Source organism: Pleurodeles waltl, chromosome 2_2 (genome assembly GCF_031143425.1).
Source record: "Pleurodeles waltl isolate 20211129_DDA chromosome 2_2, aPleWal1.hap1.20221129, whole genome shotgun sequence".
Lineage (NCBI taxonomy): Eukaryota > Metazoa > Chordata > Amphibia > Caudata > Salamandridae > Pleurodeles > Pleurodeles waltl.
The window spans coordinates 744,420,995-744,493,083 of record NC_090439.1 but is presented as its reverse complement, the minus strand read 5'-3'; positions in this window follow the sequence as shown (position 1 = coordinate 744,493,083).

Genomic DNA, 72,089 nt, shown 5'->3' with positions numbered 1-72,089 from the left:
TGAGGACAGGTGGCGGGGAGACTGCCAGGAAGTGCTCATACAGTGCGTAGAAGTGAATCTCAGTGCCTGTCTGACCCCTCATGCCTATCAACCCCACCCAAAACCTTCCTCACATTTCCCCCCCTTTTGTGGACCTGTTCATCTTAAAGAAAGACTTACCTTGTGATGCCACAACCCTCCTGTGACGTGGCCTGCGTGGATGGCCCTTGGATACACCCCGTCTGATCCAGTGATCCGTTGTTCCTCCTGGGTCAGTCACTCGGGTCCCATGGCTTCTTTCTTCCAGCACCCTATACCCTCGGGTCCCATGCCTTCCTTCTCGCTGCTTGTGGTATCCATGGGTCCTGCCTCTTCTTGGCAACAGCTCCTGACCTCCACGGATCCAGCGTCTTCTCTCTGCCAGCTCCCAACCTCCACAGGCCCTGCGTCTTCTCTCTGCCGGTTCCCTATCTCCACAGGTCCTGTGTCTTCTCTCCGCCAGTTCCCGACTTTCACAGGTCCTGTGTCTTCCCTCCTACACTTTCGGGCTTTCCTCTCTGCTATGACGTCATCCCAGCAACAGGCCCATTCCTGCTCATCTTGCTCCGCCTTTAGGCCGGGAGTTACCTGGAAGTGTTCCCTGCTTCCGGTACACTGATGTTCCAATGTCCCCCCGGGGCACGGGGTGAACTCATTTGTTTGTCCTGGGGCATGGTCCACTGCTGGGATCCACACAGTCACCCTGTGACAGTCACAAAGAGGTTTCATGACATCTTCTGGTTCTCCTATTTGCAACAGCAAGCATGTGAGCTGACTGCTGATAGATTTAGAGCTTCCAACTGAAATTGCTGTTACTGTTGTCAAATGTGTGGCTCACAGAAGTGACAATGGTTATGTCACAGTCAGCAACAGATATGCTGACGAAGTAGCAGGTTATTGTTCAGTTGTGGCCAGCACATTTAATGGAACATTCAAAGATGAATCTCAAGAGGACACTGTCTTTCAATGTTGATGTCTATAGCTAGCACATGGAAAGAACGCAAACGCTTGCAGGAACATGTGTCAGAAGCAGAACAAGAGGGTTGGATCAGACCAGGATGTGGGAAGGATGGAAAAGACATTTGGGTTTCAGCAGATGGGAGACAGTTTGCTATTACCCATGACACAACATTTCCATGGCCTGTCACCCTTAAGTATGGGTGCAATGGTCAGGTCCTTTAGGCAGAATTGGTTTAACACCGGACTCAGGATGCATGCAGAAGATTTGTAAGATGTGTAACATGTCAAGAGATGAATGCAGGAAAATGAACACCAGTTACACTGAGTCACGTAGTGAGATCAGGTGGTCCCTTCAACCAGATGCAGATATACTTCATCAAAATGCCTGATTGTAATGGGTTAAGATACGTCCTGGTTATAGTGTGTGTTTTCTCTCGATGGATGGAAGCCTACCCAACAAGGAGAAATGACAGTGTCAATGTAGCTAAATTGCTTTTAAGGGAACTGATACCAAAGTATGGAATGCTGGTTTCTCTGGAGTCAGATCAAGGATCTCAGTTTAATAGTGAGATCCTTAAGATGTTGTGTATAGCACTATACATGGAGCAGAAGTTGCTTTGTAGCTATTGACCAGAGGCTTCTGGTATAGTCAAGCACCTCAATGGTACAATCAAGTCCTGACTGGCAAACGTTTGTGCATCCACTTCACTGGAATGGCCTGATGCTTTACCTTTGGTGTTGATGAGCCTTTGAAGTACACCTGACAGAAAGACAGGTTTATCTCCTCACGATATCCCCATGGGAAGACCCATAAGACTGCCTGCTGTACCTGCAAATGCACTTGTGAACATAACAGATGACATTTTACTCGATTGCTGCAAAGGATTGGTTGATGTGGTACATTTTGTCTATCAACAGGCTGAAGTTGCCACCGCAACTCTGAATCAAGAGCTGTGGCACAATTTGAGCCCAGAGAGCTGAGTACTCATCAAAAAGCATGTGAGAAAGTACTGTCTAGAGCTAAGGTGGAAAGGCCCCTACTCAGGTCATGTTAATTACGAACCCAGCTGTTAAATGTTCTGGAGTGCCAAATTGGGTGCATAGATCACATACCCAGAGAACAAGAGATCTGAATGAAGAAATAGCGTTTGATGAGCCAGAACCGAGAACACTGGTGACTGTATCATGCCAAACTGTACAAGTCACACAAATACAAGGAGCAAAACAGTAAGAAGAGAGGGGTGAAGAACTACAGACATTTGAAGAAAACAAATTCTTGGATATCTCACAGAGTGCCATTGGAACTCCTGGTATAGAAGGTGGAGAATCAAGAACTCAGTCTGAAGTGACAGCTAAGACACCTTCAGTGCAACAAGAAGATCCAAGAAAAGAAACAAGTATGGAAAAGGAACAAAAAGAGATGCCCAAAATGCTAAATGGCCAAGAGCTTATAGTCAGAAGAATTTGAAATCAAGTGTGTCAGTTAGATCCATACCGCCAACAATCAATGAGGAGACAGAATCAGGCTGTATAAGTGATACAGAAAGAGATCAACAAACTCTGAGAAGATCCGAAAGAGCCAGAGTACCTTGTTGGAGGCATTCAGCACCTGAATGGAATTACTACGTGAGACAAATGCTAAATATTCCGATATCAGATTTTCTTGAATGGAACAGAGAAAGGATACTGAAAACTCATTTAATAAACTGTGCAAATCGATGAAATAAAAATTGATAAGTTACTAAGCAAAAGGAATTTAGAAGATTTACTTAAGCCTGACGCTGCAGTAGAAGAATAGAGATAACATTTTAGACAAACATGGTATAAGGATGAGGAATGCTATATGAAGATTGCTGTAAATAAAAGCTGCAAGAAACTATCTAAATTACAAAGAAAAGAAGAACAATTAAGACTATGAACTAAGTAGTTGAAAGGAAAGAATTAAAATTTGTTGCTACACTTCTTTTATAAGATCTGACTTTAGACAATTATGTGTGTTTTAAGCAGACCAAGACACAAGATTGTTATAGGTATTACATTCTTATTAGTAGTTCTGTTAGCTATAGCAATATGATTAGTGATACACTTTACACCAGAAACAGGGGAATCTCTATTTTCATTCACTAACACAACATCTGTTCCTGACACAGATGAGGCTGAAAGCCATATTTGTAGGTTACTCAATAATTGTTTATTTTATATACTTTTAAGAATATACACAAGCTTTAGATGCAAATGGTTGTTATGTATGTGCACACTTACCTTCATCGGCTGATGAGTAGGTGGCATACCATCACATTCCTCTTTTATATGCTACCTCATGCAGTATTTTACTTAGTTTTGTTTATAAGCAACAACACTGAATATTATTACTCTATCTTTGACATGATTCTTTTAAAAGTGTCTTTACTAAAATGCATACAAAAGAAATGGACACAGCTTGGCATTATTTTAGACCTTTTCTTCCCATAGATACTGTTAAGGCATACAAGAATAATCTAACCTGCTTAGTGATTCCATTAAAGAAAACTTTTATTGTGATATTAGAAGAGAGTGTCAAGCACTAACCTGTTCGTTCCACGTAGACACAATGCTGACCCAGGTTTGCTTGTTCCCAACTCCACCTAGACATTGCGTGCCTCCCACTTACTTGTATGGGATCGGCAGAGGAACGTTACAGGGCAAAGGGGATGTACGAGAGAGAGAGAGAGACAAACACGGACATAGCCTGGCAGGATCAGGATGGCTAGCGGTGGTCTACGAACAGCAGATAACTCATGATGAATGAAACATTTAGTAAAATAACACTTTTCATGTAACTGATATACTAAAACTACTCTTTGTAAATTTCCACAAACTAAATGTACCTGTTAGTGTCCCTTTTCACACTTTTGATTGCTCTCCCCTTCTCTAGGGATCTTCCAGAAACAGAATAAGCCTGCAAACAGATACAATGTTTAGCCTGCTATACTATCTACATGTATTTCCACCTTGTTCACAAGTCAATGTGGCCCCACTGGAAGACCTACCTAAAGTGTTCCAGGAATTCAGTGTATGTTTTGCTCGTTGGGTCTTGATGAGACTTTCTAAGACACAGTCACAATCATAGACATATAACAGGCGATAAAGAATGAAAATCAATTCTAAAGTACTTAGATTTCTCAAATATTCAGGGATTAATCAGTGCAGCGTGTTAGTATCAGAAAGAACACAGTCAGTGTTTTAACCATACTGATAGCATAGGGTTAATATACTAAAGATCACTTTCATATGTAATTGGTGTCATCACGGTTACATCACAGTGACAATTGAACATGGAAATAACAGACTTTTGATTCACTTTTTGAAACTAGCGTGTGCCAAGCACTGAGTGTTCGTTATCAGTGGCAATGGTTTGTATCACAGAAATACTACAATACTACATAAAACTCAACTATAACAAACATGTTCATAGTACATCGTTAAAATAACAATTGTCCAACATGCGCTCAAATCTGTACTGTCACTGCAAGCTAACAACAATGAGCATTATTATACATCAGACAGCAAGTATTCAAGTAACCAAGGAAACTGATAGCATGCCCTTCTAGTGCACGCTGCCTGTCTGAACATCCAGCATTCAACTATCAAAGGTAACTGGTAAAAAGCCTTTGAAGCGCATGCAGCACTTTACCACCTTTTAGAATGCTAATCTTCTTGACTTCTTTTCTAGGATCTGGATCCGTGAGACTGAGCTGAGGAATAGATGATCCAGGAACAAACACAGAGGAGCAAATAATCCCACTCTGCATCTGAAGACCTCTGACAGCAAGCTATCACCTCAAGACTGGTGTGGCTTTATATACCTACTGCACCTATCCAGACCCAGTCTGAGTCACCTGGCCACACCCAGTCTAAGTCATAAGGCTGCTGTACCAGGCCACACCCAGTCTGAGGCATGAGGATGCCACAAGCTCAGGTAACAAGTTGACACATGCCCCAGATTCGCACACGAGTTCTAAAACTAGCATTGGCTTAAGAAAACATTTCTCAAAGGCAACAACAATCATTGGCCGATGCAAGGACAGGTGATTTGCTTAGGGGCACACTTTACTAAACACCATATGTGGGTTCTGGAGCATATTCGGGTTTGCAGGCCCAACAGAGAGAACACATTTTGCCAGTAGTGCTGATAAAAATGAGGATGTTTTGAAGAACCTTTGGAAAAAGGAAGAAGTAGCCCTTTAAATGTGTCTCAAACCTGCCATTGAACCCTGTGTGTGTAGTTTAAAACTGCCATTTCGACCTGACAAAATAAACCTCTTGCCAGGCCCAAAACTTCCTTTTTAATACATGTCACCCTTAGGGTAAGTCCTAAACAGGCCCGAGAGCAGGGTACATTGTATTAAAAAGCTGGACATATACTTTTAAGTTTCACTTGTCAAGGCAGTGAAAAACTCCTAAATTCATTTTTCACTACTGTGAGGCCTACCTGTCCCATTGGATAACATTGGGTTCATTTATTACATTTAATACATGTTAACTTTCAATCGGTAGCAAATAGAAATATACAGTTTGCTATCTAAAAAGTTGTAATTTAAAACCCTCTTTAATAGTAAAATCGGATATTAAATGACAATTATGAAAATGCCACTTTTAGAAAGTTGATATTTTCTTGTCTTAATCATTTAGTGCCTGTATCCTGGGTCACATGACTAGGTGTAGCTGGCAGTTGGTCTTTATGTATTGACAGTGAGCCAAAGGGCAATAGGTGTTGGCAGGATAGCCATCTCTGACTTGAAGAGGGGGTAGGAGCTGTTATCTGCCACACTTTCACAGACTCACAAAGGGTTTGCACTAGTTGTTTGTGACCCTTGTCTAGCTGGGGCCTGGGCAGGGAGGCAGGAAATTCCAGACACCTCTGAGGGTAGGAACTTCCAGAATGATCTCCTACTTCAATGTGGACACAGCTATAATTATTGGACCCTCAAGCCAAACTCTTCAGTAGATATCTGGACCTGTGGAAGACACACGACGACTGCTGTGTGACTGCAAGATGGACTGGTACTCTACTGCCCTGCTGCCCTGTTGATCTGATGCCCTGCTGCCTGAGTGAAATACCTGGGCCTGCATCCTGAGCCCAGGGTCACCAGTGTAACTACAAAGGGCTAGTTGGCTGGCCTCCTGATCAGAGGCCAGGGATAGAAAAAGCTCTAGCCACCTTGAACACAGCACCTGGACTCTGTCTGCTGTATGTCCTACCCCCAAGTGGTGCCACCCGAGGCCGGAACCCTTGAAGGTGGTTCTGAAAGTGCCCTGCCAGCCCAGCTGTGGTCCTGTGAAGTAGAACCAATACAGTGCAACACATCTCCTCACAGCCTATTCAGAACCACTGCAGCGCGATGCATCCCTGATGCCAGACCTCACAACGCAGCTCGCAGTCTCCTCAGAACCATCACTGCACATAACATCCTCAACGCAGGCCTTTGCATACCAAGTCCCTCATCGATGGCATCCTCAACGATGATGCAGGACTTTGTATCGCATGCCCTTCACCGACTGCCTTTTCAACAATGACGGAGGATTCTGTAGCGCAGCCCTGCAGCTCGTTGGAGCTGCCACTGCGTGATGCATCATCAACATGGGTTCTGACAACATGCTGCAAAGCAGGATTCAAGATACCTTGGTTCAGCAAGCCTACTTTGGTCCTTGTAGCTGGCCTGGGCTCCATAACAGCCAACCTGAACTTGTGACTTTGTCCCTGTCAGGCAAGGTCAGATAACCACAGTTGGTGCTTTGTGCTTTTAGGCACTATTTTTTCTTAAATCTTGAAATTACAATTCTCCGGTTCAGCTGATTGGATTTTTTGTCGTTTTGTTGTCAAATAATTTATTAAATATTAGTCTACTTTTCTAAATTGGTGTGTGATTTTTCTTGTGTTTTCACTTTATTACTGTTTGAAGTGCTGCATAAGTAGTTTTCACATTGTGTCCAAGTTGAGCCTGATTGCTTTTGTGCCAAACTACAAGAGAGTTAAGCATGGTAGCACAGGCTGGGTTTTCTAGTTGCTGTTGTTGCTGAGACTGTATTTGGGGTTTTACCTCCTTCAATCAGTAAACCAATTTTCTACAGAAAGTATTTAAAAAGGATAGCAAAAGATAAAAACCATGTTTATTTTTTAGGTTAGATTGCAAGTGGGATACAATAGTAGATTAGTGTATATTTTGCCAACTTCAGTGCGTAATCACAGATAACTGGTTCCAATTCTTTTAAGCTAGTTTGGTGGGATAATATATTGACTTCGGAAATCTTTGTGTAGCCAGTTAGAAACAGTAGGTAAATGCACCGATTGCAGCAATGTGTAGCATGAATGTTACAGATTTTAATTCAAGTGAGAAAGTTATGTGTGGGTAACATAGTAGACACAAGTCCAATCGCAATGAGACAGATCAGTGGATTAATAAAAAATATTCTAGCTATTGCATCAAGAATTTTCAGTTCTATTAAGGGCACGGAGGTGAGGATTATGCTTTTTCTTTCTTTACTGAGAAAATGACAGCAGCCAATCAAATTAAAGTAAACAAAAAACTACATTTACCAATATTTTTGTAGTCCATATCCTGCCCTATCCCAGGCCAGCTTTCCATATAAATGCCTCTGTTCCTTTAGTCCTTCCTCTTTCTTTGCTGCTTGCAGCCAGAGATAAGTGCCTATTACAGTTCTTTATTAAAATATACATTTATGTAGTTGTATATGTATATTTCAGGCCCATGGAGCGGGAGCGGGGATTGAGCAGTGCTTGTGAGAGGAATCCTCCTCTCTTTATATCTATGCACACATTCACTCTCACACCCCCGATCGATCCTGCAAATCAATTTCGGATCGGTGGCGTCAAGTGAATTAACAGCTTCACTGCCCAGCCTTCGGGAGCGCATATAGAGGTGCTATGTGTCTGCGTGCGGTGTGCGTTTGGGTTTTTCCTGGCCCCCCGTGGAAGCAACGAGCGCTGCCTAGAGGACTCAGTCCTCTCTTTATGTCTATGCACGCGCATGCGTGCAAGCCGATTTCTGACTGGAATTTGTGTTGGTGATTGGCTCGAGGGCAGCGCACGTGCTTAACAAGTTGTGCAGGACCCCCAGAACACCCAACAGGGCGTAAAAATGTGCAAGAGCCTCGCCCTAGGGGAATTTTGAGCAGGTGCTCCCTCCACCTTCAAATTTGGGCCATAATAAGAGTTTATTCTCTTTCCTGATTTAGGAGTTTCTACTTTGGTGACCTGCTGGGTCTGATTCCCTCCCCCCTTTGAACTCCTTCATATCCTCTACCTTTTTTAAGCATGGTGTATTACGCAGAAGAGGACAAATATTACCAAGAGAAGGCAAAAGTGCCTTTTGAGCATCAGATGGAAGAGAGATTGGTACAGGCCCTGGGCCATCATCTACAGGACTCTGTTAACCAATCTTTAGGAAAGGCTTTATAGCCTTTCATACAGCCCTTATTGAGGTTTAGAGAAAGACAATTGCTGGGGCGGCCGCTCATTGGGCCATTACATAGAAAAAATGTATCTGATGATGCAGGCTTTGTCCTGAGAGCTTCTATGGGACCTTTATCCTCTGCGGAGATATTGACTCAGATGGCTGCCTCAGTGCTAAAAGACGATGAATATGGGCATGGGGTTTCCTTGGTTGCTGAGACTTTTCCAACCCCTTCAGTACCTCGGACTGAGGAGTCCCGATCCTATGACCCTCATTCCTCTGACTCAGACCACGCCACGAAACCTGCCAAATTCAAGCGCAAGACCCACCACACCTCAACGGAGATGGTGGTCCAAAACAATTTACTATTTGAACCTGATGGCAAAATACATCCAAGATCTACAGAGTGGGTACAAAGTATGGAAGTGGCCCATTATGTACAGGAGAGACTGCGTAAAAGTTTTGACAAAGACGTGCGTAATACATTATGCTCTGAATGTCCTCGTCCCTCTTTAAATGGTAAGGTGGCCGACATCTCTGAATTGGACCCTAGTGTAGCCACGCTCCTCAAGAAGTTTACCAAAGATCCCAAGAAGGGCCTGGATTGGGCCTGGAGGGCTTGCCAGGACAAGCTTCTCGACCTCTCAGGACCCATTACAAAAATCCTGGAGCTAGCTATGCAAGCAAAGCAATCCAGTATGCTGTTGGACCCTGAAGCTATCTTAGAATGGGCTCAGAGGGCTATATATCTTCTAGGGAATGCCAATTGTGCCATGTCTACGGAACAACGGAAGTCGTTCTTGATGCGCATAGAACCTAAATTAGCTGAACTGGCCCCTGGAACATTGGCAAATGGTTTGCTTTTCGGTGATACATTTGTAAAGGATCTGGGCAAATACATTTCCACCTTTTCTGCCCTTGACAACGCTCAGACCTCTATGAAGAGGATGTTTAGTGGTGGCCTTTTTACCAGGGCCGGACGCTATCGGGGTCGAGTGCCAGGCCTAGGTTTTTATCAGACCTCAGGATATTCCCAGAGAGGTTGAGGCTCCTACCAAGCTTCATCGGGATTCTACCCCTCCAGGAACAGGAGAGGCTGTGGACGTGCCTACAGAGGCGGTGGACGAGGTGGTGTCAGCACCGCAGATGTCACCACATCAGGTGAGAGTAATTCCCTTTGCGGAGGTTATTCTGGGAGGGAGGCTGAAATGGCATTTACTGGCTTGGGAGCGCATTTCTCAAGACCCGCGGGTTTTACAGACAGTTCCTTACAGACTGGAATTTTATTTCCCTCGCAGACGGAAGTAGCTCCTTTCCCGCTTCCTTTTTCCCAAACAGAGAGTGCTTTCATAGACCACAAAACCGTTGTGCTTGTTCGCAAACAGGCAATAGTCAAGATGCTTCGCCATCAGGGAGGTTTTGCCAATACAATCTTCCTGGTCCAGAAAAAAGGAGGAGGTTATTGTCTTGTTCTCAATCTAAAAGTCTTAAATTCTTGGATAGTTTACTGCCATTTCAAAATGGAGGGTATACACCTATTAAGAGATCTTTTGCAAGAAAGAGACATTTATATGGAGAGCTGGCCTGGGATAGGGCAGTATACGGACTACATGAATATTGGGAATTGTAGTTTTCTGTTTACTTGAATTTGATTGGCTTTTGTCATTTTCTTAGTAAAGGAAAAGAAAGCATAATCCGAAGCCTCCGGCCCTGACACAGAATGCATTTATTACAGTGATCTATGTAACTTAATGACATAGGTTCCAGTTCTAGTGAGATACCTTCCTTATTGCAGTGCATTGGCAATGCGACCGCAATATAAGCAGAATCTGGTCATTTAAAAGGCACAATTTTATAAAAAACACAAATTGGAACATTCACCTCCTAAAAGGCCCGATGTAGTGACTAACACCAACTCAAATTCTGAAGGCCCTCATCCAGCTTGCCTTCATAACCTGGGCACACCCAAGGCTGTCGGCTGATCTCGGCAAGAGGACCCAGTGCCTTAATTGTACAGCTGCAATCAGGAAATCGATTTAGAGTTATCATCGCGTCTGACCTTAAAGTAAACTTACAAGGGGACACGAATAGGTTGATGAACATTTGACTCTCAATTAAGATGTTCTTACCATAGCTCCAGTACATAATTAATAACCAATACACAATAGTCAATAATCATCAACAATCAATAACATCAATGATCAATGGAGCCAATAATTGACACGCACCATGACCTTTCAGTCATGAATAACCTTTATTAAAAATTTGAATATTTATTTCCCTATATTAACAATGTTAAGGTCATGTAAATTAATCTCAATATCAAATGAAACACACACAGAAACAATACTGGCAGTCCAAAACGGCGGAAGAAACGTAATCTAATCAAAGCTTGAACTACCACACAATCTAAGGCTATGGTGCAAATCAATAAAAAGTCAACTGCGTCGAAGTAATTTAATACATTAACTTTAGCAGAGAAATTCATCAAGCATTAATCCCTATCAACATGATTTCATTAGTAAGGATCCTTAACTAACATCAGAGTAGCATCAGCATGTTGGGATTCATGCAAAACAATTAAGTAACACAAATATATTTGAAAAACATCTAACTATGGCTCTATCAAAACAATGCAGTTGGTACATAGAAAGAAAAAGCAAATATGCATAATAATCAACAGTCTATTTCGTTATACCTATCCTCAGTGTGGATCAACAAGCAGACTCAGGGGGTTATTCTAACTTTGGAGGAGGCGTTAATCCGTCCCAAAAGTGACGGAAAAGTGACGGATTTACCACCAGCCGTATTACGAGTCCATTATATCCTATGGAACTCGTAATACGGCTGGTGGTATATCCGTCACTTTACCGTCACTTTTGGGACGGATTAACACTCCTCCAAAGTTAGAATAACCCCCTCAGTCTTTGTCCCAGGACATCAGTCGATCAGTGAGGCATCAGGATTCAGCATCAAAGTTCAGAAAACGCAAATTCTCTAAGCATTAAAGTTAAACATGCCTCTTGTCAAGACGCACAAGAAAAATTGACCTTTTGGCCAGCAAGAAAATGGGCAATGAATCTGTCTTCTATCAATGCTACATCGTTATATTAAAACTACTTCCCAAACCCCTATTGGACAGTTAAGAGCATGTTCACACTTTATCCAATAAAACTAAAACTCCAAATCTATGAATTCTATTATTACTCCAGTCACATGTCATTGAGTTGTTTGTCTTGTAATGTCCTCATCATCCGGCTTGTCAGGTAACAATATTGTTGCATCTTCCACTCCAATCAGTATCTCCATTGTTCTTCTCCTGAGAAAGTCAGTCTCACACACATTACACACAAAATGTTAAATTAACAGGAACATCATCTTCTAGCAGTCGGTTCTCATGAGAAAGCTGCCGTTATGAGCACATTTAAACAATACAATAGAAATCTCAGTTTAACTCTTTAGGACAGCCATTTTATTAAACATTAAGAAATACAGCTTTGACATGAGGCCTGGCAAGTAGGCCAAGACATTCGCTAAGTTAAGGCCTACAATTAATAAAGCTTGAGCATAATGTATAACCCTTAATATGACATATTACTGCATTAGTCAAACATATATTCAACATTCCATAATATTAAATCATTGATTAGTACTTTTCGTTAACATTGGTGGTACTCTTCGTAATCACATTTTCAAATGCGTGCATTATTTTTCTACGATATTTTACTTTCTACATAAACTTATTATTCGGAATATATAAACACTCATTAATACTTTTTATTAATACACCGGTGCTAGAAATCCCTCCTCTGATGACTAAATGTGTCATCACACTAACTACCACCCACACATTTTTGCATCAGCTAAAATTCTATCAATTCAATCCCTTCATATTTTTGTTTCCCCTTTGAATTTTCTCTGTACAATTTTTCACTTTTCTTTTCTTCCTCCTCTGATTATTCTTTGACCTTTTCAATTTAATCCTTTTGCATTATTTGCACAATCCCCATATTCAAATTAGACAAACCACAAAAATGAATATCCTTTGCACGATTTTCAATAGTATCCCATTCCAAATGTCGCTGAGCCAATTTCCCAATGAAGCAAAACCTTTGCCAATCTTTTTCCAAACACCTAATTCTTTCCATTATTTCAAATCAGCACTTGCATTAGTCAGATTAGTAAGTAAGTCTCTTAGCTCTCTACTGTTATCAGGAATATACGAACAACAATGCCTAAAATTAATCATTCTACAGACTCCACCATCCTTCGCTAAAAGAATGTCTAAAGCAAGATGATTTTGAAGAGTCATAGCTCTATCAGCAAACTCAGTATCAATCAGGAATATTGCTCCTGAAAAATTTGTCAGCATGTTATCCACAAAAGTAGGCAACATTTGAATCTTTATCGAATTCAGAATGACTCCCACTGAAGGAATCACTGCTCCAAATATATCTCCCACTATACCAGAAGAGGATTCCCTCCTCTGTCTCTTATGATGTAATTCAGTCACTTTCTGAAACTTCTTCAAATCCTCCATTTGATAAATCTTTGGGAAAGCTATCCCCAAATAACATGTCCCATACCACTCTCTTGGAAGATAGTAATAAGCATTGAGACCACAGATGTGAGAAATCCCAGGAATAGCAGGGTCCTGTCCATTCAACATAAACATCCATTTACTCTGAAACAAAAACACATGCTTACATTCACTCGTTCCCACAAATAAAGTGTCAGTGCGCGATTTAGGCCTGTATATATAAAGTTTCACTACGTGTTGTGCATCCAAAGCTAATTTCCCTTGCGTTTGATTGCACTATAAGCATAATCATTCTTGTAAGTCCTTTTCTCTCAGCCTTTTTCTAATTTCTCCTTTAATGCCTTTCTCCTGTCATCTGTGCGATCTAAGAAGCTTTTCTCTAAAGGTGTAAGCAAGCATGTCATATTATTGCGGTGTGTATAAGCTGTGCCAAACGTCAATGTAGGTTCAAAGAAGCCTCTAACTATTACTATGTCATTATCCTTAGCTACTCCACTCCAATACCTAATTATAGGAACAAAGAAAAACACAACATCATAATTTGAATAAAAGTACTGTATGTACTCCTGGTTATAAAATGTTGTTAGTAACAGACTACAACTAATTCCATAAGTTAGAGGCAAGCTGTGGTAGGTGACTCCTTCCTCAACTGATGAAGGAATCTGCGTACACACATAATAATTCTTCGCATCCATTGTCTCAACATACTCACTCAACAAGCGATAGAAAACATTAGAAGAAAGTTCTCCTTGCACATTAGTATCCTCATGCAAATATTTCTCATCTAGCCTAACCTTTCCTATTGCCGTTAGTGCAGTAGTCATCTCAAAAGCAGAAATATGGTTGGCTTCACTCTTATCAAGAACAGACATACCCTCAATCAACACCACAAACAATATACCACATATAATCACCAAACCAATGCTCATATATTTACAGCACCCAGCATTCCTATCCTGTTCACTAATGTTGCTCATGATCTGTAAAGAATCGGAAAGCAGAAGAAATTTAGAAAAACTTGCAGCAAAAATCAAAAATAGACAACTCTTCTTTCAGCAGTCATTTATAGCTCTCAGTCTCACTTCCAGGATCCCTTGTCAAAATCAGTAAGCAGCTTTGTCAAAATCAGGTTTCCAAAGTCAAATCAAGTTATCAATGTCTCTTCCAGTTACTTTTAACAATCTCTTTCTCAAACATTTCTCTCAGATTGTTTTGACAGTTCAGTTCAGCTTCCTTCAAGTGCCAACATATTGACCTGGAATCTCTCTATCTAAACAAAAGGACAAGAACTCTTGCTGCCATTCATTCGTAGTTGCATAATCCCATTCAGGACCTGCATATCTTCGACTTGCTATTCTCTTTCTTTTCAATTTCCGATTAACATTCAGTTCTCCTTCACTTAGATCTTCTCTCCTTGTGGTATCTACTTCCTCTTCTATGGTTGTCTCAGCAACCACTTCTTTTCTTCTTTCTACTTGAGACTCCTGCCACTTATCTCCTTTCAGTGGACCTTTTGTCAGTGTTCTCTTCAGTGTCAAACTTGAACCTTCTCCTTGTTCTGCGGTGTTCTTTCTTGATGGACCTGCAATCGGTTCAGGAGGAGTCAGATCACATTGACTTTGATTCACCTTAACTCCTTTCCCCTCTGGGCCTGGCAATTGCTCTGTTTGTCTCTCAAGATCGTCTGCTTCTGAGGAAGCCCTCCTCTGACTAGGCTCTCCTGCTGCCTCAATTGAGATAGGCTCTCCGTCACCCTCCTGGAGGTCTTCTCCTTCGTCTCTCACTGAACCGTCCACAACGGGCTCAGATCAGGTCTCAGTTCCCCTTTGTTCTCCTTCCAGCTCTGTCGGTGACTTGTCTCACTGTTGTTGGTACTCTCAACAACGTTTCTTCTTGATCCAGTGGACATGCCATTTTTTTGTGTGACTTGTGTGAATCCAGTTCGGAATTCCAGCACACTTCACAGCTGTGGTAGTTGTCAAAACTACCTGATAAGGTCCCTTCCAACGAGGCTCCAAACATGTTTTCCTCACGTGTTTCTGGACCACAACCCAGTCTCCAGCTCTAAGATTGTGTCCTGGGTCATGGATGGGTGACAGTGTGGTGGCTTCCACCTGCTGAGACAAAGAGCGAACATCATCAGCCAGACCTTTGCAGTAATCCAACACCATATCATCTGTAATGTTGACAAGTGGATTTGCAGGCACCGCTGGCAAACTCATTGATCTGCCAATGAGGATTTCGTGCAGTGATAATCCTGTCTTCCTGTCAGGTATGTGTCTCTTTGAGATCAGCACTGTAGGCAATGTGTCAGGTAATTTCAAATTCGTGGACGTACACATCTTTGAAACTCTTGACTTCAAGGTACCATTCATCCGTTCCACTAGTCCTGATGCTTAAATGCAACTTCTGCTCAATGTTCAATGCTGCACACAGTAATTTAATTACTTCATTGTTGAAGTGACTCCCCCTATCTGATTCTAAAGAGATCGGGAATCTGAAAAGCGGTATCACTTCCCTAAGCAGTAGTTTTGCTACTGTTAGACTATCATTTCTTTGAGTAGGGTAAGCTTCAATCCAGTGACTAAAGATGCAGACAATCACCAACACATATCTCAAACCTCCACACACAGTCATTTCAATAAAATCCATCTGCATTCTGCTGAATGGACCTCCCGCTCTTCCAAAGTGGCTCAAATTAACCACTGTCCCTTTCCCCGCGTTTAGTTGTTGGTAAATGACACATCGATGGCAAACTGCTTAAGCAACTTGTCTAAACTTTGGTTTGAACCAATCATGTTTTAACAATCGAATCATTGCATCCCTCCCAATATGTGCTTGACCATGGTAGTACCTCGCCATTTGAAACAACAGGCTATTTGGCAAAACCAATTGACCTTCTTCGGAAACCCACAATTCATCTTGTCCTTGCACACATTTCCTTTTGTTCCGTGAACGCTTTTCTTCCCTGTCAACATTATTCTGCAACGTTTTCAATTCTTCCAAAGTGTTAATTCTTTTCAATGCATAGCTTGTACAAGTTTCATCTTCTTTAGGTAACAGTTCTCATTTGTCTTTGAATGATATACAGTTCAATGCGCAAAACCTTGCGACTTGATCCGCATATCCATTTCTCTATGACACAAAGTCCTGCGACTTCAGATGTACACTGCATTTCACCACGGCAATCTTTTCAGGCGTTTCAATAGCATGTAACAATTCTTTAATTCTCTCACCATTTCTTACTGGTGAACCAGAAGAGGTCATGAAACCTCTCTGTGACCACAACTGGCCAAAATCATGGACTATTCCAAATCTATACTGGCTATCCGTATAGATTGTAACTTTCATCTAAGCAGAAACATGGCACGCTTTAGTAAGGGCTACCAGTTCTGCTACTTGAGCAGAATACACTCCTCGAAGCCAAGAAGCTTCCAAGGTACCAGTAATTGTGCACAAAGCATATCCTGCTCTCAGTGTCCCTGTATTGTCCCTCAGGCAAGAACCACCAACAAAGATAATTTGGTCATTTTCTTCCAATCGGATTTCTCTAATGTAAGGTTTCGGTTTTGTGCACAAGTCAGTTACTTCAAGACAGTCATGCTCAACATCTTCCACTTTTTCAATTTTTACATTTTCACTCGGAAGTAAGGTTGCCGGGTTCAGCACTGTACATCTTTTCAATGACACATTTGGTGGCCCTAGAATATTCGTTTCATAGCTGGTCAACCTTGCACCAGTCAAATATTGGGTTTTCGTTCTTGCAAGTAAAATCTCAATAGAATGAGAGACCATTGCAGTCAGGGAATGTCCCATCACAATGCCTTCACACTGTGTTAGGCTCTGACCAACTGCTGCATTTGCGCGCAAACAACCCAGTAAGGCTGCTGCAACTGGGTCCAAAGTAGCTGAAAAATATGCTACGCGGCGGTTTACACCTCCGTGGACCTGTGTCAAGACAGACAAAGAACATGCATTATGCTCATGACAAAACAATGTGAAAGGTTTAATGTAATCAGGCATACTTAAAGCTGGACCCCGGAAACATGCTCTATCTGAATTCAGTGACCACTTTTATTTCAGCCTATTCTAACACTATGGGGTCAGTTACTTCCTTATGAGTCAGTTTATTCAATGGTATCGAAATGACTGGAAAATTTGGAATCCATTGGCGACAATAACCTACCATCCCTAAAACCATCCTGTCATCGCTCTGTGTGATTGGGGGACTTATCTGCAATACGGTTGTAATCCTTTCTCTGGATATCTTTCTTGAACCCTTCTCAATCTGATGACCCAAATATTTTACTACCTTCTGACAATACTGCAATTTAAGCGGGGACACTTTGTTGCCATTCTTTCCTAAATGGTTTAACAGGGCAATTGTATCATACTTGCACTCGTCTCTTGTTTTGGACACAATCAGCAAGTCATCAATGTACTGCACCAAGGTCGATTGGAAAGGCAATTCCAGCGACTCCAAATTCTTTTTCAAGATCTGATTGAATATTGAAGGTGACTCTGAAAACCCTTGAGGAATTCTGCACTAGTAATACACTCAATCCAGGAATTTGAAACAAAAGAGAAATTATCTATCCTCATGAAGAGGCACAGAAAAGAAAGCTTGTGACAAATCAATGACAGTGAACCATTTTGCATCACATGGAATCTGAAACATTATCACAGCTGGATTTGGCACCATGGGACAACATTTGACCACAATCTCATTTATTTTTCTCAAATTCTGGTCAATTTGAACTTTCCCACAGGGCTTTTTCAAACCCATTATCAGTGAATTACATGGATTGCTAAATACTTCCTTCAGAACCCCTTGCTTTACAAAGTCTGCAATAATCTGGGCTACTTTCATAAGGACATCTTGCGGCATGTGGTACTGTGGAAGTTGAGGGAAAACTGCATTCGGCTTCACAGTAGCATTGACTGGATCAACTCCCTTTATCAGACCTCTTTTCTTGTCAAATCCCACACTTTCTCTTTAACCGTTCCCTGTAAATCAGGATGAAGCTCTTTCACTGTGAACATTGGGAAACATTCAATCAGAGGGTACTGCTCATTTGTAGTTTCACACTCTGTCTCTGGGGCTTGGTCATCGTCATCATCACTATTCGTCTGAATCTCAATCCCTCATTTGAACAAGTAATAGAACACCTTGTCTTACACAGCAAGTCTCTTCCCAGAGGGGGATGCGGGACTTGAATCGCAGACTACGAATTTATAGAATCCCTGATAGTTGCCGATCTCAACTTGGACTGGATCTGTAATCGGGTTTGTCAAACACTGGTTTGCTATTCCAACAACCTGAACTGTTCTACCTGAAAGGGGCAAATTTGGAACTTCTACACTTCTTACTGTAGAGCGTGTAGCTCCCGTGCCAACCAAGAATGAAACTCTGTGTCCCATGACCTTACTCTTCACATAGGGTCCTCTTTGATCTACTTCTAAGGAAGTTGCAAGCACACATGGCTCCTCATCCGAACTGTCACTCGTCCATTCATCATTTATTCCATTCTCACTGTGTAACAGGAATTAGTGCACTGTATTACTACTTTGGTTATGCCTCTGACCTGTGACCTGTTGAGAAAGCATCATCTGTTGCTGTTCCATTGGGGCTTGAGGTATTTGAATTTGTTGTCTAGGTACCATGGGAACCTGCTGTTGCATTGGCTGCAACTGTGACATTTGTGCATGTGGCATTTGCTGCATGGGCTGAAACTTTTGCACTTGATTCACATTAGTCTGAAAATTTGGATTAGGACCTCTCACTCTCGGTCCTCTCACATTCTGGAATGAATTGATGTCATTACTCTGCTGAACGACACCTTCCTGCACCATCATCGGACACTCCTGTTTCTAAAGTCCAACATCTCCGCAAATGCGACATGGCAATAACTTCTTCATCCCCTGCACATCATTCTGAACCACTACAGTATTTAAGTCTGGACCACGATTCATGTTTCCTCCACGACCTCTACCTCTCATTTGGGGCTGAAACATCATGTTTCCCTGCTGCTGGGGGCTGAAACATCATGTTTCCCCCTGCTGTGGTAACTGTTGTGGAAAATGTCCTTGCCCTCCTGTTTGAGCTGCTTTAATCTGCATCACCATCGCCTTCTCTTTCAGCTTTTTCTGCTTCAACTCAATCTCGTCACTGTAGTATTTCGCATACTGCAACACCTCATCAATCGGTGTTGCTTGCCAGCAAATCTTAGGTCTCAATCCTTCCACGAATCTGAACACAAAATGGAGCATGTCTTTCACCTCAATTGTCTCTGTACCACTCTAATGCTTGAATGCCTGCAACAATCTCTCATAGTACGCATGTATGGACTCCTTTGCTTCCTGAGCTGTTCTGTCAATCCTCTGCCAATCAATATTCTTCGGCCAAATTTTCGTTTTCAAAAACTCAATCACCTTATAGTAAGATTTCATTACCTCAGGAGATGGTGTATCTATATTTTTGTCTCCTTCTGGTTCGCTTGTAGGCCAATCTACAATCCTCTTACACTTGATTCACAGATCAGCTGGAACCACTATCTCTAGTGATGTGTACAAGTCCTCCCATAGGCACTTTGCAAGTTTCACAAACCTGTCTGTCTGCTGATACCATTCTACTGGCTATTCTCTCAATTTTGGATAATCATTTGTAAATGACAGAATGTCACTTCTGCTCCACGGGACATGAAAGAAATTCCCCCCTGGAATCTCTCTCATCAGTAACATTTTCACTGGATCTTTATCCTGCTGCACATTTGCAGTCAGCTCCAAAGAATGCCTTCCCATTTGTCTAATGCTCCCCAGGTCTGAGCACTTTGAAGCAATTCCTTAAGGTGTGCCTTCATTCCGGCAGATCTCATGTGTTCAAAATATTTAGCTTCAAAATCTAATCTGTAACTCCTTTTCAAATGCTTTGTTTTCTCTATTTCTATGCCATATTTCTCTACCAAGTCTGCTAGTTTCTGACCTTTCTGCTCATCTCTCTCGATTCTAACCTATTCACCCCCATAGTTCCCTCAATGAGTTCATCCGCTTCCATGCTTAGCCTAATATAATTCAAATACTCCTCTCCCTTAGGAGCACTCTGTGGGGTATTCAGCTTGTCTAAACATTCAGTCCATTGCTGAGCTGTTAAACCTTGTAATGAAATATTATGTGCTTGGACCGGTGGAACCTGCTGTGCAACTACATTCAGGGTCTGGGGTGTCAATAATTTCCAACTCTAGCTAATGTTTGGCCCTGCCATAGTATCTGGAAGGGTTACAAATGGACTAAGGTTTAACAATGATCTCGACCCGTCAAAAGTCTGTCCCACTAGAGAGACTGCTTGAGCATTTTCATTATGTCCTCCCCTTATTATATTCTGAGACATTGCTCCCTGTTCACCTACAGTAGGTTTCTTTTGTGCAAATAATGGTACCACTGGACCAACAGTAATTGGTAGCAATATAGTATCTGGGGCTGTTCTGGTACTTATGGTTCTGGTAACTCCCATATTTTGATTAATCATCGGAGTCATATCTGACTGTGTCCCTGTTACTGCAGTAAATCTTGGCATTTCCTGCAGCTGCACTTGGGTCAGTAAAATTGGAGTTGGTTCAGTCTGAACCAATAACGGTCTCAGGTAAACCTGTTCCATAGGCACCATTAAGTTCGAAGTTGTTTCCATAATGGGCACATCACGATAAATTCTCTGAACCTGTGGTGGTTTCACCTGATTTTGCACTACAGGAGTAGTAGGCACATTAAGACCACTCTGCATCGCATTCTGTGTCAGGCTAGCATTAACCTGCGTCAGACTCATTGTCTCATTAACCTGTGTCTGGGCCGTCGGATCAGCACTGGTACTTGGACCACTCTCATGTACTGTATATGGTGGTGGGCGATCTCTCAATAACTGTGTAATAAACTCATAATCATTTGATTCCTCCTCCACTGTTGAAGACTTTCTAGCCTCCTTACTTTCGGACGGACTTTTGTTTGTTTTCCTAGTAGCTTTCCTTCCTTCCTTCTCATTGTCCTGCGTAATTGCCGGAAACAACTGAATTCTGTGCACAGTCTCCATCCTCCAAACTCTCCAAACACTGTCCCATCTAGCCTCTGCTAGAGTCTTTCTCATCCTCCTCTCAAAATTCTGTTGCTGTTGCTGTCTGACTACTAACTCCCAAATCGCTAATGCCTCAAACTGTGCTGGTCTAGGAAGGGACTTCAATTCATATAGCACCATCCTTAAATGCTCCAAACCCCTCAAATTGAACGTTCCATTTGTAGGAAACGCTAAGTTCCTGTCCTTTCCGGTCAATTTGCGCTATTGCTTTAGCCAAAGACCTGGCGCAAGACCCTTCTCTTCCATTACAATATAAGCCGGTGTACCTTCTAGCAGTGTAGCCTCACCTACACTCGTAATATACGTATCTCCCCTTAGGGCACTTTGTAAAGCTTTGAAAAATGTCATCTTTTCTACCTTTTTGTTATTCAAAATCAAATCAGGAAGTGACTTTTAATCCCAAGATTCTTTTTACCTACTTTCTCAACCAATTGCCTCTCATGGACAGCTGCCAATCCGTGTGCAACCTTCCTCACTAACCAACCTATCCCAGCCTGGCTCCAATGACGTCACACTCACACATACTGTGGCTGACAAAGTCTTGCGGCTTGTCCTTCCAAACTCTGATTCACACGTAATAATGCAAAAATTGTGAGCACTAATCAAAACCAAAAAAACAAAAACAAATCTGCTGGTTTACTACAGGAAAAGGTAACACAATCGCTTCAGAAACCATACGGATTTTTCACTGATGGCTCTTCCCGCACTTACAGCTACTCCTTCTTTCTCGGGCTCCCAGATTCGCCAGAAAAATTCGACCCACAAATTTCACTCTCAACTGATCAATGGGTTTGTCCTAGTGCAGATAGTACTCACCAAATCTCAGTCGAAATTTTCTTTCACTCACTTTGACTCACACTCTGACCACACCTGATCAACCTACTAAACCAAACAGATTACAACATAAAACCAAGTGTCTCATAAACTTTTCAATATACTCTGGAGTCTTAGACCACGCAGGGTCCGTACATCAACAACCACGTGGAACATTTTTGAGCACAAAGTGCCACACACATGTGAAGTTTGACGACTTCCGTACTCTCACACTGTGGAGTACGTAGACCACATCTACAACTTAATTTGGAGTATGCAAACTCCCTAAAACCCGCACAGACCTCACAATTCATCTGCAATTTGCATAAGCTGTGCAAGTGCAACCTACTTCATTCACTCTGTCACCAGAACACCCTCAAACAACAATTTGCAGGAGCCAGGATTCTGATAAAGCCATTTATGGACTTAAGGGAACATTTTCTCTCCAGTTAGCATCATTGAAAAACAAAATCCAAATCTCAATAATAATGTACTCTCAAAGGACCAACTCATCAAGCTGCTACCATCTCTGGGACCTCTAATCCTGCTACTATCTCTGTTATAAGCTCTTAAGGAGATAAACCATGAGTCTCTTACCATCTCTTTTAACACCTGTCACTCTGTACTGTCACTCTGTACCGGTTGTCTACAATAAGCTTTTAAGGAGACTAACCATTACCTCTGCTACAATGTGTCTGTTAGCGCATATGACCTTAATAAGTAAACTTACAAGAGGACATGAATAGGTTGATTAACCTTTTGACTTGCAATTAAGATGTTCTTACCATAGCTCCAGTACATAATCAATAACCAATACACAATAATCAATAATCATCAACAACCCATAACATCAATAAACAATGGAGTCAGTAATTGTCACGCACCATGACCTTTCAGTCATGAATAATCACACCTTTTAGTAAAAATTAGAATATTAATTTCCCTATATTAACAATGCTAAAATCATGTAAATTAATCTCAATATCAAATGAAACACAAACAAAAACAATACTGGCTGTCCAAAACCGTAGAAGAAACGTAATCTAATCAAAGCTTGAACTACCACATATTCTAAGGTTATGGTGCAAATCAATAACAAAGTCAACTGCATCGAAGTAATTTCATATATTAAGTTTAGCAGAGAAATTCATCAAGCATTAATCCCTATTAACATGATTTCATTAGTGAGGATCCTTAACTAACATCATATTAGCATCAGCATGTTGGGCTTCATGCAAAACAATTTGGTAACACAAATTTGGAAAACATCTAACTATGGCTCCATCAAAACAATGCAGTTTGGTACCTAGAAAGAAAAAGCTAATATGCATAATAATCAACAGTCTATTTCGTTATACCTATTCTCAGTGTGGATCAGCAAGCAGAATCAGTCTTCGTCCCCAGGACATCAGTCGATCAGTAAGGCATCAGGATTCAGCATCAAAGTTCAGAAAACACAAAGGGCCTCATTACAACCCTGCCGGTCAAAGACCGCCAGGGCTGTTTCGGCTGTTGTACCGCCAACAGGCTGGTGGTACAATCTGCCGTATTACGGCCGCGGCGGTATCGCCACGGTCGCACCACCGGGACCGGCGGTTTCCCGTCATGGTTGTCCCGGCAGTTTCCCACCATGGTTGTCCCGGCGTTTTTAATTTAAGCGCTGCCCAGGGGATTACAAGTCCCCTTCCCGCCAGCCTGTCCATGGCTGTAGAGACTGCCATGGAAAGGCTGGCGGGAAGGGGAGTTGCGGGGCCCCTGGGGGCCCCTGCACTGCCCATGCACTTGGCATGGGCAATGCAGGGGCCCCCAGGCACAGCCCCACCCTGCTTTTCACTGTCTGCAGAGCAGACAGTGAAAAGCGTGACGGGTGCAGCTGCACCCGTCGCACGGCCGCAGCTGCACCCGTCGCACGGCCGCAACACCGCCGGCTCCATTAGGAGCCGGCGCCAATGTTAAGGCCGACATCTCCGCTGGGCCGGCAGGCGGAAACTATGTTTACGCCCGCCGGCCCAGCATGGATGTCATTATGTGGCCGGCGCCCGCCAAGGTTGTAATGAGGGCCAAAGTCTCTAATCATTAAAGTTAAACACTCCTCTTGTCAAGACGCACAAGAAATATTGACCTTTTGGCTAGCAAGAAAATGGGCAATGAATCTGTCTTCTCTCAATACGACGTTGTTATATTAAAACTACTATCAGTATTGATTTTATTGGTCACTTAATTAAAACCATTACAAAAAAATAGAAACACTGTGTGAGTTCAAAAATTAATTACTAAAACAAACCCCAAAAAAAGTCTACTTATTGTCTCCAGTTGCAACACGGGGATACCTAAACACGATTAGAACCCTATGCCCCGCTATCTGTTCCAGCTGCCTGAGCTAGCAGCCTCCGGAGAACTGTCACATATTTTGCACTTCTTGCCAAAGCCTAGGGTGTGGAATGTGAAAAGCAAAGGTTAGATACCTCCATACAAGACTGTGCTCCCTGAGCCAGTGCTACTGGAACTATTAGCTGTCTTCTTTCAGCTGCTAGTTTGGGACAGCAGCACAGAAGGTGTAGCCAGCTTTCTTGATGGTTAGAGCAGAGCCTACAGGTGTTTTTTTGCCTGTGTGTGGACCAAGAAGGATTAAAGTCCATAAATGGGAGGACTAATGTTCGCATATACAGGAATTGATGCCCAGTACTTGCATTTATTGCTTCTAGGAGGTATGGTTGAGGGGCTCCGACCAAATAGGAATTTTTGTTTAACGCAGGCACTGTTATTGGGGTTTTATTTAACGATATGTCCGACTCTCATGAGAGTTCCTTTGCTCTTTTATTAATCGATGTTTTCCAAACACTGTAGGTCACTGTATCTGACAGCTGAATGGAATCACCTGTTTCAAAAGTTTTCTGTGCTTTACTTAGTTGCATGTGCCACGGGTTTCCAGGAGTCTTGAAAATCATTCTCAGGTGATGTTTTAACATGAGCGAGTTGGCCTTCCTGAGACTGATATAATATTTCAAGATTGCAGCTTGACAGTCTATCTGCTGTGACTTTGGGTCCATTTTCAATCTGAGCCTGGTGCGACGTGTATACTTTGGTTGCTGTAAAATCTTTTAAATATGCTCTGCAGTGGGCCTGTTCTATGGTGGATTCTAAGGACCCAGGAAATGCCAGGTAGCCATATTGCAGAGCCGGGAGTAATGTTGTCTTTGTTACTCTCAGTATTGGTGCAGCCGAGGTGCTTCTGAGTTGATTATTCAATTTGGCGAGCCCGTATGTGATGACAGCAGCTTTGTGTCTAATTGCGTTTTTCTGTGCCCCTGCCGTGTTGTTTTCTGTAAACCATTCCCCCAAGTAGTTATATTTCCTGGCTGTGCTGATGGTCTGGCTTCCCAATTGCCAGGTTGTGAGTTTTTTGTTCTTATACCTGCCAAATATAAGGACTTTAGTCTTTTCTTGGTTAACCTGCAGCTGATTAGCCTTGTTGAAAGTATTCAGGGCTTTTAGAGCTCGCTGAAGTCCGATTTTCGTACAGTCCATTATCAGGATATAATCCGCATACTCGATGATTTGGAGTCTTATAGGGCCAATTTTGGGTAGAGCCTAACTACTAGCTTTCAGATATTTCTCCAAATCTGCAGTATACAAGTTAACCCGTTCTGTGCCGGGGACGTAACCATTACGTCCTCGGCACTGGCGCTCCCTCTGTGGGCTAAAGGCAGGGATGGAAGGGGAAGCCCTTCCCCTTACACACCTGCCCCCCTCACCTCCCTAATGATGTCAGGGCGCGATCGCACGCTGACATCATTACAGGGTGCCGGTCGCACTGGAAGCCATTTGCTTCCAGTGCGATCTAGGAGAAACAGGTGAGTTTCTCCTCCAGCGGGTGGGGGGTTTCAAACAAAGAGGCACTGGGGGAAAGGAAAGGGTTTTCCTTTCCCCCGGTGTCTCTTTGAGCATTCTGCAGGAATACCCACTAGACGCCAGGGATTTTTTTTTGGGGGGGGGGATTTTTTGTTGTTGTTTTGGATTTTGTTTTTGTCGGAGAGCGGCCCCTTGGGCAAGGGTCACTCCCATTTGGGGGGCATGTTTGCTGAAGCCATTTCTGCCCCCCCTTGGGGGCAAATCGGCCCAAGGGGGGCAGAAACCACTAGAGCACCAGGGATATTTATTCATATGTTTATTTATGTGGGGGGCATTGAACTGTTGGCCATTTCTGCCCCACCCTTGGGGCAGATGGACCAATTTTATAGGCCCATCTGCCCCCAATGGGGGGGGGGCAGAAGCTTCTTAGACACCAGGGACAGTGTGTGTGTGTGTGTGTTAGTGGATGGGGGGGGTGGCCCCTTGGGCAAGGGTCATCCCCCTTTGGAGGCAGGTGTACCAAGGCCATTTCTGCCCCCCTTGGGGGCAGATCGGCCTGTTATTTTTAGGGTGATCTGCTCCAAGTGGGGCAGAAACCACTAGAACACCAGGGATTTTTAAAATATGTTTATTTATGCGGGGGCATTCCCTTGGGCAAGGGGCGCCCCCCCCAAGGGGGGCATTGAACTGTTGGACATTTCTGCCCCCCTTGGGGGCCGATGGGCCTATTTATTTTAGGCCTATCTGCCCCCAAGTGGGGCAGAAGCCACTTAGACACCATGGATAGTATGTGTTAGTGGATGGGGGGGGCTGCCCCTTTGGGGGCACGTGTACCAAGGCCATTTCTGCCCCCCTTAGGGGCAGATCTGCCTATTATTTTTAGGCAGATCTGCCCCAAGGGGGGCAGAAACCACTGGAACGCCAGGATTTTTTAAATTTGTTTATTTATGTGGGCGGGCATAGAACTGTTTGCCATTTCTGCCCCCCTTGGGGGCAGATCGGCCTATTTTCTTTTGGGCCTATTGCCCCCAACGGGGGCAGAAGCCACTTAGGCACCAGGGATAGTGTGTGTGTATGTTTTTTTGTTTGGGGGGTGGCCCCTTGGGCAAGGGCCGCTCCCCATGGGGACACACTACAATAGGAATTTTCTGCCACTCTTGGGGCAGATAGGCCAATTTTTTTGTAGGCCCATCTGCCCCTATGGGGGCAGAATCCACTTAGGCACCAATTTCTCAATGCTTGATGGTGGGGTGTTTGTCAACTGGCGAAGTATTTGCATTTGTGGTAATTTTGTTTTCTCTTTTTTGTTCTAGTTCAAAGCTTTTGCGTTCTTTGCTGTGGCTCCTTGCGGTTTTGGCGGTGGTTGACATGCGGTGTGCATAGTTGCATGTTTTAGGTAAGTAAAAATAATTTACTCCAAAGGAGTATTGTTGCCATGCATGAATGACATGTTTGTAGGTGGTGTACTAAATGCAGGATTGTGTGTGAAATTGTCCTTAGATTTGTGCACAATGATATTTGTGTTGTCTTATTTCTAATTTTCTTTTCTTTCTTTCTTTTTAGTGGAATATCATTGGTGATTGCTGTGTCTGTGCAGAGTAGTTGCTGGTGAGTCAAGCTTTTTCAGGCAAGTGAGCAGTATAGTTTTTGAGTTTATAACTCTTACTGATAAAGCTACACTTTATTACTTATCTTACACAGTGCTGGTTGTTGGTGGTGCATTTGTCCAGTTACTTTTCGTAGGAAAGATCATGGCTAGCCGCAGGATGACCGCTCTGCAGGTGGTTGGTATGCTTTTTGAGTCATTGTCTGATCATGATTATGAGACGGACTCTGCATCTGAGGAAGAGGAGGAAGTGAGAGATTCTGGCAGTGAAATTTCTGTTGGAGAGGAATCTTCTGATGAGGAAGCCACTCTCAGTGCAGATGAAGGGCCTGTTTTAGAGGAGGACACTGATGTGCCATTAGTGTAGCAACCTGGGGCTGAAAGGTTTCCCGTTAGAAGACCTGAATTCTGGGTTGCCCCAAACATGGAGCAGCCAGAGTAGCCTGCCTTTACTGATCTCCCAAGGTGTAGAGTCAATACAGACAACTTTTTGCCTGTCAATTTCTTTGAGTTATTTGTGGATGATGTGTTTTTGGAAGAGATTGTTGAGCAGACTAATTTGTATGTGGAGCAGTATTTGAGGGACAACGCTGCTAGCCTTAGGCCTCACTCTAAAGCTACCCAGTGGATTCCCACAAATTTGGAGGAGATGAAAAGGTTTTTGGGTTTGACTCTTTTGATGGGATTGATAAGGAAGCCGTCACTGGCTTCTTATTGGTCTACGAGTCCCTTGATGGCGACAGCTATATTTCCTACAACTATGGGTCGTAATCGGTATTTGCTTCTTAGGATTCTGCATTTTGTTGACAATGCATTAGCCTTGCCACGAGATCACCCTGATTATGACCGTCTTTTTAAGATTAGGCCTGTCCTTGATCATTTTGTAGATCGGTTTTCAGAGGTCTATGTTCCATGCAAAGAAATAGCTGTGGACAAGTATTTGGTCCTCTTCAAGGGTCGTTTGGTTTTTAGGCATTACATTCCTAGCAAGAGGGCACAATATGGAATTAAATTGTATATGTTGTCTGAAAGTAGTACAGGATATGTGTATAGTTTCCGTGTCTACACTGGGTGGGATTCCAGTATTGACCCCACTTGTTGTCCTCCCACTTTTGGAGTTACTGAGAAAATTGTGTGGAAACCTGGTAGACGACTGTTCAACAAAGGTCACCATTTGTATGTAGATAACTTCTACACTGGAGTGCAGTTGTTCAAGGAATTGTTTAGAGTGGACATTGTTGCTTGTGGCACAATTCGTTGTAACCGGAAAGGCTATCCAAGGGAGCTTGTCTGTAAAAAACTTGAGAGGGGACAGTGCAGTGCCTTGCCAGACAAGAGGGGTGTCTACATGCTAAGTACCATCCATGATGAGAGTACTTCCCCCATGACTGTTTGGGGCCAGGTTGCTGAAGTGCGCAACCCTGTGTGCATTTCAGATTATGATAAGCACATGGGAGGTGTAGATAGAGTTGATCAGAGGTTGGAACCTTATACTGCTATTCGTAAGTCTTACGTTTGGTATCAGAAGTTAGCAATTCACCTCTTCCACTTAGCAACTTTTAATGGTTTTATTGTGTTTAAGGATAGGTCTCCAGAGTCAAAGATGACATTTGTGACATTTCAGGAGTCAGTGATAGAGAGCCTTATTGTGGTGGAACAGGCAAGAGTTCCTAGAGAAGCAGTGGTGGAGGATGTGGCTAGATTGAAAGATCGCCACTTTGCTGAGCACATTCCTCCCACACCCAAAAAACACTTTCCAGCTAAGAAATGTAGAGTGTGTGCTCGAAGAGTTATCCAGAGGGAGACTCGAATGTACTGCCTAGATTGTCCTTAAAAGCCTGGGCTGTGTGTGGGTGGTTGTTTCAAGAATTACCACACCCAGAAGAATTACTGGGAACTACCATGAGTGTAAACTGGCTGTTTCATATTTTAATGTGTTCAGTTTCATGGTTGGCATTTCTGTCATGTACTTAGAGCTTTTGTGTTTGTAGTTTTGTAATTGTTTCAAATTAGTTAGTGGTTTCTTTGTTTTTAAAACAAAAACAAAGTGATGCCATTGTGTGTGGAGTGGCGCTTGGCTGACAGTGTACATATTGACTTGCTGTTGGCTACTGCAACACACTGCCAGCCAAACGCCAGTCCACACACTCCCATCAGCTGGTGTGATTGCTGTATCAGGCATGTGGGCGTATGTAAGTGATGGGCCCTTGAGTGACACTGTCTGTCGATGCGAATGTTGTAATGTGCTGGGCCGTGGCTGGCGGCGTGAATGGTCTTGTTCATGTCTTGTATGAAAGGTGTGTGAATGGACTGTAAAGTGGTTGGTGCCTTGCTGTGGCTTTACAGCTCACGAGCTGTGAGTCATTGGTTCAGGTTTTTGGCCTTTCAGTTATTAACAGTGCATTTCATTTTTGTGAAATCTCTTGTTAATAAAATTTGATCCACTGAACCATCACTCACCCTCGTGCCAAATCCAACCAGTATGTGTGGTAAAAATGACCAAACCTGCGCCGCTGTAATCAGGCATCGCAGCACACCTGTGACACGCTAGGTGTCGAGGGTGGGACCCCGATGATGAAGCATGCCACCAACTTGGTTGGTGGGTGAGGGGTCTTTTTAACATAACCTAAGTGCGTTTCTTTTCACAATTTTAGTGTTTGGAACATCACATAAGTATGTGGACACACCAAAATGATCTATTGCAAAACTACCTGTGTTTGGGGGGAGGCACCTATGTTTTTGGTCCCGGGTGCGGCCTTCATCATGTTTTAAAAATAGACACCCCAAGGAGTCCAAGGAGGTGTGGGTTGCCTGGATCCCCCAACATTTTCTTACCCAGACTCCTCGGCAAACCTCAAAATTTGCCTAAAAAATCATATTTTCCTCACCTTTCTTTGTAGGATCACTGCTGCTGCACAAATTTCCTACCACCCAGCGTTCCCCTCAGAATCCCAAGTAAAATGATATCTCACTTGCATGGGTCCCCAAAGCAGAGTCAGCCTAAAAGATGTATAAAATAAAAATATGTGCTTATCAACTCGTTGTGCTATCCCTTCAATCTCTACAGGTTGTTGGCATTGTTCTGTTGCAGGCACCTGGGCCACCCACACAATTGAGGTATCATTTTTATTGGGAGACTTGGGGGAACGCTGGGTGGAAGGAAATTTGTGGCTCCTTACAGATTCCAGAACTTTCTGTCACTGAAATGAGAGGAAAAAGTGTTTTTTTGGCCACATTTTGAGGTTTACAAAGGATTCTGGGTAACAGAACCTGGTCTGAGCCCCATAAGTCACCCATCGTGGATTCCCCTAGGTGTCTAGTTTTAAAAAATGCACAGGTTTGGTAGGTTTCCCCAGGTGCCGGCTGAGCTAGAGGCCAAAATCCACAGCTAGGCACTTTGTAAAAAACAGCTCTGTTTTCTTTCTGAAAATGTGGGGTTTCCATGTTGTGTTTTGGGGAATTTCCTGTCGCGGGTGCTAGGCCTACCCACACAAGAGAGGTACCATTTTTATCGGGAGACTTGGGGAAACGATGGGTGGAAGGAAATTTGTGGCTCCTCACAGATTCCAGAACTTTCTGTCACTGAAATGAGAGGAAAAAGTGTTTTTTTGGCCAGATTTTGAGGTTTGCAAAGGATTCTGGATAACAGAACCTGGTCAGAGCCCCACAAGTCACCCCATCATGTATTCCTTCAGGTGTCTAGTTTTCAAAAATGTGCAGGTTTGCTAGGTTTCCCCAGGTGCCAGCTGATCTTGAGGCCAAAATCCACAGGTAGGCACTTTGTAAAAAACAGCTCTGTTTTCTTTCTGAAAATGTGGTGTGCCACGTTGTGTTTTGGGGCATTTCCTGTTGCGGGCGCTAGGCCTACCCACACAAGTGAGGTTCCATTTTTATCGGGAGACTTGGGGGAACGATGGGTGGAAGGACATTTGTGGCTCCTCTCAGGTTCCAGAACTTTCTGTCACCGAAATGAGAGGAAAAAGTGTTTTTTTGGCCAAATATTTAGGTTTGCAAAGGATTTTGGGTAACAGAACTTGGTCAGAGTCCCACAAGTCACCCCATCTTGGATTCCCCTAGGTATCTAGTTTTAATAAATGTGCAGGTTTGGTAGGTTTCCCCAGGTGCCAGCTGAGCTAGAGGACAAAATCCACAGCTAGGCACTTTGTAAAAAACAGCTCTGTTTTCTTTCTGAAAATGTGGTGTGCCACGTTGTGTTTTGGGGCATATCCTGTTGCGGGCGCTAGGCCTACCCACACAAGTGAGGTACCATTTTTATTGGGAGACATGGGGGAACGCTGGGTGGAAGGAAATTTGTGGCTCCTCTCAGATTCCAGAACTTTCTGTCACCGAAATGAGAGGAAAAAGTGTTTTATTTGGCCAGATTTTTAGGTTTGCAAAGTATTCTGGGTAACAGAACCTGGTCAGAGCCCCACAAGTCACCCCATCTTGGATTCCCCTAGGTATCTAGTTTTCAAAACTGCACAGGTTTGCTAGGTTTCCCTAGGTGCCGGCTGAGCTAGAGGCCAAATTCCACAGCTAGGCACTTTGCAAAAAACAGCTCTGTTTTCTTTGTGAAAATGTGATGTGTCCATTTAGTGTTTCCTGTGCGGGCGCTAGGCCTACCCAGGCAAGTGGGGTACCATTTTCATCAGGAGACTTGGGGGAACACATAATAGCAAAACAAGTGTTATTGCCCCTTGTCTTTCTCTACATTTTGTCCTTCCAAATGTAGGACAGTGTGTGAAAAAGACGTCTTTTTGAGAAATGCCCTGTAATTCACATGCTAGTACGGGCAACCCGGAATTCAGAGATGTGCAAATAACCACTGTTTCTCAACAACTCATCTTGTGGCCATTTGGGAAATACAAAGGTTTTCTTGATACCTATTTTTCACTTTTGATATTTCAGCAAATTAATTGCTGTGTACCCGGTATAGAATGAAAACCCATTGCAAGGTGCAGCTCATTTATTGGCTCTGGGTACCTAGGGTTCTTGATGAACCTACAAACCCTATATATTCCCGCAACCAGAAGAGTCCCGCTGACGTAACGGTATATTGCTTTAAAAAATCTGACATCGCAGGAAAAAGTTACAGAGTAAAACGAGAAGAAAAATTGCTGTTATTTTCACCTCAATTTCAATATTCTTTTATTTCAGCTGTTATTTTTTGTAGGAAACACTTGTAGGATCTACACAAATGACCCCTTGCTGAATTCAGAATGTTATTTACTTTTCAGAAATGTTTATCGTTCTGGAATCCAGCATTGGTTTCTTACCAATTTCTGTCACTAACTGGAAGGAGGCTGAAAGCACAAAAAATAGTAAAAATGGAGTATGTCCTAGTAAAATGTCACAATTGTGTTGAAAAATTGGGTTTTCTAATCCAAGTCTGCCTGTTCCTGAAACCTGGGAATATGGTGATTCTACCACCGCATACCCTTTGTTGATGCCATTTTCAGGGGAAAAAATCACAAGCCTTCTTCTGCAGCCCTTTTTTCCCATTTAAAAAAAAAAAAAAAAAAACGCTGTATTTTGGCTAATTTCTTGGTCTCCTTCAGGGGAACCCACAAAGTCTGGGTACCTCTAGAATTCCTAGGATGTTGGAAAAACAGGGTGCAAATTTTGCATGGGTAGCTTATGTGAACAAAAGGTTATGAGGGCCTAAGAGCGAACTGCCCCAAATAGCCAAAAAATGGCTCGGCACAGGAGGGGAAAAGGCCTGGCAGCCAAGGGGATAAACAGTAGTGGGCCCAAGACACATTCCTGCTTTAGGCCTCTGTTAGTTTCTATTTTCCATGATAATGACCCTGGCACTGTGAGGACCCAGACCCAAGTACTGGAATACAATGAAATGATGGCTTTCAAGAGATGTGTGGGAATGCCCCATGATGGCAGCTTCTTCCACAGAGTTTCACGGTCAACCCTGTCGAAGGCCGCACTATAGACAACAAAGCAGCAAAATAGCGGCTGATGGCTGATGTTGACTGCCTGGTGCTGTAAGTATGCAAGTGCCACAATGTTGTACATTGTTGAGGCCCCCGATCTAAAGCCAGATTGAAAGAATGGCTGAATTTGGCACACTTATACCCAGGCTTCCGATTGGTCCAACAGCAGTCGTGTGTACATTTTTGCCTCCACATCCAGGAGAGCAAATAATCGATAGTTTGCAGCTAGTGAGCGGTCCCCCATTTTATAAGTTGGGCACAGTATAGAACCTCTCCAGGACTCCGGGACTGTGGTCAGATGGTGCGCATTGTTAAAGATGTGTGACAGCATCTCTGCCCAGTCCGATGGGGCACATTTGAACAGAGAAGCTGGTAGACCGTTTGGTCCTGGCGCTCCATTCTTCCTAGTCCTTTTTATGACGTTCCCTATCATTGTAGTGGAAAAGGTAGACAAAACTGTGGGAGAGGGAGTATCGCTTTGAGGAGCCAAGAGGCACTGAATGCTGTCCTAGCTATTGCTGGCGATGTCCGATACTAGGTCGGTGGTTGTATACAAGGCTGTAACATGCACGACCCATGCTGACTCTGGTACACCACTGTCTCTTGCCTTATGGCCATTTCTTAGCTTATTTACATAGTCCCAGAAGTGGGCATGGTTTGGGTCTTTTCGGTCTTTTAGGAGCTGGAATAAGGTGTCCTATTCCTTCCTATTGTTTTCCCTCTTGAGCTCCCAAATTCGTTTCTTGAGGGATCTTCTGCTATGTGATACCTGTGCCGCTGTGTTCTGTGTGGGCTTTGCTTGTGCCTATGTAAGGCTCTGCAGAGAGCCTGCCTTGTTTTGAGCAAGTTTTTGTCCATTTGTGTTGATATGGTTCTTCGGGCCGAGTGGGTTACTTGTGCCCCCGAGAGTTACCCAACAATCGAGTCTGTAGCTCACCCACTGACTTCTTCCACCATTCAAGATTCACGGTTGATTACTGGGGAGGCTCTTAGCCATAGGATTATTTTGGAAGAAACTGCTGGTCTCCATTTGATTCTTCTCACCAGGTGTACTTGCTCTGTGCCCGTTGAGGCCCCTACCACTGCGTGCTGCCCGGCTGCTTGGACTTGTAATTCAATTGTGCATTTCATGGGATTGTGGTCGCCCTCTTGGTGATTTTGAAGTGGCTAAGTCTCTTCTTAAGCTTTCCCGATAGGTACATATAATCAAGGGCTGAGCCTCCCTTAAATGACGAGGGATGAAGGCACCCATTTCGATAATCCCTTTGCTCCTGTCGGGCTGACGATAGGCTAAAAGTTGTGAAGAAATTTTGGAGCAGTTGACAGCCTCTGTCCGAGTGGAGGTCCTCTGTTATTGCATCGAGCCCGTGTACATTGAAATCACCCATCATAACAATTTCGTGGCCAGGGTGACTGAAGATGACATTTTGTTGGACAATGTTCACACCACTAATTGTTAATACTTGGGCCATTTTACTATTAATAGTAAGCTCGGTGGTTACCAGGCGGACAGCATGTTTAATAAAGATGGATAATCTACCAGAAGGTCGACCAAGCATACTGGGACGCGTGGCTGACTGGAAGATTTCATAATAGCCTGGCAGTAGAGAAGGAGCACATTCCCAGGTTTCTTGCATACAGATAATGTCATTAGAGTTTAGGTAGGACATGTCCTCACCAGATCTGCTAATACTCGTGAGGCCTGCCACATTCCATGACAGGAATGACAGTGATTTTGGTGATCGAGAAGGGTAATCCTCTATGCTCCCGTTAGTGCTATGACCAGTACCTTGGTTCAACCAGGTCCATCTGCTTGCTTTGCGGAAATGTTTCTGTGACCGTGTGAACCTCTCTTCTGTTTTGCGCCCAGACTACAGTTATGGTCTGCAGGGTCTCAGTTGTCTGGTGTGGCCTGTCCAACAGTCAGTGCTTCCGAACTGTCCCTGAAAATGGGATCTCTACCGGTGGAGACTTGATGAATTGCGTTTACCACTGAGTGAAGGGCCTGCTCTCTGTCACCCATAAAGCCGATGGTGCCTGCTGTCTCAACAAACTGAGATGTTTGAGCCCTCCTTGGGGCCATTTGCAGGTCTTGATAGTTGTTCTGGATGCTGTCTGAAGTGGTGTGCTCCCATGTCCCTTCCTTACCGGAGCAAGCTGTTGTAGTCCTTACTCAGTTTGTATGTGGCCAGGGCCTTGCATATTGATTTCTTTGGTCCTTTGAGGGGTTCTGAGCCCCTGGGCTAGTAGTGAGACGAATAGGCAACTTTTGCTACTAGCTGAAGTCACGCACGTCCCGATGGCTTCTCCTGCATCATGGTCCCTAGGGGTCAGCATTGTTGGTGCTACTATTTGGTCTTGTGGTTGAACCGGTGACAATGATCGTGGTGGGGCAGGTATTGTAGTTTGTGCCCAAGATGTAGCTTTCCCTTCCCTATGTTGTGGAGCCGTCGTCAGTTCCACCGCATGATCTTGTTGTTGGGCTGTTGATAAAGTGTGTGCCTGAAACATTGGGAAATACTTCGCAGTGCCAGTAGCTTCCGATCCTTCTGGCACTTTGTTTATTTTATGCCTGTTGGCTGACCATATTTGGCACCTATTTTTCCTGGCTTGCTTTTTTTGTTTCTTCCATGCGCACCTCGTAAGGGCTGTGGGTAGATCTTGGGTGGGCTTGACAGAGGAAATGCGTGATGTCGTTGTTTCACCGACTAATGTAATTCTGCCTTCAGCATTAGTTTCCAGTTTTTCGCACGTGCGGGACTTTGTGTCCCTGCCTGGGCTGGGAAGGATAGCTGAAGTTGGGCCGTCAGCCCCTAGAACTATACACGATGGACTGCTTCAATTTGCTCTTGTTGTGACGGTATTTTGACCTTGAGCAAAGGCTGGTTGAGCGAGTTGGCACCTTTGGGGAGGCAAGGTTGTAGCTTTGTCAGTTCTTGGTGTCTCCTTGGCTACTTCTACTAACTCACGCAGAATGTTTGGTAGGGCGCATAACTTTTTGAGGATTGGAAAGCAAGAACATTGAGCTCCCTTCATTGTAGTAATGAGGAGATTCTCCATGTTACCTTTGTTCTTATTTCAAGTACATGTGTGGCCAGGTACTGAAACAAGTCCAGTTGCAGCTCCATATTGTTTGACTGACTAAGAGGCGCCCTAGCCATAATATCCTGGGAGGCTTTGATGGCCAACAGCTCTTGTGCATTTGTGGAACACTCTGGAGTTGTTCTGGCTTATGGACCGCCTCCAATCTCATCCTTGTCAGAGTGTTTCTTTGCTGTTATTGCTGTTACTGTTGAGGTGGGACAGAGTGTTCTGTTTATCTGCTCCTCTAAGTTATTGAGGAACTGCTTAGACAGTGCCCCTAGCTCCTGGTCTGTGAGACTAAACCTGCCCTGGGTAGATGGCAATCACAGGGTGAGGATGATAGCTGTGGTAATGAAGTCTTTTTTCAACAGTGTTGATGTTACGACCCCAGGAGGGGAGCAATTCACCAGAGAATTGTGGTACTGAGTGGCACTATCTGCTGTAGTAGAGAGGACTCTGTTCAAAGATGGCAATAGTGCAATGCCTGCTTGAAAAGGGGAAAAGTTGAAAACTGAGGAATCTTGGTGACTAGCTATTAATACGGGGCGTGAGTGGAATCTGTGGGCAGTGTTCCTCCCTGTAAATGTCTCTGCTGAGTTCGTGCCACTTGTGGGGATTTGCTCCTCTTTGATAGACTGGCTGTCTGATTCCTCCTCTGTTTTCTTGCGGCCGTACGTACCCTCTTCCCCACTCTGGACTCCCTGTTGCTGTTCTGCAGAGGAATCGGACTATAGAGTCTTTTCCTTCAAGCCGGACCTGTCGGACCTGTGTTGGTACCTGGTCTGGGGGAGACTCCTCTTCTTCAAGTGCCCTATCAGTCATTGAAAAAACTGAGCGCCTCCCGTCCATTTTGGTTGTGGGGTCGAACAGTCCCCCATCCCCTGCCGACGTGTATTGTATGTCCTTTTGGGCATCGCCCTGAGGGGCTGCGAGGGTCGCTGTGGATCTTGATGCACTTGGTGATGCACTTGGTGAACTTGAGGACCCTCCCCTTTTCTTGCGTGCGGCGGGCGTCCCTGTCGTTGACACACAGACCGATTTTCCAACTCGTCCACTGTGGGTGCTGCACCTGTGCTTCTGGTGCCTAGTTCCTGGTGCCTAAAGCACTGGGTGTTTTTGCCCAATCTGTCTTTGTATTCTGGGTGCCGCCTCTCCTCCATGCCCGTGAACTGTAGCTAGCACTCGGCTAGCACTAGGTGGACTGGATGGGCAATGGGGGCAGTGGAGGGTCACGAGCACGCCGCCTAGAGTGCTGGGAATGTTTGGTGCAACGGTCCAGCTGGTGATACAGCTAGGGAGGGGCACGGTGAGGCAGGTAGTGGGGGAACTGCAAAATGGGGCTCGGGAGGGTGCACGTCAGGCAGAGAGGACAGGCCGCTTCCGCAGAGGTCCGCAGGAGGAGCCGCGAGCCATGAGGTGCAAGACACAAGGGTTTCCTGACGTGCTCCTTTGGTGCTGTGCTGGTGGAATGTGCTGCGTTTCTGGAGCAGCATCTCAACATGTGGCATGTCACACAATCCAAGGCGAGTTCAGCACTGTCCTGATCCCTCCCGCCAAAGAAGGAGAGCATAAAAACAACTACTAAAACTACTTCCCAAACCCCTATTGGTCAGTTAATCGCATGTTCCCACTTTGTCCAATAAAACTAATACTCCAAATCTATGAATTCTACTATTACTCCATTCACACGTCGTTGATTGGTTTGTCTTGTAATGCCCTCATCATCCGGCTTGTCAGGTAACGATATTGTTGCAGTTTCCACTCCAGTCAGTATCGCCATTGATCTTCTCCTGAGAAAGTCAGTCTCACACACATTACACACATGTTACATTAACAGGAACATCATCGTCTAGCAGTCGGTTCTCATGAGAAAGCTTCCATTATGAGCACATTTAAACAATACAATAGAAATCTCAGTTTAACTCTATTGGACAGCCATTTTATTAAATGTTAAGAAATATGGCCTTAACATGAGGCCTGGCAAGTAGGCAAAGACATTTGCTAAGTTTAGGCCTACAATTAATAAAGCTAGAGCATAATGTATACCCTTAATATGACATATTACTACATTAGTCAAACATATATTCAACATTCCATAATATTAAATCATTGATTAGTACATTTCATTAACATTGGTGGCCACTCTTCGTAATCACATTTTCAAATGCGTACATTGTTTTTCTACGTTATTTTACTTTCTGAATCAACACTCATTAATAATTTTTATTAATACACCTGCGCTAGCAGAGGAATATGCAAAGTCATGTGTAATCAGCAGATCACTGGTACTAATTCTTCTGGAATAACACAGCAGTTTAAGATGCCGACGATATTCTTTTTGTAACCTGACCACACAGTTTTTGAACAGGACATGGGTTCAAAAACTGTGAGTGAAATGCATTGATTTAGGAAATGTTTGTATCTTACTGCTCACAGCGTCTAATGCAGTAAGGACGTTCAGACGGTGCTGTCCCTACTGCAGAAATTCGTGCAAAGGTATTGGTCACCGATTACAATCACTGTGCTTTAGTTCAGTGGATTAATGCACCTACCTCAAAGTCCTGTGTGTAACCTGTATAACAGGTTCCAAATGCACTAATGTTGCAGCCAGGATCACCTCTTACTCTGGCCACACTTATATCTGCCCAAACCCACACCATGTCAATGTCCTGGGCCTTGTGTTGATCATGCCCAGGGGACCTTTTGGCTGAAATCTGCATTCACAAAACAGTTTGAGGGGGTGTACTTCCTCCTGATGGCCAAAAGTGTTTGAGGAAGAAAAGCATTTGCAGAGATAATGATTCACATCCTGGACAGCAGGCCTTGTTTATATCCCAGTAATAAACAACCATCTACAGATTACAAATAATGTCCTGCTTGCTGTTCATAGAACAAGAAGTGTCCTTGCTTGAATTCGGTTTCCTTCCAAGTCAACTTTAAAAGCTAGACAAATATTTATATAAGGACGTAAAAGTAGAAGTATGAAAAACAAGGAAATGCATTTCCTTTCCTTAGGTAAAGTCCTCGATCACAAATTTAAGTGATCTATATCCAGTTTTTCAGAAGTGACTGCATGCGAGCATATTTCTAAAATACCGTTGCACATTATTTATTGTTGATTTTCGCAATTAATCACTGTGAATTATATAAAAACCCATTTGGAAACAGAACCCTACATGCTTTGAATGTAGTTCAGTATACCATTTGTACATAATAATATCAAGTGTGTATGTACGAGTTTCCCTCTTGACTTAAGTATTTTCTAAAAGCTGTAAAAACGGAAGTTGCTAGGCCCAATTGAAGGTACTCGATTTAAAGACCACTGAAGGATGAAATGTTGAGAAGGCCTTGCTCATGCCTGAACTTGATCCACCCTGAAGACTATGTAAAATGACAAATTATTCAATGATAAAGATTCTCTTTGTGGTAAATTTGGATGGTCCACTTTTCAAGGGAATATGTTGCTTGTTCAGTTGCTGTTTAATTAAAGCCATTCTTTGTCAGAATGTGCACTTAAAAAAACTATGCCAAACATACTAAAGGTGAGGGGAGTAATGCTTGCAATGAGACTAACCAGTGCGAATCTCTCGGGACAGCCTTCCAGCCCATCCCTCTCTTGCACACCATGCCAACTCAGATTAGAATCATCCCATATGCAAATCAGTCTTAGTCCGTGTTAGACCTGTCACCCTTAGGATGGTCTTCCCCAAACTTTTTGCCTATCCCCTCCATTATTCTGACCTTGTTTTTGCTGGCTTTAGGACTCTGTACACTTTGCCACTGGTAACCAGTGCTAACACGCTTGTGCTCTCTGCCCTACAACATGGTAACATAGGCTTAACTCCAATTGGCATATTTAATTTTCTTGTAAATTCCTAGCAAAAAGCACTACAGGTGCCCAGGACCTGTAAATTAAATGGTACTTGTGGGCTTGCAGCACCGATTGTGCCACCTTCTTAAGCAGCCCTCTAACCATGTGTCAGGCCTGCCATTGCAGAGCCTGTGTGTGCAGTATCACACTGTCATGTCGACCTGTCAAAATAACCCTTTTGCCAGGCCCAAACTTTCCCTTTTTTATGTAAACCATACCGTAGGCCCTGAACAAGCCATGTGCACTTAAATAACTTAAATAGGAGGTAAGTTGGGCCTCCTCCCATTGCATCTAATCCCATGTTTCCACCATTCGGAGGGCGGTAGAGAAACATCTCACTCTCAATCACTCTCAATCAAGTCTCTGATTTTGATGCATCAGGGCAGACATATAAATCTCTTTATCTAGAACTTGCTTCAAGTTGCTTCCTAAAATCATGGCTACCTCTAGTTCCTGTAAGTTCATCAACCCCACTCTTTCTGTTGTGCATGCCCAAAGCTGGTAGGGGAGCAGGAGAGGGTTTCAGCCGCAACCACCTCAGTGAGCAAGATGCATCTTGGGAGCCATGTCAGAAGCACACAGCTGTGAAGAGGCTTAGTGACCAGCGGTGCTCCTAATCATAAGGAAAACACAGGTGTACAGACAAGAAAACAACAACAGGCAAATTAATTAGTTTCTATTCAGGGCCTGGTGCACCCCAAAAGGACTCATAAAAGTTCAAAACATGACACTAACATGTGATTTGCATAAATAAGACTATTTGTGGTGGCACAACCATTCATATAAAAGGGTCCCTTAGTCCCTAGATAGAGTATTTTCTGTAATGTGTAATGTCTTCACAGTGATACACTACACACACAATTGGAATAAAAAACAGAACAATTTACAAATTGATAGCATATTTGTGCAAATAGCTATAAAAAACATTCCTCCTCATAAAAGGAAAGTTTCACCCGACAAATGCCACAATAAACATATTTGCTGATGTACTAAAGAAACAAAAGAAAAGCATGCTCACAAGCAATTGATGAAGTTTGGGAGAACGTTTGAATTATGTTTGTCTGAAAACAGGTGAGAAGGCCTATACATATTCGTTAGTACAGGCTAACATGGCAACACTGAGGAGCCAGACTCACTGGAACAGGAAGATGTAGTGGCGATTGCCACCACACACCAGAGTGTCCCCAGCGAGCAGGCAAGGGTGTCAGCTGTCCTCCTGATCAAAAAGTAATGGATGTTGTGGATATTATGGTGGCTTGGACAGCAGCTCTACTTAAATGCTCCTGTTGTGGCTGTTATCTAGGCCCACCCCCTGAAAATTAACTTACACTCACAACTAGACATCCCAATGGAAATGTGCACTTTTACCTACACAGTGAAACATGTAGGTGAAGGTATTAATTGTAGGGACATACTTTTTCAGTGTATTATGATGTCACACTTTTATACATTAGGCACTCAATTATTTGGGCTACAAGGAGCCCTTAAGGGGTGTCTTATTCAATGTCTAAAGTCATTTTTTCTGCATGTTAAAGCATTTTCCTCTTACGTTACTGCATGTTTTTGGATTGCAGCCAGCTAGGCCACAAAGGTGAACCTTTAGGCATGTTTTTCTTGTGAAACATATTGGTGATGTAAATTTACAACACAGGACACATGTAATATTTAACCTTTATGCCCCTGAGGCACTTCCTGTGCCATTTTAGAGTGGTTTTCTGAAAATTTAAATAAGCATATTTGGGCATGGCTAATTTTACCTCATGTTCTAGGGAGAGAGCACATGCACTGCAAGGCTGAATGGCACCCTCACAGTGCCCAATGTTAAAATACTACAATAGTGGAGGGGTCAACTGAACAAGGCACACTTTCTCTTAATGAAATACATCTACTTTTGGGAATAAATAAATGTACCAGGAAATGTCTAAACCAGATTCCCAATTTTCCTGCTTTTGAGCTTGCCTAAAACAGTTGAAAATTAAGAGCAAGCATTATTTATACCATTAGCTCTACAAAAGGGAGGGAATCACAATCGGACGTCAAAATTCAATTTGACTAGGAAGCTATTCAGGTTTTCATGATGCATGACCTTAATGTGGAGGATGCCTTGATGGGCTTTACAAAAATTAGAAGATCTGCAAACCACATGGAATTTGGTTTGGTGCTGTGTCTTGAAGGCGAACTAAGACCCATCTTTAAAACATTTAACAGAGAGAGATACACCGGAGGACCCAGAAAATAATTTGTTTAAATAATTTGGATAACATTGATGAATGTTTCACTGCAGTCACATTTTAGAAGTATTTTAAAAAAGTTATCTATTGACTAACCAATTTAGAATTGCAATATTACAAAACCTCTATTTTATGGACAATGCTGCAATTGATTTTGTGTTTATTATATGACCATACTATGCTAAATATGAATGATCTTCAATGGCTCTAGCGCAGGTGTTTTAATAAAAAGATTTTTTAAGAGTTAATGTATTTTGAGAAATGGATTTGTGTAGAAAATGTAATAACAGAGAAAAATAACGCACACGTTTGAAAATGTGATCACGATGAGTGGCCGTCAATGTTCACAAAGTATACCTATTAATGGTTTATTAATATGAAATGTTGAGTATATGTTAGATTAATGTAGTAATATGTCATATTAGGAGTTATGCATCATGTATGAGCTTTATTAATTGTAGGCCTTAACTTAGCAGAGGTCTTAGCCTAGTTGCCCAACCTCATGTCAAGCTGTATTTCTTAACGTTTAATGAAATGGCCGTCTTAGAGAATTAAACTGTGATTTTCCAATGTATTGTTTAAATGTGTTCGTAGCTAAAAGTCTTTCTCATGAGAACCGATTGCTAGAAGATGCTGTTCTTGCTAAATGTAACAATAAAAGTGTAGTATGTGTAAAGCTGACTTTCTCAGGGGAAGAACAATAGAGACACTGACTGGAGTATAAGCTGCAACAATATTGTTACCTGACGAGCCGGATGATGAGGACATTGCAAGAGAAGCCAACCAGCGACATGTGAATGGAGTAGTGGCAGAATTCATAGATTTGGAATTTTAGTTTTATTAGACAAAGTATGAACATGCAACCCCTTGACCAATAGGGACTTGGGAATTCGTTTTTGGAAATTTAACTTAACAGGACTGCACTGAGAAGAAACCAGCATTGCACACTTTGCCATTTGCCAAGCCATTCTCTCTATTCTTCTGGAGGATGTGCCTTTATTCTTTCAAGTTGCTTAAAGACTTTGCGTTTTCTGAACTTTGACGTGGAATCCTGATGCATTGCTGACTGAACTGATGTTCTGCTGACGAAGACTACCTTAGCTTACCGATCCCATTGAGGAGAGGTATTCTTGTACCCATGTGTATATTAAGCCTATTTGTTTTTTTTCTTTCTAGATACCAACCACACTGTTTGATAGAGCCACAGTAAGATGGTTTCCAAATTTGTGTTTGCTAAATTGTTTTGCATGAAGCCCAACATGCTGATGCTAATCTGGTGTTAGTTAAGGATTCTCACTAATGAAAGTCTGCAATAGGGAATAACGTTTGATGCTTTTCTTTGCTGAATCTAAATGTATGTGATATCGTTTGTGCAAATATTCTTGTTATTAATTTGCACTGTCATCTTTGAATGTGTGATAGTTCAAGCTTTGATTAGATTGCGTTTCTTTCACAGGTTCGGACAGCCAGTGTTGTTTTTGTATGTTTATCATTTGATTTTGAGATTAATTTACGTGACATTAGCATTGTTAATATAGGGAAATAAATGTTCTAACTTTTACTAAAGATGTGGTTATTCATGACTGAAAGGTCATGATGTGTAAAAATTACTGACTCCATTGATTATTAATGCTATTGATTATCACTGATTATGGCATTGATGATTAATTATTGACTATTGATCTGCATGTCCTGGAGTTATTGTGGGAACGTCTTAATTGCAAGTCAAAAAGTTCATTGACATATTCACGTCCCCTTGTATGTTTACTTATTAAGGTCAGATGCGCTAGCAATGGCTTATAGCATAAACCAGACAAAAGAATGAATAAACCGGATATAGTCAATAATAAATATACCGGTGTGACAACTTTGGAGAACAGGATATCATCAAAACTTTCAAACCCGTCCCAGAACATGACCCTACCTGAATATCCAACTACTATAAGTCAACCATCAGCAAAGTGGCAGAACTTGCTTCACTCCAAAGAAAATAACAGCAAACATGTTTTCCAAATCCCAGTAGTTTTCCAGAGAACCACACGAAGAAATACAAGTCCTTGGAGTTACTAATAGTATTTGGCACCAACGCTCTGAACATCTCTAAATCTCTGTAGCACTAAGCCTAATACCTACAAAAGACATATTTTTGAAGCCAAGGCTGACCCTAACAAATCCAAAACCAACCTGGTATGAAAAATTACTAAAGAAAGTTTTTGAGCCTGTAAATAATGTTCCTACTCATCTGTCTCCACTCTCTCTTTCAGACTACATGGCTAACTACAGAATCGTCCAGCCTCCTTCATGCATAAAATAAGGAAGCCTGACCACTCACTCTCTGTTATCCTCTCAAATGCCTACTTTAAAGAAATTACCTGCAAAATTCTTGAAATCTCTCACACCGAGCTGAACTATTACTGATCTTATACCGTCTCCCACTTCTTAGTCTCTGTCTTGGGTAATTTAGTAAAAAACATCAGTCCACCCCTTGTACGACACCCCTGGCCAATGCTTCCATGAGGCAAATGCCCTGAAAATTGTACAAGTTACCCAACTACTACAAAACCTGACCGCAGACCCATAGGATCCTAATAACTTCTGATCAATTTCAACTATCCTGAGTTAAAGTCATGAAGAGATGGGTAGCAGAGCAACTTAACAACTTAATCATTTATAATTACCTGGTTGATGATCTTCAATCAAGCTTCTGGTTGGGTTGCAATGCCACACATAGTGGATGATGCACTCCCTAACCTTGACAATGGAAACTCCTGCTTTCTTATCCTCCTTAGCCTATCTGAGAAACTGATAACCTTGAGTGTCTCACATTCTCTGCGAAGTACTAACGCTCTCCTCCTAGAAACACAAGCTTTCAAGAAAGCTAGAACTGTGAATCTCTCCTTCTCTAGAAGTGGGTGTAGAATCTGGAACTCCTTACAATGCAACGTTAGGATGAACCCCTCTTTCACACTTTCAAGAATGAACTCAAAATCCTTCTACACCAGCATCATGTTCAAACTGAACTGTCCAAATGCTGACTCATTTTATCACCTCTTTGTGGTATTTGTGTCCAGCGGTTGCACTACTAGTACCTCTTCTTTTACTGGCTGTTCTTTTGCACTGCTATGTACTGTCATATTGTTTTTCCAGTTTCTAACAGGGATAAGCAATCAACAAAAGAAAGGGGGCAAGGAGAAAGAAGCAAAGACAGCACAACTTCCAAACAAACCTAATAAATACACCACAGTGCTTTTTTGCAAAATGGAAGAACAAGAGTCATAAGTGCTCTCATATTCAAGACGAAAGGCCTTCCCCCACCTATCAGGTCACATGCTTCATCACTGGGCCCATCTTGGCACTAGCCTGAAAGATACTGGTGCCATCTACCACCCAGAAGCGGGGAAGCCCATGAGGTTTTTTTTATTGCATTACAGGATGGGGGCTGATGTTGAGCCAAAGAAGGGATAAAAGGATCTAACTGCAAAGGGGAGAGAGACAACAGAGCATAAACTAAAATTACCTCGAGTTGTACAAAAATAGTTTTATTGGGTCGCCAAGGGGAGGTCTAAAGAATGGTAGGGATAATTTGAGCCACTTGCTGAGGTCTACCCCTATGACACCCTCAAATGAGGTGTTAGGCCATTCGTCAAGACATTGGCCCTCATTCTGACCTTGGCGGGCGGCGGAGGCCGCCCGCCAAAGTCCCGCCGTCAGGTTACCGTTCCGCGGTCGAAAGACCGCGGCGGTAATTCTGACTTTCCCGCTGGGCTGGCGGGCGGTCGCCTTCAGACCGCCAGCCAGCCCAGCGGGAAAGAGGCTTCCACGATGAAGCCGGCTCGGAATCGAGCCGGCGGAGTGGAAGCTGTGCGACGGGTGCAGTTGCACCCGTCGCGTATTTCACTGTCTGCGCAGCAGACAGTGAAATACATGTAGGGGCCCTCTTACGGGGGCCCCTGCAATGCCCATGCCAGTGGCATGGGCACTGCAGGGGCCCCCAGGGGCCCCGCGACCCCCCCTACCGCCATCCGGATCCCGGCAGTCCGACCGCCGGGATCTGGATGGCGGTAGGGGGGGTCGGAATCCCCGCGGCGGTGCAGCAAGCTGCGCCGCCGCGGAGGATTCAATGGGGCGGCGGTACACTGGTGGGAGCCCGCCAGTGGTGCCGGTCCGACCGCGGCTTTACCGCCGCGGTCGGAATCCCCATTGGAGCACCGCCGGCCTGTCGGCGGTGCTCCCGCGGTCCTCCGCCCTGGCGGTCAAAGACCGCCAGGGTCAGAATGACCACCATTGTGCCTGATTTAGTTCTTGTTAGATGAATTTCTCCGTCACAAAGGTGATGGATATCCAGTCCGTCAAAATATAAATCCCATTATGACCCATGGGATTTACAGTTCTGTGGATGGGATAAACGTCACCATAGTGACAGAGTAACTTGTCCGTCAAGAACTAAATCAGGCCCATAGTTTCCCTCTCTGCTCAATGTGTGAGCATCAAATATAGTGGCAAAATTATTACATCATGTTCCAGAGAGATTCAATCCTCATGGAATGATGCCCTTAGCATCTTTGGACTGGTCTTCTTTGTGAGGTTGAGGACAGTGGAAAATAACATGGTTATTCTTAAGTACAGAAAACAATTATAAGACATACATATGTAAATATATACATCATTGTGTTGAGGGATTGAAGAGAACAAATTTATAAGGTCCTTAACAAATTTCGGCCAGCTTACTGCTCTATTAGCCCTGAAGTTAGATCTTTCACCGAAGATCGTTGTAGAGCTCACTAAACTGAAGTCATTATTATGTTTGCCTCATATTTGGCATGTGGATGATTTAGGCCCAATTAAGGATAAGCTTAATCATATTATTACACGACTTCGAGCCCGTCAGATCCATTGGCTTTACTATATTAATATGTCCCTATTAGAACTTGGTCTGAGAGACAGCTAAAATAATCCATCTTCTATTCCCACAACTGTAGTCGCTAGAGCCGAGGCCAGCTACAGGGAATTATTCATGGATAAGAGGGAATCTTCTGTATCCCTAAGCACTTTATTAAAAACATTTTGTACCATAAAACTGCATTTGAGTTTGTTGTAGTTTTAGCCCTTATTAAGCCACTACATTTAGGATCGTTGTATTTGAAGTTTAAATATGGTGTTTTGCCATTAGCTAAATTTACATTTGGTCATCATTCGCCACTAAGTCCAAACTGTATTCTTTATGCTGTATGTTGGAGGAACATCTGTTGATCTGTTGTATTTTGCACCACCTATTCTAGAGCAAAATGAGTTGTCCCATCAGTTTATGGGCATAACGGACTGGATAAATGTGTTAAGAATATGCAACACGTGATTGCTATTTCTACATTTGTGCATGCCACATTTCTGTATATGGCCTGGCTGACAAGGTTCAAACATTGCGCAAGGCTAGACTTTCAATATATAATAAATATCTGTTGTTTTGAAGCTAGTCTTTTTTATCAAGTTTTTCTGGAATTTTAAAAATAATTGTGTTTCTAATCAACTGCTAAGGTTCTGTTAATGCATAGCAAGTATCTGTTGTTTTAAATGCATGATTTTTATCAAGTGCTTTTACAATTTTAAAAACTGTTTTGTTTTCTTTATAAACAGTATTCAATACTATACGAATATGGGGGGTTACAAGGCCAACCAGGATAAAACCGAGATTTTGCTTTTCAATGTGTTGCTCCCTCCACAAGCTCAAAGGTTTGGTAACAATTGTCCCACAAGATACCTTGAGATTATGGTGACACATAATTATATGGATCTATTTAAACTTAATTATGAAAAAATGCTGCTTAAAGTGAAGAGCCTATTTGAAAAATGGCCCCTCCTTCCACTTACATTAATAGGCTAAATCCTATTAATCAAAGTGTTACCTTTGTTTTCATTCCTCTTTGCTAATCTCCCTGTAAAGGTCAATAATAGTTTTTAAACAATTAGACTCCCTTATAATTAAATGTTTATGGAAAGGAAAACATCCTAGAGTAAGGTATTCAATCCTACAGACAGATAAAGAGTCGGGATGCCTGGCTCTACCAGATTTATTCCTGTACTACAAGGATGCATGGCTGGATACGATGGTGAAAATGGGTTTAGGGGATGAAGGCGCAGGTGGCAGTTGATATGTTTTTTTATAAGGAAAATGGTGCAGGCGAGTGGAGGTAGTTTGCCAATATTTCTGAAAATGGCAAAACTTCCAAAAAAACAAAGTATAAAGTGCTAGCTCATATACACTGGTTTATACAAAAAAAAATTCAAGTGAAGGCAAATTCCACCTTGCCATCGATTGGTCAGGCTACAGGATTGCCAGGGGCTCAACCTGGCAATCCCAGACACTATTTGTAGGATTTGGAATGGCAAAGGGTTTTGGACATTGGCATATTTTTTATCTGGGCATGCAATGGCTAACTGGGCAGAGAGAATCCTTCCAGTCGGGGTTAAAATGCCCAAACTTTGGTACAACTACACCCAACTGACAAGTATCATGAATAGCAGGATGCAAGAAATGCATTTTTTTCTCCGAAATTATTATCAAATTATGGCAGAAAAGTTAATTAGTAGGAATAGGTAATTGGTACAGGTTTTTTCAAGAAATATACTGATTCATCATGCACAGAAAAGCATTTCACTAAGATAGAACAGGAGACAGGCTGCAGATTGACAACTAGGGATTGGGAAGGTATTTCGACTCTAGCTTATAAAGCACTTCGGGCACCTTATTTCAAAAGAATGTGATTTCTATTGCGTTGGTTGGCATACTATACCCCTAAAGCTATCCATAAAATGTATTCATCTGTTCCCAATGTTTGTTTCGGGTGTTTCCAAGAGTGAAAAGGGGATTGGGCACACTTTTTGTTGGTTGCCCGAAACGAATGAAATTTTGGGATAATGTACTCTGCCTATTGAGCCAAGGAATCCAGTTAACTTTTCAAGTGGAAATAAAGTCGGCTCTGTTTGGCATTTCAAATCAAACATGTATCCTGGGCAAATATATTCAGAGCTTTATTGCAGCATCATTAGCTGTTGTAAGGTCCTTGATTCTTCAATGCTGTTGTACAACTACAGTGCTTACTTCACAGGAGTGGCTGACAAAGCTGAAACGGGTAGGATTATTTGAAGAAGCGTATGGAAGGGGAACAGGTAGCCTGCAAAAATATCAGTATACTTGGACTCCATTGGACATAGTGATTCCGTAAAAATATCTAGTTTTGCGTTTTGCACTGGTTCAAGAAGTTCTGATATGGTAAGGCACTGGCACTTCATACACTCTTGCGCCTTGAAGAGTTTTTTGTTGCAATGATAAAAATACTGCGCTACACGGCACCTAAGAATCACCATTATTGTAAGGCATAAGCACTTTATCCACTTTTGCACTTTGAAAGTGTAGCGCCAAATGTTTCTAATTAAGTAATCATTTCTTTTTGTACCTAATCATGTATTTACCATAGATTTTTTCATTCGCATTGCGATCGGGCAGCAGGAAGGCCCACTAGACGCCAGGGATTTTGTTGTTGTTGTTATGATGTGTGTTTTGAGTGTCGGGGAGCGGCCCCTTGGGCAAGGGTCCCTCCCTTTTTGGGGGAAAATTATTATTAGCCATTTCTGCCCCCCTTGGGGGCAGATTGGCCTACTATTTTAGGCTGATCTGCCCCCAAGGGGGGCAGAAACCACTGGAACGCCAGGGATGTTTTTATTTTTGTTTATTTATGTGGGGGGGTGCCCCCTTGGGCAAGGGGCGCCCCCCCAAGGGGGCATAGAACTGTTGGCCTTTTCTGCCCCGCTTGGGGGCAGATCGGCCTATTTTTTTTAGGTCCATCTGCCCCCAAGGGGGGCAGAAGCCACTTAGGCACCAGGGATTGTGTGTTTAGTGGATGGGGGGGCAGCCCCTTGGGCAAGGGTCACTCCCCTTTGGGGGGCATGTCTTTTAGGGCCATTTCTGCTCCCCTTGGGGGCAGAGACCACTAGAACGCCAGGGATTTTTTTTATATGTTTATTTTTGTGGGGGGGCGTCACCTTGGGCAAGGGGCGCCCCCCAAGGGGGGCATTGACCTGCCCCCAAGGGGGCCATTTCTGCCCCCCTTGGGGGCAGGTGGGCCTATTTTTTTTAGGGGCAGAAGCCACTTAGACACCAGGGATAGTGTGTGTGTGTGTTAGTGGATGGGGGGGGCCTTGGGTAAGGGTCGCACCCCCCCTTTGGGGGCACATGTACCAAGGCCATTTCTGCACCCCTTGGAGACAGATCAGCCTATTATTTTTAGGCTGATCTGCCCCCAAGGGGGGCAGAAACCACTAGAACGCCAGGGATTTTTTTTTATTTGTTTATTTTGGGGGGGGGGTCCCCTTGGGCAAGGGGCGCCCCCCAAGGGGGGCATTGACCTGTTGGCCATTTCTGCCCCCCCTTGGGGGCAGATGGGCCTATTTTTTTAGGCCCAACAGAAGCCACTTAGACACCAGGGATAGTGTGTGTGTGTGTGTGTTAGTGGATGGGGGGGGCCCTTGGGCAAGGGTTGCCCCCCCCCCTTTGGGGGCACATGTACCAAGGCCATTTCTGCACCCCTTGGGGACAGATCGGCCTATTATTTTTAGGCCCACCTGCCCCCAAGGGGGGCAGAAACCACTTAGGCACCAGGGATAGTGTGTGTGTGTTTTTTTGTTTTTTTTTGTTTGGGGGCTGTCCCCTTGGGCAAGGGTCGCTCCCCATGGGGACACACTACTAAAGGCATTTTCTGCCCTCCTTGGGGCAGATAGGCCTATTTTTTTAGTAGGCCCATCTGCCCCTATGGCAGAATCCACTTAGGCACCAATTTCTAAATGTTTGATGGTGGGGTGTTTGTCAACTGATGAAGTATTTGCATTTGTGATAAAAAATGTTTTCCTCCTTTTTGTTCTAGTTCAAAGCTTTTGCTTTATTTGCTGTGGCTCCTTGTGGTTTTGGCGGTGGTTGTCCTGCGGTTTGCATAGTTGCATGTTTTAGGTAAGTAAAAACAATTTACTCCAAAGGAGTATTGTTGCCATGCATGAATGACATGTTTGTAGGGGGTGTACTAAATGCAGGATTGTGTGTGAAATTGTCCTTAGATTTGTGCACAATGATATTTGTTTTGTCTTATTTCTAATTTGCTTTTCTTTCTTTCTTTTTAGTGGGATATCATTGGTGATTACTGTGTCTGTGCAGAGTAGTTGCTGGTGATTCAAGCTTTTTCAGGCAAGTGAGCGGTATAGTTTTTGAGTTTATAACTCTTACTAAGAAAGCTACACTTTGTTACTTATCTTACACAGTGCTGGTTGTTGGTGGTGAATTTGTCCAGTTAATTTTAGTAGGAAAGATCATGGCTAGCCGCAGGATGACCGCTCTGCAGGTGGTTGGTATGCTTTTTGAGTCATTGTCTGATCATGATTATGAGACAGACTCTGCATCTGAGGCAGAGGAGGAAGTGAGAGATTCTGGCAGTGATGTTTCTGTTGGAGAGCAATCTTCTGATAAGGAAGCCACACTCAGCGCAGATGAAGGGCCTGTTTTAGAGGATGACACTAATGTGCCATTAGTGCAGCAACCTGGGGCTGAAAGGTTTCCCGTTATAAGACCTGATCTCTGGGTTGCCCCAGACATGGAGCAGCCAGAGTTGCCTGCCTTTACTAGTCTCCTGGGGTGTAGCACCAATACAGAGAACTTTTTGCCTGTCAATTTCTTTGAGTTATTCATGGATGATGTGTTTTTGGAAGAGCTTGTTGAGCAGACTAATTTGTATGCGGAGCAGCATTTGAGGGACAATGCTGCTAGACTTAGGCCACACTCTAGAGCTGCCCAGTGGATTCCCACAAATTTGGAGGAGATAAAAAAGTTTTTGGGTTTGACTTTTTTGATGGGGTTGATAAGGAAGCCGTCACTGGCTTCTTATTGGTCTACTAGTCCCTTGATGGCAACAGCTATATTTCCTGCGACCATGAGTCATAATCGGTATTTGCTTCTTCTTAGGATGCTGCATTTTGTTGACAATGGATTAGCCTTGCCACGAGATCACCCAGATTCTGACCGTCTTTTTAAGATTAGGCCTGTCCTTGATCATTTTGTAGATCGGTTTTTGGAGGTCTATGTTCCAGGCAAACAGATAAGTGTGGACGAGTCTTTGGTCCTCTTCAAGGGTCGTTTGGTTTTTAGGCAGTACATTCCTAGCAAAAGGGCACAATATGGAATTAAATTGTATATGCTGTCTGAAAGTAGTACAGGATATGTGTATAGTTTCCGTGTCTACACTGGTAGGGATTCCAATATTGACCCCCCTGGTTGTCCTCCCACTTTTGGAGCCACTGAGAAAATTGTGTGGGATCTTGGTAGACGACTGTTCAACAAAGGTCACCATTTGTATGTAGATAACTTCTACACTGGAGTGCAGTTGTTCAAGGAATTGTTTAAAGTGTACACTGTTGCTTGTCGCACAATTCGTTGTAACCGGAAAGGCTATTCAAGGGAGCTTGTTTGTAAAAAACTTGAGAGGGGACAGTGCTGTGCCTTGCGTAATGATGAGCTGCTAGCTTTGAAATTTTCAGACAAGAGGGATGTCTACATGCTAAGTACCATCCATGATGAGAGTACTTCCCCCGTGACTGTTTGGGGCAGGTTGCTGAAGTGCGCAAACCTGTGTGCATTTTAGATTATAATACGCACATGGGAGGAGTAGATAGAGTTGATCAGAGGTTGGAACCTTATACTGCTATTCGTAAGTCTTACGTTTGGTATAAGAAGTTAGCAATTCACCTCTTCCCCTTAGCAACCTTTAATGCTTTTATTGTGTTTAGGGATAGGTCTCCAGAGTCAAAGATGACATTTGTGAAATTTCAGGAGTCAGTGATAGAGAGCCTTATTGTGGTGGAACAGGCCAGAGTTCCTAGAGAAGCAGTGGTGGAGGATGTGGCTAGATTGAAAGATCGCCACTTTGCTGAGCACATTCCTCCCACACCCAAAAAAGACTTTCCAGCTAAGAAATGTAGAGTGTGTTTTCGAAGAGGTATCCGGAGGGAGACTCGAATGTACTGCCCAGATTGTCCTTCAAAGCCTGGGCTGTGTGTGGGTGGTTGTTTTAAGAATGACCACACCCAGAAGAATTACTGGGAACAACCATGAGTGTAAACTCATGTCTGTTTTGTATTTTCATGTTCAGTTTCATGGTTAGCATTTCTGTCATGTACTTAGTTAGAGCTTTTGTGTTTGTAGTTTTGTAATTATTTCTACTTAGTTAGGGGTTCCTCTGTTTAAAAAAATAAAAAAAATGATGCCATTGTGTGTGGAGTGGGGCTTGGCTGAGGGTGTACATAGTGTACATATTGACTTGCTGTTGGCTACTGCAACACACTGCCAGCCAAACACCAGTCCACACACTCCCATCAGCTGGTGTGATTGTTGTATCAGGCATGTGGGCGTATGTAAGTGATGGGCCCTTGAGTGGCGCTGTCTGTCGATGTGAGTGTTGTAATGTGCTGGGCCCGTGGCTGGCGGTGTGAATGGTCTTGTGCGTGTCATGTATGAAAGGTGTGTGAATGGACTGTAAAGCGGTTGGTGCCTTGTCGCGGCTTTACAGCTCACGAGCTGTGAGTCATTGGTTCAGTTTTTTGCCTTTCAGTTATTAACAATGCATTTCATTTTTGTGAAATCTCTTGTTAATAAAATTTGATCCACTGAACCATCACTCACCCTCGTGCTAAATCCAACCAGTATGTGTGGTAAAAATGACAAAACCTGCTCCGCTGTAATCTGGCGTCGCAGCACACCTGTGACACGCTAGGTGCCTCGGGTGGGACCCCGATGATGAAGCATGCCACCAACTTGGTTGATGGGTGAGGGGTCTTTTTCACATAACCTAAGTGCGTTTCTTTTCACAATTTTAGTGTTTGGCACATCACAGACGTATGTGGACACATCAAAATGATATATTACAAAACTACCTGTGTTTGGGGGTTAGGGGGCACCTATGTTTTTGGTCCTGGGTGCCGCTTTCATCTAGGGAAACCTACCAAACCCAGACATTTTTTAAAACTAGACACCCCAAGGAGTCCAGGGAGGTGTGGCTTGCGTGGATCCCCCAACATTTTCTTACCCAGACTCCTCTGTAAACCTCACAATTTGCTTAAAAAAGCATATTTTCCTGACTTTTCTTAGTGGGATCACCGCTCCAGCACAAAATTCCTACTCCCCAGTGTTCCCCTCAGTCTCCCAAGTAAAATGACACCTCACTTATGTGGGTCCCCAAAGCAGAGTCAGCCTAAAGATGTATAAAAGAAGAATATGTCCTTATAAACTCGCTCTGCTATCCCCTCTATCTCTACAAATTTTGGGACTTATTCTGTTGCAGGCACCTGGCCCACCCACATAAGTGAGGTATCATTTTTACCGGGAGACTGGGGGGAACGCTGGGTGGAAGGAAAATTGTGGCTCCTCTCAGATTTCAGAACTTTCTGTCACCGAAATGTGAGGAAAATGTGTTTTTTTTAGCCAAATTTTGAGGTTTGCAAAGGATTCTGGGTAACAGAACCTGATCAGAGCCCCACAAGTCCCTCCATCTTGGATTCCCCTATGTCTCTAGTTTTCAAAAATGCACAGTTTTGGTAGGTTTCCTTAGGTGTCGGCTGAGCTAGAGGCCAAAATCTACAGGTAGACACTTTGCAAAAAACAGCTCTGTTTTCTGTCAAAAAATGGGATGTGTCCACGTTGTGCTTTGGGGCATTTCCTGTTGCGGGCGCTAGGCCTACCCACACAAGTGAGGTATCATTTTTATCGGGAGACTTGGGGGAACGCTGGGTGGAAGGAAATTTGTGCCTCCTCTCAGATTCCAGAACTTTCTGTCACCGAAATGTGAGGAAAATGTGTTTTTTTAGCCAAATTTTGAGGTTTGCAAAGGATTCTGGGTAACAGAACCTGGTCAGAGCCCCACAAGTCACCCCATCTTGGATTTCCCTAGGTCTCTAGTTTTCAAAAATACACAGGTTTGGTAGGTTTCCCTAGGTGCCGGCTGAGCTAGAGGCCAAAATCTACAGGTAGGCACTTTGCAAAAAACAGCTCTGTTTTCTGTCAAAAAATTGGATGTGCCCACGTTGTGTTTTGGGACATTTCCTGTTGCGGGCGCTAGGCCTACCCACACAAGTGAGGTATCATTTTTATCGGCAGACTTGGGGGAACGCTGGGTGGAAGGAAATTTGTGCCTCCTCTCAGATTCCAGAACTTTCTGTCACCAAAATGTGAGGAAAATTTGTTTTTGAAGCCAAATTTTGAGGTTTGCAAAGGATTCTGGGTAACAGAACCTGGTCAGAGCCCCACAAGACACCCCATCTTGGATTCCCCTAGGTCTCTAGTTTTAAAAAATGCACAGGTTTGGTAGGTTTCCCTAGGTGCCGGCTGAGCTAGAGGCCAAAATCTACAGGTAGGCACTGTGCAAAAAACAGCTCTGTTTTCTGTCAAAAAATTGGATGTGTCCACGTTGTGTTTCGGGACATTTCCTGTTGCGGGCGCTAGGCCTACCCACACAAGTGAGGTATCATTTTTATCGGCAGACTTCGGGGAACGCTGGGTGGAAGGAAATTTGTGGCTCCTCTCAGATTCCAGAACTTTCTGTCACCATAATGTGAGGAAAATGTGTTTTTTTAGCCAAATTTTGAGGTTTGCAAAGGATTCTGGGTAACAGAACCTGGTCAGAGCCCCACAAGTCACCCCATCTTGGATTCCCCTAGGTCTCTAGTTTTAATAAATGCACAGGTTTGGTAGGTTTCCCTAGGTGCCGGCTGAGCTAGAGGCCAAAATCTACAGGTAGGCACTTTGCAAAAAAACAGCTCTGTTTTCTGTGAAAAAATGTGATGTGTCCACGTTGTGTTTTGGGGCATATCCTGTCGCGGGCGCTAGGCCTACCCACACAAGTGAGGTACCATTTTTATCGGAAGACTTGGGGGAACACTGGGTGGAAGGAAATTTGTGGCTCCTCTCAGATTCCAGAACTTTCTGTCACCGAAATGACAGGAAAAAGTGTTTTTTTAGCCACATTTTGAGGTTTGCAAAGGATTCTGGGTAACAGAACCTGGTCAGAGCCCCACAAGTCACCCCATATTGGATTCCCCTAGGTCTCTAGTTTTCAAAAATGCACAGGTTTGGTAGGTTTCCCTAGGTGCCGGCTGAGCTAGAGGCCAAAATCCACAGCTAGGCACTTAGTAAAAAACAGCTTTGTTTTCTTTCTGAAAATGTGATGTGTCCACGTCGTGTTTTGGGGCATATCCTGTCGCGGGCGCTAGGCCTACCCACACAAGTGAGGTACCATTTTTATTGGGAGACTTGGGGGAACGCTGGGTGGAAGGAAATTTGTGGCTCCTCTCAGATTCCAGAACTTTCTGTCACCGAAATGACAGGAAAAAGTGTTTTTTTAGCCAAATTGTGAGGTTTGCAAAGGATTCTGGGTAACAGAACCTGGTCAGAGCCCCACAAGTCACCCCATCTTGGATTCCCCTAGGTGTCTAGTTTTCAAAAATGCACAGGTTTGCTAGGTTTCCCCAGGTGCCCTCCTGAGCTAGAGGCCAAAATCCGCAGCTAGGCACTTAGTAAAAAACAGCTCTGTTTTCTTTCTGAAAATGTGATGTGTCCACGTCGTGTTTTGGGGCATATCCTGTTGCGGGCGCTAGGCCTACCCACACAAGTGAGGTACCATTTTTATCGGGAGACTTGGGGGAACGCTGGGTGGAAGGAAATTTGTGGCTCCTCTCAGATTCCAGAACTTTCTGTCACCGAAATGACAGGAAAAAGTGTTTTCTTAGCCAAATTTTGAGGTTTCCAAAGGATTCTGGGTAACAGAACCTGGTCAGAGCCCCACAAGTCACCCCATCTTGGATTCCCCTAGGTGTCTAGTTTTAAAAAATGCGCAGGTTTGCTAGGTTTCCCCAGGTGCCCTCCTGAGCTAGAGGCCAAAATCCACAGCTAGGCACTTAGTAAAAAACAGCTCTGTTTTCTTTCTGAAAATGTGATGTGTCCACGTCGTGTTTTGGGGCATATCCTGTCGCGGGCGCTAGGCCTACCCACACAAGTGAGGTACCATTTTTATCGGGAGACTTGGGGGAACGCTGGGTGGAAGGAAATTTGTGGCTCCTCTCAGATTCCAGAACTTTCTGTCACCGAAATGACAGGAAAAAGTGTTTTTTTAGCCAAATTTTGAGGTTTGCAAAGGATTCTGGGTAACAGAACCTGGTCAGAGCCCCACAAGTCACCCCATCTTGGATTCCCCTAGGTGTCTAGTTTTCAAAAATGTGCAGGTTTGCTAGGATTCCCCAGGTGCCGGCTGAGCTAAAGGCCAAAATCCACAGCTAGGCACTTAGTAAAAAATAGCTCTGTTTTCTTTCTGAAAATGTGATGTGTCCACGTCGTGTTTTGGGGCATATCCTGTCGCGGGCGCTAGGCCTACCCACACAAGTGAGGTACCATTTTTATCGGGAGACTTGGGGGAACGCTGGGTGGAAGGAAATTTGTGGCTCCTCTCAGATTCCAGAACTTTCTGTCACCGAAATGACAGGAAAAAGTGTTTTTTTAGCCAAATTGTGAGGTTTGCAAAGGATTCTGGGTAACAGAACCTGGTCAGAGCCCCACAAGTCACCCCATCTTGGATTCCCCTAGGTGTCTAGTTTTAAAAAATGCACAGGTTTGCTAGGTTTCCCCAGGTGCCGGCTGAGCTAGAGGCCAAAATCCACAGCTAGGCACTTTGTAAAAAAACAGCTCTTTTTTCTTTCTGAAAATGTGATGTGTCCACGTTGTGTTTTGGGGCATATCCTGTCGCGGGCGCTAGGCCTACCCACACAAGTGAGGTATCATTTTTATCGGGAGACTTGGGGGAACATAGAATAGCAAAACAAGTGTTATTGCCCTTTGTCTTTCTCTACATTTTTTCCTTCCAAATGTAAGACAGTGTGTAAAAAAGACGTCTATTTGAGAAATGCCCTGTAATTCACATGCTAGTATGGGCACCCCGGAATTCAGAGATGTGCAAATAACCACTGCTCCTCAACACCTTATCTTGTGCCCATTTTGGAAATACAAAGGTTTTCTTGATAGCTATTTTTTACTCTTTATATTTCAGTAAATTAATTGCTGTATACCCGGTATAGAATGAAAACCCACTGCAGGGTGCAGGTCATTTATTGGCTCTGGGTACCTAGAGTTCCTGATGAACCTACAAGCCCTATATATCCCCGCAACCAGAAGAGTCCAGCAGACGTAACGGTATATTGCTTTCAAAAATCTGACATCGCAGGAAAAAGTTACAGAGTAAAACGTAGAGAAAAATTGCAGATTTTTTCACCTCAATTTCAATATTATTTTTTTCAGTTGTTATTTTCTGTAGGAAACCCTTGTAGGATCTACACAAATTACCCCTTGCTGAATTCAGAATTTTGTCTACTTTTTAGAAATGTTGCGGTTTCTGGGATCCAGCATTGGTTTCATTCCCATTTCTGTCACTGACTGGAAGGAGGCTGAAAGCACAAAAAATCGTAAAAATGGGGTATGTCCCAGTAAAATGCCAAAATTGTGTTGAAAAAGTGGGTTTTCTGATTCAAGTCTCCCTGTTCCTGAAAGCTGGGAAGCTGGTGATTTTAGCACCGCAAACCCTTTGTTGATGCCATTTTCAGGGGAAAAACCACAAGCCTTCTTCTGCAGCCCCTTTTTCCCATTTTTTTGAAAAAAACGAAATTTTCACTGTATTTTGGCTAATTTCTTGGCCTCCTTCTGGGGAACCCACAAAGTCTGGGTACCTCTAAAATCCCTAGGATGTTGGAAAAAAAGGACGCATATTTGGCGTGGGTAGCTTATGTGAACAAAAAGTTATGAGGGCCTAAGCGCGAACTGCCCCAAATATCCAAAAAAAGGCTCAGCACAGAAGGGGGAAAAGGCCTGGCAGCGAAGGAGTTAATGTGATGCACCAAGGTGTGGACAGCGCGTACTACTACAAATCACCCTTGGTGTGCCCCTTCAGGTAACAGCATAGGTTCAGGACCTAGCATTAGAAAGTCACAGAGGTACACCTCGGCCTACACACTATGTTAGCATGATACAGGATCAGAATAAAAGTCAGGATACCAATTTCACATGAAGTCGTGCGCTCAGGACAAGGGAGCGCGCGTCTTCACCATGCAGGGACGTTCCAGTCAAAAGAACAGTAAAGAAGAGATCCTTTTAAATACAATTTGTATTGGTTACATGACATTGTGCAGCCAGCTAGTGGCAATGTAGGATTATTTTACTATAGCTTTGAGTTTACAAATATGGGTTCCTAATCACAACAAGAAGGAAACAAGAAGGAAGTTAGTCATACATTATTATCATATATACTGATATTCCTAAATCTAAATGGCATGTTGTCTGTGGTGTACAGATATATACAACGCACGTTTGATTACTGCACTTGTGCAGGTTGTGATTACGTTTTATTGATATAAAGTGTTTGTGAGGGAAAAAAGTCCATGTCCTCGGATAGGTATGAAGTGTGGCCTGCTGTTCAGTCAGACTGGAGGCAGGAACAGCGGAATGCTACTCAGGGGCCCCGGGCTGTGTGATCTGCAGTCACATATGTTAAAAAATATATTTGATCTCTTATTGAGGAAAAAAAAATAAGGCTCAGCTTTTAGGCCTATTGGACCGAATGTGATTTCAAGTCACAGACATGAAATGTTGTTACAATATGGAAGTCCCTGTGAATGTAAAAACTGAATGATTTATGATTTAATTGAAATTGCGTTAAAGGCAGTCTTATGCAAGGCGAGTTTATTACCATCTTTGTAAGTTTGGTAGCTCTCTTTCAAAAAATGATGTCTTGGGGATTTTTAAGAGTCCTTGTACAGCATGCATGATAGGTTCAGGAGCAGTAGGCTGCTGTGTAGGTGATATTTCATAAGACTACTATTGCAATGGGTGAAATTCATGCCAGTGCTGGCATCCATATGGAACGCACATGGTTGGATTGTCATCAGATGTATTCATCACTCGTGCAAGCTTTCCTGCTTACTTGGCTAACAGAGTTCATGATTATCAATAGGTGGGAGAATATTTCGGCCTGGGCATCAGTGAAAATTCACATTATTAATTGGCATTGTTTCATGTTCTTTTCTAATTGTGCTGCATCTATTTATAAAAGTACTGCAACAAGTAATTGAGAGCTCATCCAAACTGAAGGCACTATCGAGTTATACCATGTTTTCTAGCTCTGAACGTGGAGTGGCGCTGTGTTGTCTGTATTTCAGGCCATCACACCCCATTTATAGTAGCATGTGCTGCATGTTAATACTAGTGAGCGACCTTTTTAATCAACTCGTATTGTGCTCATCAACATCCATGTTTTTGCCCCATATTATAATAGGGTTTCTATACACTGCTGGTCGCAGGGGGCACAAGTAGGTAACTGCCTGCATGTTTTATTTACAGCAACGTCGTGGCCTAACGTTTTAAAAGGGTGAAACCGATAACTGAAACGAATGTTCAGTTTCCTGGGAGACCTCGGGCTACACTCCCAAATAGTGTCTACAGGCAAAAGAGCAGGATGCGGAAGGGCTTTATAAATAACAAATACAAAAAACGTTCCGACTTCCCATCCAGCCTCAATGTTTCACAGTAATGGCTTCAATCCGAAGGGGATGTCAAAAGCACGCTTAACCCCAAGAACTGCAGCAGTACTGCGGCCACCTCAGTGATGGACGGCGCCGGGGAATAATTGCACTGTCCTTTGACTATAAAACAAGCCCTGTGGAAATTGTACTTATGTTGAACTTGGATAATGTGTATACAAGACACTGGACAAACACGGCTGAATCTGAAATTTGTCACATGTATGATTGCGAATCGAGAACTTTCATACACATCAACAAAGAATGTGGAACACCTGGCCCCCGGCTATGGAGACTCTCTATAAATGTCATTCCCTGATTACCTCTTGGTCCTGGAAAACATTAGCCCCTTCCCTTTTCTAACCCTCTTTACCATCTGTTTGTTCTTCATTTCAATACCAATGGTTGAATACAGCATACTAACTAATGTTAAAATACTAACCTTCATGGCCAGCTGCTGTGCCTGGATTAATCAGAGCCCCAGTCAAGACGACATTTTGCCTTTTGAGCACTCCCTCAACCCTAGCAACAAGACAATGCATGAGGACGTTCGTTGCAATGTGGTGCCCAATTGTGCCTTCCCGTTTTGTGCCGCAGTGGCCTCAGTGTAACGCCAGCTTAGTGTTGCAGCGTTACAGAATTATTACCTTACTTAATTATATCAAGCTACATTGCACACAATTGTATGACATGATGCTGTAAAGTGGTAGAAAGGCAGTTTGTTGCTGCTACATAAAACACTAATACAAATGAAGACATAAATAAAATAACAGTCGGATATTCTGCCCCACTAATGTATTCAAACTAAAGAGTAATTCTGATAGCTACATAACTATAATAGGTTGTTTGCAATTAGCTCTAGCAATGAGCAATGGCTTTCTTTTGATGAGCCTCAATACCTAATAGCTTCTTGTCACTAGCAATGAAATAATAGCAAAAGGATGGTAAATATTCTGTGGCAAATGATAACTGTGGTTCAACCTGCACACTTCTGTGTCCACAGAGCCTTTCCTTAATCACAGCCACAAAATCTGAGCTAGAGCAGCCGACTTCTGTTAGACCTGACACCCTTGGTTGGTAGTCCCCCAAACCTTTTGCCTTCACCTCTCCTGTTTTGCTGAATTCGTTTTTGTTGGTTTTAGGGATCTGCACACTTTACCACTCGTACCTAGTGCAAAAGAGCTAGTGCTCTCTCCCTAAAACAAGATAAAATTGACTTCCACCTGATTGGCATATATCATTTACTCATAAGTATTTGGTAAAGTGGTAAATCATATACCCAGGGCTGATAAATTAAAAGCTACTAGTGGGCCTGCTGCACTTATTGTGCCACCTACATAAGTAGCCCCTTAACACATGTCTCAGTCCTACCATCGCAGCTTATATGCAGTTTTAAATTGCTATTTCGACCTGACAAAATAAACCCCTTGCCAGGCCTAAAGCCAGTGCGGCTGGTAATTTTAGCATGAAGGGTGGCAGGGAGCCACACGCATTCGCACTCACTTACACCCATGCATTCACACACATGCACACACACCCATTCACAACACTCACTCAAATACACATACATTGATACATACACGCGCACATGCACCAAACATCAAAAAACTAAATTTAACTAAACTGCAGCTCTCTGGGAGGTAAGCCTTGGGGGTCCAGGAGGGTTGGGACTGCTGTGTTCTCTCATTGGCTCACATAAGGTCAGCCAATATGGGAAGGCAGCAGTCCCTCACTTGTCATAGAGTGGGATGGCGTCAGTGAGACTGCAGACCCATCCCCAGTCTGTGACAAGGTACCACTGATTGGCACTCGGCCCTTGAGCACTTTAGGACTTAAACTGAAGCACCCAGGTCCGAGGCGATCAGTGACGCTCACTTTTGCCAGACTGAAGAGGTCAGGCCCACAGAGTTCAGCTCAGACAGCGAGGAGCCTGCACATTTAGCTCATGTCTAGCTCCTGGCTGCCTAACCTGAATAAGAAAAATGTTTGTCAGGGTGACCTTTGTTCAGTCTGATAGACACTCTTCTTGTCTGGAAAAAAGTGGGCATGTGCCCCTTTACTCGTACGGACGGCCACAGCTGCCTAAAGTTAACTTTTTAGTTGATATAAGTCATTCCTAGGATAAGCCCTAACCAGTTTGTAGGGCAGGGTGCATTGTATTAAAAAGCTGGACATGTACTTTTAAGTTTTACATGTCCTGGTAGTGGAAAACTCTACTAAGGGGTGGAACTCGCTGTGTTTCACTCCACAGAATTCCACAAAGTTATATAAAAACTCCATGAGATTCTGCAGAGCTCTATGAGTGGAGGGAAATCGGAACGTCAAGCTGCCCGTGCTGATTTTTAGCACTGGGAGCTTGTTCCAAGCTGAGAAATCAGCGCAAACACACCATGTGGTGTGCCAGAGGGTGCTGCTGCTCGAGTTAGTTTTGCTGCCGCTCAAGTAGATTATCTACTTGAGCAACAGCTTTCTCAACGTGAATGGTAACGACCCCCTGCGTTGGGAAAATCACAATGGGTGCCATCCTAGCAGCCGAAAATCACACTAGGGGACGCCACTTCCCGCTCACCAACTTAATGTTGGCGAGCTGTGCATGAGAAAAAACTCCACCACACGGCAGGGTGCAGAATTCAACCAGAACTCCGCATTACATGTGTAACGCGGAATTGCCACTAATCAGCAAACTCTGCTGGGGGAGCAGAGTTTATCGCCCACCTTTAAAAAACCTCCAACTTAATTTTGCACTACTCTGTGCTCTACCTCTCCCATAGGATAACCTTACATCTATTAAATGATACAAATTGTTTGGGAGCAGGTTGAAATGTCACGTTTAGTGTGTAAGGAATTGTAATTTAAAATCCTTTTTAATGGTAAAGTTAGATTTTAAGTCACAAATCTGAAAATGCCACATTTAAAAAACTTGGGGTTTTCTTGTCCTAACCATCTAGTGCATACAGCCTGTTTCCTAGGTCTCATGACTAGGTATAGTTGGACTTTGTGTATTCCTCCCAGAAAGCCATACAATAGAGGGAAAGGGCGTTGCAAGAATGGGGCGTGGAGCTGGGCACAGCCCCACTTTCACTTAAAAGGCATTGCTTTAGTATACACCACAAAGAACTTCATACTAGCCTATTGTGGCTCCAGACATCCTGGGACCTGGGCAGGAAGGAAGGGCATTCCAGGCACTTCTGTCTCAGGAAAATTCTAGAAGTTTTTTCCACTTTAAAACTGGCACCAGGTATGAGCTTAGGGCCTTCAGGCTCTCTCTTAAGTACACTCCTGGACCTTTGGACTCTACGGAAGAAGGACTGCCCTGCTGCTTGAGACCTGCCCTGCTGTCTGAGAAGGAAGACTGGACCTGATCCCTTCAGCCCAGGCTGCATGAGTGACTCCAAGGGCTAGTTAGCTGGACTCTGTTTCAGAGCTACAGGGACATAACAAGTTCCACAGGCCTATCTACAACTTCCCAGGTGATATATTGCAATAGACCTGCTTTGACCTGCCTACGCCCCCCTGCTGGCCAGTGCCAGAGTGAGTTCCTGATCCCCAAGAGGTACCTCCCAGGTCCTGGACCCTTGGTGTGGCATCAGTTGAGCTCCTCCTGAAAGAAAAGGAGAAATTCTGACCTTTTGGGCTTTTTGTGACCACAACGAGGCCTGTTCATGACATGATTGTGTTACCTGCACTGATCACTGATGCAAAGCTCTGGTGAACCTGACTCTTCACGTTACAGCAACCGCCAATGACAACAAGCAATGCACTTTGCACTACAGAATCGACAGCCAGCAGTGACGGCCAACGTGAAGCTCCAGCAACAACGGCTTGCGACACCAGACAGGACCTTCGCCCTTCAGCGATGACTATCCACTATGCCTGGCGTGTTCTTCTCACTACAGAGAGGACCATTTGTGATGTTTTCCTTGCTCCATGTGGCTTTCCTCGACCACGAGCTGGACTCCTCACACCGGACTTGGAGAAGGCAACCTTTTCAGCAGAACTAACCTGATCCCTGTATCCAGTCCATGCTCCATACCAGTTGGCCTGAGCTTCTTTCACCCAATCTCACACGACCAGATAACTGTGAGTGGCACTTTGTGCTTTTAGGTGCTATACTTACCTTGAATCTTTGAAATTGCAGCTCTCCGGTTTTACTGATTTGATTTTGGTTGTTTTGGGTCAAATAATTTATTACATTTTACTCCTTTTTTCTAAAATGATGTGGGATTTTTTTGTATTGTGTTTTCACTTTATCACTGTTTGTGTGCTGTATAAATACTTTACACATTTCCTCTAAGTTAAACCTGACTGCTTTTGTGCCAAGCTACAATAGGGCTAAGCACATGTTAATTTTGTAACTGACAGATTGTGGCTACTGCTTGAGTAGGGTTTCAATCCCCTCTGCCAACAACCTAATTTCTAACAGACCCCATGGTACCTCCTGGTGTTCTAGCAATGTCCCTGGGGCTAGGATTCCTTCATTAGCCCATTGGCTCCATGTGGTGCTTCCTCATTGGTTGACACTGCAACCAGGAGCAAAAATGTTGTCACTTTCTAAGTTAAATCCATATTGTATTTCCAGGTGACTAAGCACTGCCACTGTGAGCTAGGATTCTGTCACTTGTGGATTTGTTCTTTTCTAGTGGTTTCCCACTACTACCAGTGTCTTTATTCTGTGATAAACAGTATGGAAACTTTTGAACCCAATTTTCCTGCCAGATGTCTCTTACCTTTTCAATATTACACATGTACTGTGGTACCTGTCCAGAAAGCACTTCAGCACTTCATAAGGGGTAGAAAGCACTATATAAGTGCCAATACAATGTCAATTGGTGTGAACCCTTATCCTGGTTAAAACAAATCATATCAGACTGACAAACACACACATTCCTATTAAAGCCATGTATATAATACGTGTGTACAATTGTTTCCTGTAGTGCATTGTTGCTGACTACTTCCCATTTATTTTTTTGACGTGTCTCGGACCACAAACTGAACTGTAATTATTAGCTGAGTGGGCCAGTTTCTTCTCTTTAGAATAATGAACAGAAATATTAATAACTGGAAGTCATTGATGATTTCAAGAAAAAATAATTGAAGGATGTAAAGATATAATCACTAGCTTCCCAATGCATAATCCAGCTACAATTTTGGTGATAACACTAGATAATACTTCTGGTTGTCTCTTGGGAACTTCTTGCACCTAAGGAATCCTCCTACTAGTTGAAGAATATGGGCCTAATTCTTAAAGGTACCTTTCACGTTTGAGTAATTTACACTTTTGAGTATATTTACAGCTTTTTGGCTATTAACAAAATCAGAGTGTAAATTTACTCCAAAATGGTAACTCACGGAGTGCCATCAAATTGAAGGGCGTCATGAAAATTCACAACCTGCAGGGGCTATTCACAAAGGTAACATATGCATCTAAGTAATTTACATGTGTAATTTACTGTCACACTTTTGAGTAAGTTTACTACTTTTGGCTCTTCACAAAACCCAAGTGTAAAGTTACTCAAAGTGTTTTGTGAAAAGCTAAAAAAGTAGTAAATGTTCTCATAGTGTAAATTACCCAAATGTGCAAGTTACCTTTGTGTATCACACAGAGAGGGCATGGCTCACAAACTGTGCTTTCTAGTACAGTTTATAATACTACTAATTTCCATTCACAAGCTATATGTGGAATTTTATGCCACTGCATCAGCTATACTTATGTGTGCAAAGTTCTCCGTCCTGACTACAGAATCTCTGCACACAGAATTATATGTTTTATTAGTAAATGTGGGTGGTACTGGTGGAAGTGTGTGAGGAAAGGAGTAGACTTACTGCTAAAGGAGATGGGATTAGGGAGGGGTAACAGGGGTTTAGGGAGGGTGAGGAAGTGATTTAAGGAGGGACGTCACTCATCCACACAAGAGTAAATCAATTGCATTGCCCTAGAGGTGGAGACATGGAAATTATACTTTTGTAGTGAGTTTACACCCAGAGTATTGAATACCGAAAGCAGTAAACTTACTCCAAAGTGTAAACTTAGTCAAAAATGTGAAACAGGCCCTGTGTCTTTATTTGCATAATTTATGTGCTATTTTATTTTCGATACCGCTTGTCTTGGAGTAGCCAAGAAGCTACTATAACATACAATACATCTGATTTTCTAATGTATCTGATGTACGATTTAGAGCAACAATTAGCTATCTCCAGCAAAGTATTCCACAAGAAAATACCAAGTCAGATTCTGAGTGGCATTATATGCAAGCATGAGAAATTGGGGCATTGTTGTGTAAATGTGTAATTCACTTTTGAAGTGAGAGAGGGTATTTTTATTCAGTGCTTCAACACTGAAATTAAAATATTTTCATATCATGTTTTATTCAACTGTAGTTCCTGCAAAATAGTAAGTCAGGGTGAGGGGATTTCTTCTGCCAAGACAATGGTCAAAAAGCAGCTTGGAGGGTTCTCATCAGTAGTTGATGAGGTCCGCCTTAGAAGATTGGCATTTACACCATTCTGAATTGTAAAAATAACACATCATATCATATTGAAGCTTTGCTCACCATAGCATGTCCTATTCAGAGATTCGAAATATCAGGTACTCACTGAAACAGAATACCAGCTCTTATGACATTTCTCCCCTTGTATACTGGAACTTCTCCTTGAGAAAGGAGAGTTTAGGGACTCTTTGGCGGGATCAATGGTGTTGGTGGTGCAGGTGCTGTTAATGATGAGTGGATTATGTGAATAAATCACTTTAACAGCCAAGTGCCATTGTTGCCCTAAAACGTAGCTGCTGCTGATTTATTCAGCAGCAGCTCATGTACATAGTTTCAACAGGATGGTATTATGCTCGGAGATCAGAAGCCTCACTTTGGTTGACAAGCTGAGGTCAAATAAGGCCTACACTGTCAATCACGCTGTACCTGTGCAATTCAAGATACAGCAATTTGCGACCCACCGGGAAACGCAAAAATCAGAGGGATGGTGGCCTGCTGGTGTCAGCAGACTACCATGTCTGTGATTGCTTTTAAATAAAGCAATCTTTTTTTTTAAAGACATCCTGTTTGATGCTAACTGCGATTGTTCTGCGACCGCGTTCACGGTCACAAAACAATCATATATACCATTTAGATTTGGTATTATGAAGGGACGCCCTGGACACGCCCCTTCCTAAGACCGAATCGCAAAACCCAAATTGCGATTCAGTAGCAAGTTACCGAATCGCAGTTTGGGCTTTGTACATCCCAAAAAGCATTCTTCTAGTCGCAAACGGGCCCATTCTGTGAATCGGCTTGTTTGCGACTACAGGGAGTGCAGAATTATTAGGCAAGTTGTATTTTTGAGGATTAATTTTATTATTGAACAACAACCATGTTCTCAATGAACCCAAAAAACTAATTAATATCAAAGCTGAATATTTTTGGAAGTAGTTTTTAGTTTGTTTTTAGTTTTAGCTATGATAGGGGGATATCTGTGTGTGCAGGTGACTATTACTGTGCATAATTATTAGGCAACTTAACAAAAAAAAATATATACCCATTTCAATTATTTATTATTACCAGTGAAACCAATATAACATCTCAACATTCACAAATATACATTTCTGACATTCAAAAACAAAACAAAAACAAATCAGTGACCAATATAGCCACCTTTCTTTGCAATGACACTCAAAAGCCTGCCATCCATGGATTCTGTCAGTGTTTTGATCTGTTCACCATCAACATTGCATGCAGCAGCAACCACAGCCTCCCAGACACTGTTCAGAGAGGTGTACTGTTTTCCCTCCTTGTAAATCTCACATTTGATGATGGACCACAGGTTCTCAATGGGGTTCAGATCAGGTGAACAAGGAGGCCATGTCATTAGATTTCCTTCTTTTATACCCTTTCTTGCCAGCCACACTGTGGAGTATTTGGACGCGTGTGATGGAGCATTGTCCTGCATGAAAACCATGTTTTTCTTGAAGGATGCAGACTTCTTCCTGTACCACTGCTTGAAGAAGGTGTCTTCCTGGAACTGGCAGTAGGACTGGGAGTTGAGCTTGACTCCATCCTCAACCCGAAAAGGCCCCACAAGCTCATCTTTGATGATACCAGCCCAAACCAGTACTCCACCTCCACCTTGCTGGCGTCTGAGTCGGACTGGAGCTCTCTGCCCTTTACCAATCCAGCCACGGGCCCATCCATCTGGCCCATCAAGACTCACTCTCATTTCATCAGTCCATAAAACCTTAGAAAAATCAGTCTTGAGATATTTCTTGGCCCAGTCTTGACGTTTCAGCTTGTGTGTCTTGTTCAGTGGTGGTCGTCTTTCAGCCTTTCTTACCTTGGCCATGTCTCTGAGTATTGCACACCTTGTGCTTTTGGGCACTCCAGTGATGTTGCAGCTCTGCAATATGGCCAAACTGGTGGCAAGTGGCATCGTGGCAGCTGCACGCTTGACTTTTCTCAGTTCATGGGCAGTTATTTTGCGCCTTGGTTTTTCCACACGCTTCTTGCGACCCTGTTGACTATTTTGAATGAAACGCTTGATTGTTCGATGATCACGCTTCAGAAGCTTTGCAATTTTAAGAGTGCTGCATCCCTCTGCAAGATATCTCACTATTTTTGACTTTTCTGAGCCTGTCAAGTCCTTCTTTTGACCCATTTTGGCAAAGGAAAGGAAGTTGCCTAATAATTATGCACACCTGATATAGGGTGTTGATGTCATTAGACCACACCCTTTCTCATTACAGAGATGCACATCACCTAATATGCTTAATTGGTAGTAGGCTTTCGAGCCTATACAGCTTGGAGTAAGACAACATGCATGAAGAGGATGATGTGGTCAAAATACTCATTTGCCTAATAATTCTGCACTCCCTGTATAAAGCCTGACGGGCGAGTGTGCGTCGGAAAAGGGTAGCGATGTGTCAATTCCTTACTCGCAAGTGAGGCCGCGCATCTTGTCCTTCTCCGGTCGGGTCGACGATGCGTCATTTTTCCTCCCTCACAAGAGAGCAATGTCAATTTCCGGACGGAGCACCTCGGATCCACGCAGAGTTGGGTTGACTTTGATGCCCAGGGATGATGCGTGGAAAATCCGGTCGCACGGTATCAGAAAAACACACTGTGTGGGGTTTGTGTAGTTATCAGCCTCTGTAAGTGGGTGTTACGTGTCGTTTCTCCAGCCGCGATGTGTCGATCTCCCAGCCGCGATGCAGGTGGAGCATAGATTTCGGCCGAGAAGCCGGTGGTGCGTCATTTATCAGCCGCATTGTGGGCGGTGCATCGCAAAACTCTCTGTGTGGCGTTCTGTGCATGGATTTTCAGTTTGTGTCTGCAAATTTCACCTTTCAAGGGCCCAGAGACTGGATAGGGCACCACTTGGTAGGGCAAGAGTCTCAGCAGAGAGTCCAGGTGCTGGCAGGGGAAGTCTTTGATGGCTCTGAGACTTCAACAACAGGAGGAAAGCTCTGTTCAAGCCCTTGGAGATTCTTCTCAAGCAGGAATGCACAACAAAGTCCAGTCTTTGTCCCCTTTCACAGGCAGAAGCAGCAACGGCAGGATAGCTCAACAAAGCACAGTCAAGGGCAGGGGCAGCACTTCTCCTCAGCTCTTCAGCTCTTCTTCTTGGCAGAGGTTCCTCTTGAATCCAGAAGTGATCTACTTTTCAGGGGTTTTGGGTCCACTACTTATACCCCTTTCTGCCTTTAAAGTAGGCAAGCTTTAAAGGAAAGTCTCTCTTGTTTGTAACATCCTGCCTTGTCCAGGCCAGGCCCCAGACACACAGCAGGGGGTTGGAGACTGCACTATGTGCAGCCCATTCAGGTGTGAGTGACCACTCCCTCCCCCCAGCACAGATGGCTCATCAAAATATGCAGGCTACACCCCAGCTCCCTTTGTGTCACTGTCTAGAGGAGAGGTACAAACAGCCCAACTGTCAAAGTAACCCAGACAGAGAATCCACAAACAGGCAGAGTCACAGAATGGTTTAAGCAAGAAAATGCCTACTTTCTAAAAGTGGTATTTTCAAACTCACAGTCTAAAAACCAACTTCACTAACAGATGTATTTTTAAATTGTGAGATCAGAGACCCCAAACTCTACATTTCTATCTGCTCTCAAAGGGAATCTGCACTTTGATAATATTTGAAGGCAGCCCCTATGTTTACCTATGAGATAGATAGGCCTTGCAATAGTGAAAAACGAATTTAGCAGTATTTCACTGTTAGGACATGTAAAACACATCAGTACATGTCCCACCTTTAACATACACTGCACCCTGTCCATGGGGCTACTTAGGGCCTACCTCAGGGGTACCCTTGCCAAGTCGAATTGGCAGTTTAAAACTGCACACACAGACACTGCAGTGGCAGGTCTGAGCCATGTTTACACGGCTACTCATGTGGGTGGCACAATCAGTGCTGCAGGCCCACTAGCAGCATTTGATTCACAGGCCCTAGGCACATCTAGTGCACTTTACTAGGGACTTACTAGTAAATCAAATATGCCAATCAGGCATAAACCAATCAACAATACAATTTATACAGAGAGCATATGCACTAGCACTGGTTAGCAGTGGTAGTGCCCAGAGTCCTAAAGCCAACAAAAACTGGTCAGAAAAAATAGGAGGAAGGAGGCAAAAGGGTTGGGGATGACCCTGCAAAAAGGGCCAGGTCTAACACAGCCACATAACACACTACACAATACACTACATACACACCATGATCCTTTGAAATTCTGACACAACATAGCATTTACATGCATAAAACACACAATGCTATCCATCCCAAACACCACATGCACACACTATTGATGCTACACCAACATACAACATAACCACTACTACCAACACAATGACACACTAATCTACACAAAAGCACAGCTACACACAATCAAACACCCACACTCACCTGAATGTTGCACACAGCAAAACATCGCACAGTCAAACATACACAACAAACACCAGACACATATGCA